We start from the raw sequence: 71271 nt of genomic DNA, 5'->3' as shown, positions 1-71271 counted from the left end.
TCAATGCATATCATGAAATGCATCATAAAGACAAAGCAGTGGAATGCCTTTAACCTCAACAAAATAATTTTGAAAAGGCAGATGGACTCTGCTATACAAGCTAGTTACATGACAGCAAATCTGACTGCAGGAAAATCAAAACCGTTTCCTGGTGGTGACTGTAAAGCAATGTATGGAAAGCACAACAGGCATGATGTGTCCTAATTTAAAAAAAAAAAAAGCAAAAAAAAAAAGGAGCGGCAGGTGCCTGTATCAGATGTCCGTGGCTGCAGAGGCTCGTAAGGCAGCAGAACCTTATGCTCACACTGCATACAAACGCTACAGAAGCAGAAACAAACCGGGCAGCTCTGGGTTCCTCCCGGGTAGGCAAAACTGCACAGAGATGCACCAGCTGTGTTTGGCAGTGCCCTCCCAGCCTCAGATTTCTGGTTCCCCTGCTCCTCATCCGATCCCACTGCTAAGCCAGGAACGAGCTGCCCAGTGCCGCAGAGCATCGTGCAAAGCTGTGCTGGGACCTCCTGCCATTCCTCTCCTGCCGCTCGGCGTGCGACCTCACCTCCTTCTCTGGCAGAGCTGCTGATCCTACACATGCCATCAGGATACTCCTCCAACCCAGAGCTCCTTCCCACCCTGACAAGAAAAAACAAACCAGCCCCACCACCGCCTGCACGGCCCGGCAGCAGGGAATGCACACAGTTTCATGCTGCTCCCCTTCCTCCAGTCCTAACAAAGAGACCTGAGGAGCACTGATTTGGAAATTGGTACAAAACACAGCAGTGTCGCATTAAAATGCAATTTCTCTTTTCCTCGTCAGGGGTATTACAGCCCAATAGTTGTTCTAAGTTCATATACAGGAAGATAAAATACAGATGTTCCATACACAAAGGCGAAGAGGAAAGCTTGTGATGGGCTTCCCCAGTGAGAAGTATGATTTCAGAAAGGGACACGCACAGAGAACCCAGAGTGACATCCAGGCAAATGTAGCAATGACTGCTACAAAACCAATGGTACGGAGAGAGAATTCACTGCCAGGAGTATTTCAGTGTCCAACAATAAAGATTCACAGTAGGTCTGCTCACAGGGCGTGCAAGGATGCAGATGCACGTCAGGATGTGCGCTGCACGTGGGAGTTCACAAGAAGGGGTTTGCAGGGAGTCTGTTGCCTTTGCACACGTATGCACGCACATGTTTGTGTGCAGCGAGGTCTTTGCACAAGGCTGCGCGGTAGGGGTGGCCCATGTGGGTGCGTGTTCATATGTGTGTGTACAAAGATGGACACGCACAGCCCTGTGCAAAGGGATGGGGCTGCAATGTCTGCACGTGGGTTTGCACAAGGGCAGGCCTGCACAGAGAACGCCGCGTTCAAAGGCACAGGGGGTGGAGCAGAGTGCAGTGGCCAGGTCCTGTGAGCCACCGAGCTCCACGGGCAACCTCAGGGGTCAGCAACAGCAGTAGCACTCGGAACAGTGCCTCGAAGAACAGCGCCAGGATGGGAGCTTGGTGGGCTGAAGCTGCGGAGATGCTGCTCTGGACCTGAAGTCGTGCACGGAACGCTGCCGGACAAATCGGGCCGTGTGCTCTTTGTGAATCTGTAATTGTGATCGTTTATTGATTGAGATAACCAGATAAGACACAGAGTGCCGAGTCGGGCGGCACTCGCAGCGCTGCCCTGGAACACCGTGCGCTGCAGCTGCTGCCTTCTGATGCTCTTCCTTTCAGTCATTCAGCTGCAGCTTCTGCATCATCTCCACTAGGTCGTTCATTGCGGAGGACTGGAAAGAAACAAAGCAAGGGTAGAAATAGGACAGAAACAATCTAGGGAGATCTCATGAAGAAGGTCTGATCAGTAAGATTCCAGAACGGCCCCATGCGGAACCACACGCTCCTGCCATTCAGGGCAGTGTCATTACTTCCCACAACACGCTGCCCGTGGTAACATTCATGCTCTGCTCTGGGAACGCGGTTTCAAAGGTCGCAGTGCCTGACATGGCAAGCTACTTCATCACAGCAAAACCCTCCAGCCATTACCAACAGCATCCTTCTCAAGTGGGAGAAAGGCATCCAAGCTCCCCATGGCAGCTCTCGCTGACAGTGTGATTTCCTCAACCACACAGCTGGGTGCTTTTCTGCGACATGGCTTCCCTTGGGATTCTTCAGTCTCTTTGATGTCTGACAGACGGAGGCACTGAGAACAACAGGAGGGCGCGGGTCTGTGTTCACCAAGGACTCACCTCTGTACGTGCAGCGGCAGCTCTCAGAGCAGCCTTCATCATTTCCACTCTCCTCTCTTTTTGTCGTTGTCTTCTTGCTATAAGGCAAGAGAAAAGATGAATTCATTCTGTCAACAACAAAACTGCAGAAACGTGGGTACGACAAAAAACAAAGGACAGAAAAAAGAGAAAGGAAATTGGACTAGGAAGCTTGACAGTGAATGACATTTCCAGGGGGACGTGCAGAAGACCATCATGGAGTGAATGGAAAAAGATGGGGTTGCATATTTTGCCCTTTGGACTTGATAGCCTTCAACTCTTTCCCCCTTGACGGAGAAAGAAAAAGCAAAGCCATCCCCAAGCAAACTCAGTGTCTCGCCAAGGGCAGCAGCTCACCAGGGCGGGTACCACAGCACCTTCTTACCTCTCCGCTTGGAGCTCCGCGCTGCGGCAGGCCCAGGCTGTGCTGCTGGAGCCGGCACGCTGCCTCCGCTCCGACGCGTTCTCATGGCGTCCTCCCCGCTGCACTCACTCCTCACTCTCTTATTGGCACAGAAGGGCTCTGCCAGTTGTTTCTCTTCCTCCAAGCCCTTGCGCTTTCTTCCAGCCAGGGTCGTGGAGACAGAATGGGGGTCCACTGCAGGGAAGGCTCTTCCCCCTGCTCCGGGACCTCTCTTGGGTGCCATGTTATGCTCTGTATTCCTCCCCAGACTTTCCGCAAGGCTGCGCTTCGCTGGAAGGCCGCTTGCATCACCTTCTGACAGAAAGGAAACAAGACATCTTTTTGGAGCAAGATTTTAGCACAGCCAACTACTAACTTCTACTCTTCAACCTTAGTTTCTTAAATTGGCCTTGCTGCTGCTACAGCTCTGTGCCATTTCTGCGGTCAGCAGAGATCTGCAGTGTACTTTCTTCACTCCTCCACCACACACAGCCCTTTGTGCAGCCCTATTTAGAGGCAAGAGCCCACACCACAGCTCACAAGAGCTTCTTACCTGAGGAGGCTTTCCGTTTCCCCCCACGCCCAGCACCATCCCATGGACGCGCAGGCTCCGTCCCTACAACAGATTGTGTGTTGATGTCAGAGACACCAGGAGCAGCATTGTCCTGTTAGCCCATGCCCAACCCCCAAAAAACAAAAGACACTCTTCTACAGGCAGAACAGAAACTGATGTTTAAACTGCAGTGTGCTAACAACAGCATTACTAGCCTCATTCCTGCTCAGATGGCAGCCAATGCACCCTACACTGCCTGACAGCTCTACATTCTGCAGAGCAATGGTGCTTCAGCAAACAAAATGCGGTCAGGTCAAAATGTTGCGACACATGTTTTGGCTCTAAAAGGAATTCACTCAACTCTAAACATTTATACACAGTCTGTCTCACTGCTGCCATCACCTGCCGCTGTCAGCCTCTCTAACGCTTCCACAGCGGCTCACTTGACATCCCCTACAGCACTGCACCTGCTCACAAGTGATACTCAAAATTCAATCTTCTGTACTTCATGACAGAGGACTGAAGAAACTCACTTTTGCGTGGCAGTGAGGACGGTCCATCGCCATCGCGTCCCTCTGCGCGCTGCAGGGCACTGTGGGATCCCTGGCAGCCTGCTGGCTGCTGCTCCCCAACACGGGGAACCGCGCCGCGCTGCTTCTGAGGAGAGAAAGGAAGAAATGTCGGTGGGGACGGGCAGCCAAGCTTTGCAGAGAAGTTCCAGATTGTGCCAGAGAGAGGACAGCAGAGTGCTAGGACATTGTTCATCTCTAAGGGAAAGCACCACAGCCTGAGCTGCGCCCATGCCATTAGCCCAGGCTGTCAGCAGGCAGTGCAGAACCCAACTGGTTACTGAGGTAACAAAAGACCAGTAGGGCTCCCAGAAAAACGAAGCAAAAGAAACTTAGCCATACCTTTCCGCTCACAGAGCAGGAATTGGAAGCACGGTTGTCTCCTTGCTGAGACATGCCGCTGAAGTCTCCGAGGAAGCCCAAGTTCTGAGGCTCTCTCCACAGGAACTTCTCTCGCTCCTGGAAGGAGCTGGCTTCACTCTTCCTAGGGCTGCCTTGGTCCCCAAAATCTCCCTTTGGAGAAGAAACCTGCAGAAAGTATCAACCAGTAAAAATTAATGAGGAAGAAGCATTTTCCCAGCTTTCTTCCTTCGTGCCATTCGGCCTCTTGAGGAGGGCAATGTCTGGAAATCAGCTGGCTGCAAGCGCTCCCGAATGCTCGCTCCAGCTTGTGTCTGACTGCCACGGCTCATGTCAGCAAATGCTCCTCTCCATCTCCTCAGTAGCAATGCACCCAGACATCCATGGGGCAGTGAGGCACAAGTGGCTCTCTGTGAAGTTTGCACTCTTCTTGCTTTCTAATGTCTGACATGAAGGTGGAGGCCTGGCAGTGAACTTCCAGGGGAGTAACAACATTTCGTCATCCTAACTGAAACACGGGATGGAACCTCAACAAAAACCCATTTCCCCTGGAAACAGCCATGCTGAGGGGCACTGCTGGAGCTGGGAACTCCTCCCCAGCTCAGCTTTTCTGCTGCCACACCTCCCGGCACCCAGCCAGCACCAGCCCCAGCTCACCTAGTCAGCCTGCTCAGCCGGAGCTGTGCCCAGCTCACGCACACGCCGCAGCGGTGCTCCCAGTGGGCTCTCACAGGAAGATCGCTCGAGAAAAACACAGAGCTCAGTCTCCGCGTGCAGGACGCTCACCAGAGCACTGGCTCTGCTCACCAGCTGTGGCACAAACGCTCCCAGCCCGGTGACGATTGTGACCTCAGCAAGCGCCTGCATCACCGCTGTGCTTTCATCATAAGTGAAGGAGGTGGACACCTCCCAGATCCAATTTGTAGGAAACCAACACCAGGGTCACCCAATGGGATTATTTGAAGTAAAAGAACGGAGAAGTGAAGATGATTCATGTGCAGCCCAATAAAAACCAGTAAAGACCAATGGGGCCTCACTGTGGTCAATGGAGTCTCATAGGAACCAGTAGAAAAGAAAACCCAGGGCTGGTGCTGGCATCTCTGACTGGGGCTTTAGGCCCCGCGGCCGATGTCATCCTCTCAGGCTGTGGCTCCAAGTCCCGGGGCCAGTGCCAGCCTCCCTGGCTGTGTCTGTGGCTTCAGGCCCTGGAGCCAGTGCCAGCCTCTCAGGCCGCAGCTGTGGCATTAAGCCCCGGGGCCGGCCGGCGCTGGCCTCTCTGGCTGTGGATTTAATTCCCAGGGACGGTGCTTTCTTCCCCGGTTTTGGCTTCCAGCCCCAGCACCGGTGCCAGCCTCTCTGTGGCTGTAAGCCCCGGGCTGCTGCCCAGACAACTAGTAGGAATAGGAATGCACATCTGTATGCTCCGGGGCCGGTGCTGGCCTCTCAGGCTGTGGCGGTGGCTTTAAGTGCCTGGACCGGCTCCAGCCTCTCAGGCCGTGTCTTTGGTCCCCAGGGCTGGGACCGCCCTTCAGGCTTTGGCTTTAGGCCCCGGGGCTGCTATGGGCCAAGGTGGCCGTAACTGTGGCTTTGCAGCCCAGGGATGGTGCCGGCCTCTCGGGTTGTGGCTGTGGGTTTGGGCCCAAAGCTGGTGTGGCCTCTTGTGCTGCGGCTGTGGCTTTAGGCCCTGGGGCCAGTGCCGGCCTGTTGGGCTGTGACTGTGGCTTTAGGCCCTTGGCCTGCTTCTGGCCTCTCGGGCTGTGGCTGGTGCCGGCCTCTCAGGCTGTGGCTGTGGCTTTAACCCCCAGGACTGCTTCTGGCCTCTCGGGCTGTGGCTGTGGCTTCAGGTGCCAAGGCCAGTGCAGGTCTGTCTGGCTGAGGTTTCGGTCCTGGGGCCTATCTGGCTTTGGCTGTGGCTTCAGGCCTCAGGGATGGTGTTGGCCCCTCTGGATGTGGCTTTGGGCCCTAGAGCTTGTGCCGGCCTCTAACAGCATGTGTTTTAAAATGGTTCATGTAAGCAAATTAAAGTGAGAGAGCACTGAGCTCTTCTGGGTCTTCCTAGAATTGGGACAGAAACAGGAGAGTGTGCTCAGCCTTGTGTGGTTGGTTGTATCCAGCAATCCCTACGCAGTTGAAAACATCACTACATCTTTGTTACCCTGCTACACAGGAGTAGAATGTGACCAGAAGTCAGTGACTATCAGTTTAGAGGAGGTAATAAATTCAAAGAGTCCCCCTTGTTTTTTCTTGTCCCATAGGTTACAGAGTTCTTCTATGCTATGTGCTTGTGTAATACCTCTGAGCCACAGTTTTGATGGGTTCTGCAAAGCTCATGGCAACAGGCTTGGTCATCCTCAGATCGACATGATGAGAGTGACAGAAAGTAAAAAGTACAAGGCAGTAGCCTTTTTTTTTTCTTGTAGTCAGCATGCCATAGCTAAACCTTCCATAGTAAGACTTATGTCTTGACAGGGCTGTTCCCTTAACCTCACACCTCTAGCGCAGCACTTTCTGTTGAGATTTCCACAAGCAAAGAAGTGTTAGTGCTACTCCACTGTCTGTCTCTTTTGATCTGTATTTTCTGGAATGCAGGGATTGCTTTTGGTGGCCCACAAACACTGCCAGGATAACCAAGTATAAATTATCACTTTTATTTACTGTCCTCAAGAGAAGGTGGCTGTAGTCTGAGGGCAGGGATAAGGGTCAAGAGCAAGGGCAAGGTGGTTTCTTCCTTACTCAATGGAATGACAGTGTTTTCTGCAGGTGGATTTGCCATAGCATTTCTTACAAGGACTACCAGTGGGATGGAATGTACCCTGAAGTAGGTGTACAGAAAAAATACACTGATCAAAACGGGCTGCTCCTGCAGTATTTTACATTACAAAAGAGGCTGCTCCTTCTGACTGTTTTATTCCGTGTCATATTCAGATAAAGATGGGCAGTTTGAAGTTTGTTAAAAAATTCATCAGTTTCAACACCACATCCTTGAGCTCCTGGTTCCTCACACTATAGATGAGGGGCTTCAATGCTGGAGGCACCAACAAGTGCAAGGGAAGTGGAGGAGGTGGAGGAGGCTTCAGATTGGCAAACATACCAACATCACAAGTAATTAGGATACCCAGCCTGTATAGGAAGCTAACAGCTGCTTAACAGTCCTGCTCTCAGCAGGGCTCCGTTCCAAAGAGAGAGTCTGCAACACTCCTTTGCCACCGCTCCTCTCTCTCCAGACTCTGCTCTACCTCAAGGAAGCATAGAATCCTAGAATCATAGAATCACAAGATTGGAAAGGACCTGCAAGATCATCATTTTGGATTTTGTCCAAAACGATCCCAGAGCATTGCCTGAGACAGCCCCGCTTCCAGCTGCAAGTTCAGGACCTGCAAGTTCATCCAGTCCAACTGTCTACCATCACCATTGCTACCACAAGCACTAAACCGCATCTCACAGCTCCTCATCCAGACACCTCTTGAACACTGCCAAGGATGGCAACTCCACCCCCTCCCTGGGCAGCTGTTCCAGTGCCTGACCACTCTCAGAGAGAAAAAGTTCTTCCTTATGTCTAACCTAAACCTCTTCTGGTACAACTTATGACCATTTCTTTGAGTCCTGTTTGTTGCCTGGGACAGGAGGCCAAACCCCTCCTCATCACAGCCTCCCTTCAGGAAGTTGTAGAGTGCAGTGAGGTCTCCCCTGAGCTTCCTCTTCTCCAGACTGAACAATCCCAGCTCCCTCAGCTGCTCCTCATCAGCCCTGTGCTTAGGAAGAAGCTTCCCAGGCCTTCTCCTCCCCTTACCCTCTCAAAAATGCAAGTGCTGCAGTTGGAGCAGAAGCAGACTGAGGGTCTCCATGGACTTGGAGCAACAGGGATTAGCCCTGAGATTCGACACCATCTACCATGAGTGGTCCCAGACACGCGTGAGGTCCATTGGTGCCTAACCCTAACCCTAACCCTAACCCTAACCCTAACCCTAACCCTAACACTACCCTAACCCTAACCCTAACCCTAACCCTAACACTACCCTAACCCTAACCCTAACCCTAACCTAAGGCCCCTCACCAGCTTCGCTGCCCTTCTCTGCACATGCGCCAGGGCCTCAGTGTCTTTCCTGTAGTAAGGAGCCCAAAACTGAACACAGCACTCGAGGTGCAGCCTCACCAGTGCCTAGTACAGGGGGATGATCAACTCCCTGCTCCTGCTGGCCACTCTATTTCTAATGCAGGCCAATTTCCACTGGCCCTTTTGACCACTTTGGGCACACTAAAAATGAGGTTTTAGAAACTAAGAATAGAAGACATCATGTAAGTCAAGATTCTGACTCTGAAAATGAGACTAGAAAATGAAAGGATTTTTTGTGCTCAAAAAAACATTATGCTGAAAGGGGGCAGGGAAATGCAGCTTCCCAGCAGGACAGAAGGGAATTGTGCACACTGCCTTTCCCTTTCTGGGTGCCGATATGGAGGCTGGGAGCATCTCCCATCTGGACAGACTGGACAGCTGCCAGGGGCTGTAATGTCACTGACATTTTCTCAGATGGCAGCTCCATGTTCCTTCTGGATCAGTGTTAGGGGGAAGAGACAAGAGCAATGCTCTGAGGGAGGGTGCAGCCCTGGTTTGGAGAACCGAATCCCCTAATCTGGCCGGGTTTGCAGCAGCCATCCTTCAGTGCCTGCATCCCAAGTTGGGCAGTGCAGTAGTCTGGGACAGTGGCCCCAAGTGAGAAGCATGGGTCCTGAAGGAGAAAAGACGCATTGCTGGTGTGTGCACACTAGTCTGAATTGTTCTGAGAGCTGCTAGCAAGTTGCAGGACTCAGCCCCAGCCAGATTTTCCATTCCCAGCTTAAATTGGCTTTAACTACTGCCCCCGGGATCCTTTTGCTTTCTTGGAAAAGACGCAAGCTCTGCGGACTCTGCAGACTGGGAGTGCTATCTGCTTACGGTATGGCACCCTTGGGGTCTGTCACAAACAGAGGAGCAGGAGAGGGGACAGACAAAGTTTTGAGGGGAAACCAGGGCTCCCCAGATGTGTTGGCAGTCATCAAGAGGAAAGGGCCCTTTTCAAGCACTCTGCCTCCCCCTGCAGTAGGTGTCTGCCCACTCAGAAGAGTTGCTCTCTTTACATGTGCCACAGCTGGTTGTTCTGATGCCTTCTAATTGCATGGCCAATGCCTCTGGAGCAGCTGTGACCCTTGGCACTGCCTCCTTCTTCTGGTCTTGAGGCCCACGGGGTGTTGAGTGAGATGCTACCAGCAGAGGGAGAGGTGGGTGAAAAGAGAGGAGGGATGAGAGCGAGGCTGTTGTTCCTTACAGCTCTTTCCCAGCAGCCTCCTGGAACACGTTAGTGTGACAAGGGCTCTCTGGTCAAGAGCAGGGAAATGGTCACTTACTCTTCAGTTTTCCCCTCGTTTCTGAAAGTGTCGTGGAATCCATGGAGGACCAGGCCTGGGCTGTGGCTCTGAGCCAGCTCAGCAAGCAGCTGGGCACCTGTCCTCACAGGTCCTGGGAGAAGGTTGGTTCCCTGCCTGGTTCTTCTCCGATTACAGAGCCATGGTGCACCCAGCTCCATGGCTGGGACTGGAGGCACTCTGCCCATTATGGCTCTTGTCACTGCTTCCTGTTCTCTTGCTGGCAAAAGGCTCTTCCCTCCGTGCAGCTGCTACAGCCCAGCACTGTGGCTGGCCTCAGCTGCTCCCTGGGGTGGTGGGGTCCATCTTGGCCTGTCCTTCTCCTGACATGTTGGGCCATTACCACATCTCGGGTTTGGTCTCCTTTCTTCCAGCTCTTCTTGTACAAGGCTCTTGGGTCAATACTGGCAGCTTGTCAGGACCTCAGCCATGTCTAAGAGCAGCTTCACAGATATCTGCAAGGAACAAACCATGTGGAGATGTCTGAGGCCCAGGTGAGGCTTCCTCTTCTCTGCATGCTTTCCTAGGACAGAGGGAGGGCTTCTCCTAGCCCTGCTGTAGGTCTCTGTGATGCCCCTTTGCTGTGGTTTCTCTCGGGCAGTGCCCTGCCTGGCTGTTGGCACGGGCCATGACTGAATGTCTCAGACGCAGCTGACTCCCCACTCCTCTTTGGTTGTAGCAAATGATTTCAGTTGTGTCCTTTGCTGCTGAGAGCCACTTCCACCTGACCTTGGACACAGCGACAACGTTTGCTGCCACGCTGACCAAAGGCAGGTTTTCAGAGATATCTGGAGACTGGAAGGTAAAGAATCCAGTGTTCTATTGTTTAATTTTTTTTAATTACTATTTTTTTTGGTCGTGAATTGGCTTCTGCACTGATAGTAGCTAGATCGTGGCAGCCACCTTTGGTTTATTCCTCTTGTAATTACTATCCAAGACCTGTGTTTCAAATGAGATGTCCTGGCATTGAGGCCAGCCACATTATGACAAACCCAGTTACAATTTGAGCCTCTCTGGAGAGTACTACTACTAAATCCACTCGCTGTTTTCTCCTGCCTTTTTCTTTAGCCAGCAAAGTGAAGCCATCTCTGAGCAGGGAAGAAAATCATGCCTACCGTCTGAGTGCTGCCAAAGCATCTTTTCCCATCCATCCATTGAAGGCATAAAAGCAAGACAGAAGCCAGTGACGGCAGCTGTGAACGTCCAAGTACCTGCTGTCCCATCCCTTCCAACATCCCAGTTGGGTATGGCAGAGCACCGTGCAAGAAAACCTCTGTCATCCTGTCCTGCTTTCAGCTCCTGCACACGTTATGTTTGGAGGCTCTGGGCCAGCTTACGACAGTACTTCTTGAGGCTGAGGGGCCCTCTACCTCTTTTGAGGACATAGTCTGTGTGAGTAGCCATGGGATGACGGGGAAAGTCAAGGAAAGTAGTGCTTTGACAACTGGCATCCTTCTGGCTGGAGAATGAGAGTGCCAGGCCCCCATGGATTCAGGGCAAGCAAAGAAATAGGGCTTGTTGGAGGAAAAGCCAAGAGTCAGCCCCAGTGAGGCTGAGAGCAGCCTGGGGAAAGGCTGCAAGGAGGAGGTACCTGCACAGAAATGGCTCTTAGGTCAGAGCAGAGGTCCCAGCCAAGAGAGAAGGGCTGTGCAGGTGGTAATGACCATGATGAGCAGCAGGAGAGGCCTTTAGGGGAGGGGTCAGCAGGTCGGTTTGAGAACCAAAAGGAATTGCCCTCAAACAGTACTTGCCCGTCAGCTTTCTGACACTTGGTTGCCTTAAGCAAGCCCGAGGCTACTTCCACTCCTGTGCAGGTGGAGGAATATCTCCAGAGCATTTCAGTAGTCTGGTCTCATCAGTGGCAGGGTGGTTGGCGCTTGATGATCCTTGAAGTCCGTTCCAACTCAAGCCATTCTATGTTTCAGTGATTCTATCATTTAGGACATAAGAAATCAAAAATGTCGGTAATGGTGCTGTACCACTGAACATTACATAAAGGCTTGGACTGCACTGTGCCTTTCGTTAGTATGGCATGTGTCTGCTGGCTTTTTCTGTCAAATAAATAAATAATTTCTGAGAGGTATTATCATGAATGATAGCAAAGAGTTAGCAATGAGAGAAAAAGCAGTGTTCTAAAAACCTCCTGCTAAAGGCCAAGCTCTGAAAAAAAAAAAAAAAATAGTTTTCTGGTACAGAAAGAAAGAATCATAGGAAATGAACTAAATTTTAAAAGTTTATCATAATCAGGAAGTAGACTAAATTAACTTTGTCCATGATTGGACAAGCTGTGTTAGTATTTTAGTGCAGCAGAAGAACAGGGATATGCATTTCAGCACTGGGACACGGAGACAAATGGCTGTGTAGGGGCTGGCATGTACTGTGATTGAGGAGCCATGGAAGAGCAATGAAATAAGCTGGGCAGGTTGCTGGGAACTCAGAAGCACTGCCAAATCCTCAGAAAGCCACAGCAGAGCACCTGGCAGCAACACCCCTCCACCCATGCTGACTGAGGCAAAGCATGAGGGAAAGGCTCTCCTTTAGCAGGTCCTGGGGCTTAGGAGCGGGTCCTTCTGGTGATGAATGAACATCCAGGGCCCTCGTGGCATCAGAGCCACCTGCACGTCACCTTTGGCACCGTCTCCAGCAGTCTGAATTCTCTCTTGATCAGCCCCCGGGGTTTTGGCTCCTGATGCCCCCATTGCCCTCAGAAACCTGGGACTGGCTTTGGTCTGTTATTTCCTCAGAGGTTTGTTCCTGATGCTTTCTGTGTCTGCAGTTCAGGAGTTGGGCATCAGAGGGCTCACCAACATGCAATCTATACAAACAAGCCGAGTCCCTGGGTATCACATATCTTAATTCTTCAGGACCAGTGCAGCCGTTTTGGGAGCTTCCAGGAGTGCAGTCATTGCCATCATGAGCCACCTCGACCTTGCTTGCAGCTTGCCTTCTCAAATGTCAGTTTTGTACACTAAAGTTTCTAGCTGAATTTTACAGCTCATACGCACTATTAGCTTCCACTGGCTATTTTTGGGGAACCAGCTGCACATGGCCAAGAGAAGTAAAAGTTCATTACAGAGTAAAATTTTGTGCATTCATCAGCTATTAAGCCCGAGTCACCTCTGCTGAAGTCTTTTCACAGTGTGTAGCGGCACGAGCTGAGGCTGGCTGCTCGCCTCCTGTGGTTCAGGGTGTTTGAGTGAGCTATGCAGAGACCTTCTGGTATTGCGTTCTTTTTCATCCAGGCCCAGAGGTCACCTCTGTGTCATGAATGGACTTGCCAATGGCAGCGAGACCTATTCTGCAGTCATGAATGCCATCAGAGAGCAGCTTTCAGCCAGGTGACACTTTTTTGGTTGTCTAGGGGAGCTTGGGAGATGAAAGAGGGGCTTGACCAAGAGAGGTGAATAACTTTGAAGAACAGGGAGGAGTTCAAGTCCTGTCGAAGCTAGTGTGACACCGACAAGGAACCTTAAGCTCTAATCCTACCTGTAAATGCAATCCCTCACCCCGACAAGGAGTCACTACTCTAAACCCCTACCTCAAATCTTGCTTTCACAACGAAGTCCAAACCCACAGTCCCTGACTCTGACTCTGACTCTGCTGGTCACTCTAACCAGTAGCCCTTATCCCTAGGACTGAAATGTGAGCTTGAGCTTTCTCCTTTGCCCCAGGCCAAAAAGAAAACAGCCTGCAAAGAAAGCCCATACCATAAAAAGTGACCAGGTACCCTAAGCAGCATGTTATAGCATCTCTTGAAAATTTGCCTCATCCTTCATCTTTAAAGGTGAGCTTTAATCTTTCAATCCTGTCTGGATCATTTTAACTCCAAAGCTGTGGTGGGCCCATCCCACCACCATCTGCACGTCTCCTACCCTAAGCTATGAGGCCCCTTAAGGAAGGGCAGTGATCCTGAGATTCCCATAGCTGCCATCTGTTGTTGGAAGGGAAATGTGGCTCATAGGCCAGAGGGAGTGTCTGTACCAGGGAAAGTGTGGGACAAGGCATGGACGCTGCACAATGGGACAGAGAGCAGTGTGAGAAGGGAACAGAGGAAAGGGAGTGCTGCACAGGGGGATCAGCAAAGGGAAACAGCAGCACATGGCACTGAGGGGCAGAGAGGTACAAGATACAAGAGATAGCCAAGTGGCACTGAGAGCCGGAGGGGAGCACGGGGCCCGCTGGGAAATCAGGGCTAGCAAAAGCGGTGGAGTTCAGAGAACCCCCCGTGGTGCCATCTATGGTCCAGATGAACGATGTGGAGGGATCCAAGGGGCAAATCACGTTTGTGACAGCTGATACCTGGGGAAGGGATTGCAGTAATGAAAGGGAGGAAATACAGTGGATCAAGGAGGAAGAAACAGCTTGAAATATAGAGGAGATGGACGCAACTCGGTGTGGACGGTGGTTTGGTCAGTGCTTGTCTGCACAGACGCTGCCTGATCATTGTGCCTCCTTATTTGGCCCTGCTCCTGGGTATTTGCTGTGTGAGTGTGCTCGCTCTTGTGTGCGTTTAGGAGTGCATGCTTTGCTGTCCAAGAGCAGATGAGGCTGGCAGGTGGAGGAGGAGGACAGCCGAATCTGGAAAGATCCTGGGTTGAATCTCCCAAGTGGATAACAGCCCAGAGCCTGGGCAGGGCATCAGGGAGGCATCTGAACATCGTCATGGATTAGATGGACACCTGCATTTGAGGCAAACTTTGGAAGAAAAGGATTGCAAACATCGTTGCTGGGAAGAAATGTCTATCAGGCTTTAGTAATGTGATGATATCCAAAAAAGTCACTCCAACCTGTGCTGTATGTGAAGCTGCAAGCTCACATGTAAATGGTACGGCAGGGTATTTGCACAGTGTGTGTTCCTTGAAGAACAGGTATCTCCAGTTTCTGGAATCCATATGTTCCTATAAGGCCATGCCATATAGTGGCAAGAAATGAGAAGACCAATTACTTTTTAATTACAAACAGCAATAGCAATACTCTCACAGGAGATAAGATTAGGAGAAACTGTTTGTTTCTCATTAGTCTCATACTTACAAATCATGCAGTGTTTGTAAGGTGTCCTTAACTGCGGTGTGAAACATTTGGATTTGGATTTGCACTGTTTGCACAGGAGATTTGGTGTCGTTTGGTGGCACACTGATGCTCAGCTGCTTTCTTTAGATATTGCAAGAATGCTTTTTGTCCAATGACGAAGGCGTCATTTTTATCAGATGCCTGTGAGCCGAGCTTAATGCATGGCAATGAGAAGAGGAACGTGAGAATTCCTGCTCTCTTTGGTGTCGGCTTTGGTTAGGATGTATGAATGCAGATGAACAGTCCCGTCAGGATCTGTGGGGGTGCTGACATACAGGACCTAACGTGTCACTGCTTCTGATCACAGCAACAGCCGCTGCTCAGGAAGAGGGAAGAAGATACAACCATCCCACAGTCAAAGAGAAATCTTCCTGGATTTCATGGCCTGGAAGTCTGAAACGAACTCTGCTGTGAAAGTATTGCGCTTATTGTCTCCAGTCAGGGATGAATGACTGCACACTCCTTAAATCTGCAGTTGGAAAACCAAAACAAACCATTGCTGCATATCTGAACTTGCACCTTTTACTAATGGAAACGATTCTGCTAAACTCATACAAATAAAGATGAAAAAGAAATACTAACTGAGCATGTGAAAAGTCTACAGGAATAGCTTTGAGAAAAAGAGAAAGCGGTTCTAGGAGCTAGAGCCCAAGGCCTTGATATGGCTCGATAACATGTATGTAGCAGATCTCTTTCAGATTCGCCCCTGGAACCAAGCTGGGTAGGTCTGTTCCAGGTGCTGCTAACATCCCACACAACAGTAAAAGCCTTGTGGATACATCATACTAGAGGTAAGAAGGTCCCTCGAACACAATGAGAACTGAAGTCAGCTGGACCCTTAGAATTGTGAATCCAAAGGCAGAAATGTGGGCTCTTGTAATTGTTAGAAATGTTGATTTGATGAGTGCAGCACTTGATGTAAATGCTTATGTATCTCTTATGGAAAACATCATTGCAGATCAGTGTTGTTTGGTATGTGGGCAAGCTAAGGATTTAAACTTTTCACTTGTTGTGCCATGAGCACTGCTGTGCTTCTCCCTTCCATGTGGTTGTGTCTGGGGAGAGGAAGACCCAACGCCACCAACAGCAGGACAGCTCACCCCTGGCTTCTCTGTCATGCTTTTGTACAATGTGTGTTTTTGTTCTGCACCTCTCACAGAAGTGTGACAGTGAAGGTTTTGTTCTGAGGCCTTCACACAACTGTTGCGGCTGTTTTTAGTCACCAGTTAGCTGCAAGTCCATCTCTTAACCCATCAGGAGGGTGAGAAATCACCATGTTACAGTTCCATACGGTGTCATAGAGTCTGAGCCAGAAAGAAAAACATCGCTTCATTCCCACAACTTCCTTTATGCCTTCCCCTTCCCGTGTCCCTTTACCCTTTCCCTTCCCCTTTCCTTCTGTTTCCCGTTCCACTGCCTCCTTCTCTGCCCACTCCCCTCCCACCTTCACCTTTCCCTTTCCCCTTTCACTTGCCTTTCCCTTCCCCCTTATCCTTTCCCATTCCCCTTCTACCTTCTATTTTCCCCTTCTCCTTCCCTTTCTCCTTCCACATCCCTTCTCTTTTTCTCTTACTTTCTCCTGCCCTTCCTCTTTCCTTTCCCTTCTCCTTTTCTCTTCCCCTCCCCTTCCCCTTTCTCCTTCCCCCTCCTGTTCAACTTCCACCTTTACCTTTCCCCTTCCCCTTACCTTCCCCTTACCTTCACCTTGCCCTTCTGCTTCCTGTGACTCTTAACCCCTCCCCTTTTCCCTTACAATTCCCCTTCCTCTCCCCTTCCCCTTCCACATCCCCTTCACCTTATCCTTACTTTTCTCTCAGTTCTCATTTCCCCTTCCTGTTCCTTTCCCACCTTCCTCTTACACTTACCACTTTCCTTTCTCCTCTTCTTCCCTTTCCCTTCCCCTTCACTTTTCCCTTCCCCTTCTGCTCCCCTTTCCTCTTCCACATCCCCTTCACCTATCCTCTCCTCTTTTCCTTCCCCTTCCCTCCACCCCTGCCCCTTTCCATTCTCCTTCCATGTCCCTCCACCTCTTCCCTTTTCTTGCCCCTTCCCCTAACCGCTCCCCTGCTACCTTTCTTTTTCTCCTTCTCCTTCCCCTTCCCCTTCCAATTTCTCTTCCCCTTCCCATTCCCTTTCCACCTTTGTCTTAACTCTTCCCCTTCCTATTACTGTCTCTTTCCCCCTTCCCCTTGCACTTCACCTTCCACTTCCCTTTCTCCTTACTCTTATCCTTCTCCCTTACCCCCACGCTTACCCTTACCCTTTGCCCTTCCCGTTCCTCTTTCCCCCTTACACTTACACTTTGCTCTTCCTTTACTCTTTCATTCTTTATTCATTCTCCTTCCCCTCTCCTTCCCTTTCTTCCACTTTCCTCTTTCCTTTGCACTTCACCTTCCCCTTCCCTTTCTCCTCCCCCTTACTTTTCCCCCTTATCCTTTGCCCTTCCCCTTTCACTTCCATCTTATTCTTACTTTTACTCACTCCCCTTCCCCTTCCCTTCCCTTACTGATTTCCCCTTTCCCTTCTCCTGCTTCCTTTTCCTCCTGTGCTTCCCCTTCTCTTTTTCCTTCCCCTTTGCCCTCCCCTCCTCTTCTCTTTTCCATCTTTTCCTTGCTATATCCCCTTACTTTCCACCTCACATTCCCTTTTCTTTATCTCTTCCCCCTTCCAATTTCCCTTAGCCCTTTCCATTCAACTCCCATCTTCCCCTCTCCCCTTCTCATTCCCCTTCCTCTTCCTTTCCATTCCCCTTTCCCTTTTGCTTTGCTATCATCCTTCCCCTTTCCCATCTCCTCCTCCTTGCCTTCCAATTCCCCTTCCTGTTTCCCTCCCCCTCCATTTCACAATTCCTTGCTCCCCCCATTTCTCCTTTACCCTTCTGCTTTCATTTCCCCTTTAACCTTCCCCATTCCCTTCCTCTGCCCATCCTCTTCTCCCTTTCTGTTTCCCTTCCTCTTTCTCCATCCATTTCCCCTTCCTCCTTCCCTTTCTTCTTCCTCTCCACCCTTCCTCTTTCCTTTTCCTCTTCTCCCTTCCCCTACGTGTTCCCTTTCTACCTTCCCTTTCTCCTTCCTCTTCTCCCTTTCCCTTCTACTACCTGTTTCCTTCCCACGTTCCCCTTTCCCTTTCCCATTCTCCTTTCCTTCTCCTTCCTCTTTTCCCTTCCACCACCCGATCCCCTCTCATCTTCCCCTTCTTCTTTCCCTTGCCCTTCCCCTTCCCTCTTCTTGTCTTCCCCATCCCCTCTCCCTGCCCTTTACCCCTTTCTCCCTTCTCTTCCTTTTCTCCTTCCCCTCGCACTTCCTTTTCCACTTCCCACTCCCCTCCCCTTTCTCTTTCCTCTTCCTCCTTCCCCTTTGCCCTTCCTTTCCTTTTCCTTTCCCCTCCTGTTCCACTCCTATTTCCCTTTCTTATTCCCCCTTCTCTTTCCACTTCCCCCACCCCCCACCTCCTCCTGTTTCTCTTTCCCTCTCCCCTTTCTCTTCTTCCTTTCCCATCCCTTCCACTCTTCTTACCCTTTCGCTCTTCCCTTCCTTTCCTCTCCCCCTTCAATGAATCCTTCATCTTCACTCTCCTCCTCCTCCTGCTCCTCCTCCTGCTCCTCCTCCTCCTCCTCCTTTTTCCTTTCCCTTTGCCTCCCCCTTCCCTTCCCATTCACCTTATTCCACCTTCTTCCATTTCCATTCCCCAACCTCTTCTCCCTTACTCTTTGCCCTTCCCCTTCCCCAGCTGTCTCAAGTTCAGCCCCAACTTTGTCACTATGGTGCCATCTCCGTGTCCCCAGTATCCCCAATGCCCCAACTGTCCCCAGTGTCCCCAATGTCCCCACACCTCCCACTATCCCCAATGCCTACAGTGTCCCTGTTGCCCCCATTGCACACAACATCACTATTGTCCCCCTCCAAAAAAGCACTTTGCACCAGCCCCATTGTCACCCCCCATGCTGTGACCCACATCCTGTATCACCGTGGCTAGGAGGTGTATGTCACTCCCCCTCGGGGTGACTCATAGCTGCTGGGAACCTCAAATACAAGTTTTTTAGAGGGGACAGGAAGTATCACCCCCCAACTTGTGGAGCGGGGATGTGTGAAGGGTGACGCTGGGGGTGGGGATGTTGGGGTAGGAGGTGTTGGAGCACACCCCACAGCAGCAGACACAGCAGAGAGGACAGGTGAGTGCCAGCATCCCCTTGTTCCTTTGTCCCCTTGTCCCCATATACTTATGTCCCTGCGTCCCCACATCTCCATGTGCCCATTTGCCCACAACTCCTTGTCACTATGTCTCTGTGTCCCCGTGTTCCTATGTCTCTGTGTCCCCGTGTTCCTATGTCCCCATGTCCCCATTTCCTTGTCCCTGTTCCCATGTTCCCATCTCCATATCCCCATATTCCCAAGTCCCTGTATTCCCATATCCCCATGTCCCCCCCATTCCCACAGTCCTGTGTCCCCACCTCCTCCACCTCCCCCCCCTTCTCCATGCCCACACCCCCGTGGACTCACCACATTTCCATTCCCCTGCAGCCGATCACCATGAAGTCCGCTCCCCACTGTCTTGCCTTCTCAGTCCTCCTCCTCTTCCATCATCTCCCCACCATTTGCCCCCAGTGCCACCGTGCCGTTGGTAAATCCTGCCGTGTCCCCCCGGCTCCTGGCACCAACATTCTGGGTTCAGGTTTGGATGTCACCACCATGTCCCTCACTGAGGGCCAAGTGTTGGCCATCACCAAACCCACCGGCAGGCACTGTGTGGTCTGCGTGAACCAGCTCCACAAAGGACAGTCCCTCCTCCTCTACAATGGCGTCAGCAAGTGGCGAGCAGGGAGTAAGTGCCAGCAGAGGTCCTCACTGGCCGCTGGCAGCCAATCCATAAGGATGCTGGTGGCCCAGACAGAGAAGATAGCGCAGGATTGGAGAGTGGGGCTGGAGGCAGCCCTCAGCCCGGGGGGAGGAGTCACCCTGGCCATGGCCGGGTCCCACTCACGCGTGGCAGAGTTCGGGATGCAGAAGGAGCGGGAGGACCGCTACTCATTCGCCAGCACCGAGCTGCACTGCGTGCACTACTGGTAGGGCTCCAGCTCCCTCATCCTTTCTCCCTGCTTCTCCATCTCCTCTCCTCTTCCATCTCCCCAGCTCTTTCCATTTCCCCTCCAGTTCTCCTCCATCTCCTCCTTCTCTTCCCTCTCCACCGTGTCCTCCTTGCGCTCCTTGTCTTCTATCTTTCCTCCATCTCAACTTTGTCCTTCTTGTCCTCCATCTCCATCTCTTTTCTCTCTCCCCCATCTCCTCATCCTCCATGTCTTCATTCTTCTCCATCTCCTCCACCATTGTTCCCTCTCTTCCATCTCCCCCTTGTCCTTCTTGTTCTCCATCTCTCCTCCATCTCCCCCATCTCCATTTCCCTCTCTTCCCTCTCCTCCATGTTCTCCATCTCTCCTCCTTTTCCTCTCCTATATCTCTTCTGTCCCTCCACCTCCACCCTACAGATTCCTACAACCCCCCTCCAGCACCTCCACAACACCCCAAATTCCCCTAAAATTCCCCAGAGATTCCACACAATCACCCCATAGACCCCCTCCAGCACCCAAGGGCCTCCCACTGACTCCTCCAATCACCCCATAGCCTCTTGTAATCATCACATAAACAGCCCATCCCCCCCACTGGTACTTCATAGACACCCCACAGACACTCCCAAATCATCCTGTAGCCTCGCCATAGACTCTCAAACCACGCCAGGGACACCCCAGGGACACTCCACAGAACCCCGTAGAACTCACCCACAGATCCCTTCAATTACCCCGTCTACAGAGCGTCTTGTGCTCCATCACTGCCATCCACTTTTGCCACACCGCTATGATGGGCACGGACACCCAAGAAGCGGCTGATTGTTTTGGTGCAGAAATGACCTCCATAGACACCCCATAGATCCCAATCACCCCACACATGGCTCAATCACCCCATAGGCCCCACACAGACCCCCCTCCAGCACTCAGTCACCCCATAGACCACAAAGAATCCCCGCACAGACCCCTCCAGTCACCCCACAGCTTTCCTCCAACACTCCATAGACCCCTCAATCACCTCATAGGCACCTCAATCGCCCCTCCCCATATTCTCAATCTTCCCTCAATCACGCCTCCCCATAGATCCCCATTAACCACAAAGGCTCCATAGAGCCCCAATGACATTTTCTCTCTCTCTCCCCCTTCAGGATCTCAGCTTCACCTAAACCCAGACCGTCCCCCCACTTCCTCCATGCTGTTCGATCCCTCCCACCCCACTTCACCCCCGCCACCGCCCCAGATTATGCCGACCTCTTGGCCGCCTATGGCACCCACTACGTCCACTCGGCCCAACTGGGCGGCCTCCTCCGCTCCATCACCGCCATCCGCTTGTGCCGCGCCGCCATGATGGGCACCGGCGCCCAAGAAGTGGCTGATTGTTTGGGTGCAGAAATGACAGCCAACGTGAAGTCAACCACGTTCAGCGCCATGTCCAGTGCGTGCCGCAAAGACAAATCAAAAAACAGCGCCCACAGCGACTTCAATCAAGTCTTTAATGAACGGATGGTGGAGGTGGAAGGTGGTGAGCAACATGGCGACCTCCTCTACGGTGCATCACAGAACTATGCCGAGTGGTTGAGATCCCTGCAACGCCTGCCTGGGTTGGTTGCCTCTAACGTCAGGCCTCTGCACACCTTGCTGCCCCGCCAGGACCCACGCCGGGGAGCACTGAAGGCAGCCATCGGTCACTACATCACATGGAGAGCATTGAGGGCGAACTGCAGCCAACAGTGCGCCGCTCACGGCATGGTTGGGTTGTGTCAGTGCGGGTGTGCAGCCAACAGCGTGGTCAATGCCGACTGCTGTTCCAAACACCGCGGGATGGCACAGGTGACAGTGACAGTGCGGGAGGGCAGTGGGTGGCACGGTGACACTTTCACCGCAACCGATGCGTATGTGCTGCTGTACTTCAATGGTCAGCGGCTACGGACAGCAACGGTGTGGAACAACAATCGGCCCAAGTGGGGTGCACGGTTCGATTTGGGGTGGGTGACACTGCACCCGCATCAAAAGATGAAGCTGGAGGTGTGGGATCAGGATTATGGGTGGAATGACCACTGCTTAGGGGTGTGCGAAGTACCGGTGCAGGCTACAGGCAAACAGCAGCGCAACGTTGTGTGTTTCCCAGGAGGCGGTGACCTGAGATTCAGCTACAGTGCCACGTGTGGGCCAAGCCTGGGGGGTTCTCAATGTTCAGAGTACATTTCACAGCCCCCCAAAAGACAAGGGGGGCTCTACAGGTTGTCACAGTGGCCACCAAAGACTGGAGGTGGTGGCCCTGTGGCATGGCCACAGCACAAGGAGGGAGAAAAGGAGGCGGTGGACGAGGAGGAAGAGGAGGAAGTGCAAGAGGAAGAGGACGAGGAAGAGGAAGAGAATTTTTGGGAGGTACCAGGGGTTTCTGAGGACAATGAGATGATGGTTGAGAACAACGACCACCAAAATCCATCACCAGATCTCCAAAATCCATCATTCAACCCTCAAAATCTATCAGTGGGTCTCAAGAAGGATCCAGATCCACAGATTGCATTTCCACGCTATGGGGCAGCTCCTCCAATCCTATGACATCCATCCTTCATCTTGATGGAGGCTTTTAGTCCTCCAGCCCCAGCTCCTGCCCTGCAAGTTCTGGTGTCCCCCCCACCCCTGGTATAGTGTAATCTGTGGGATGTATACATTTCCCTCTGCCCTCAGCTCCAAGCTATGCGCAGGATTAAATGCTTTTTGCTGCAGCATCCCCTCTGACTTTGCTTTCTTGGGGGTACGCTATGGGTCTCTATGAGGCACTATAGGGCTCTATGGCACCATGGGACTCTACAGGGCTATGTAGGCTATGCTCTCCTTACTGCGACCTCACCCTCCATGGGACTCATCGACGCTCCTCCCCATCCCCAATTATGGTGGTGGCCGGGACACCGCCCCTCCTCCTATTGGCTGTGGAGAGGAGGGTGGGATCATGGGACTGTGGGAGGTGTGGGGCTGCTGTGGGGCCAAGGAATGCTACGGGGCTGCTATGGAGTGTTGTGGGGAAGCAGTCTGAATGTGCTATGGGGCTGAGAAAGGTGTGGAACACTATAGGGGCTATGGGGAGACTTGGGGCAAGGGACCATGGGGAGATGTGAGCGGAGCCACGGTGCAGTGCCATGTACCTCCCCTCCCCCACAAGCTCCCCCCTAAGGGGTGGGGCTATCGTGACAAGGGGCGGGGACACAAGTGGGTGGGCAGAGCCTGACGAGGCTGGGCAGAGAGGATGTGGGGCACTGGGAACCATAGAGCCCCACAGAGCACAGGGAGCGCCACAGAGCCCCACAGGGACCCATAGAGTCTGATCACATAATCACAGAATTGTAGGGGTTGGAGCAGACCTCCGGAGACCACGTTAGGCCACCCCAATAAAGCAGTTCCATACAGCCAGTTGCCCAGCTCTGGGCAATGCACCCTGGGGTCCCATTGTCATTCTCGGCCACCAAGGCACACTGCTGGCTCATGATCACCGTGATGGACACGAGGACACCCAGGTCCTTCTCTGTAGAGATCCTCTCCAGCAGGTTATCCCCTAACCTATACTGATGTGTGCGGTTCTTCATGCCAATTCTGCAGGCATTTCTGTTTGTGCAACAGCACAAAAACAGGTCAAATAAGCAATGCAAATATAATGGGTTCCAGAGATAACAGGGATGCTAAGGCACAGTCTAAGGCCTTTTATTTCCTTGTCGGGATCCCCGAGGTCTTCTAAGGTGTTTCTTGCTCCTAGGAGAGGCCCGGGGAGACACAGAGACATCCTCTTTACTCAAATGCATCTCTGCAGGAACCTGCATTATCTCAGGTACTGCTGCCTCCTGTAACAGAGGCTCTGGGAACAGACACACACAGGTATTAGCAATGGGGGCACAGGGATGTGGGAAGACAGGGCTTAGGACCTGACACTAGGGGAACAGGTGACACAAGAGGCCCTGGGAATAAGGAGGAGATATGAGCAAGCAGAGGTCAGACACTAAAGCTGGGGGGACATGCAAACAGGGCACATAGGGTGACAGAAGCTACAGCTTGACACCAGTGGCAAGGAAGTGCCTGGGGACACGTTAAGAACCTGGCACAGGGCACAGCAGAGACTTGGAACATAAGGGACACATGTCACCAGAAACACAGCAAGACATGGAGAAGAGAGGGCTCAAGACAAAGCTGCTGATGGACAAAAAAGGCCACAGAAGAACCATGGGAATGAATCAGTGTATGTGCTGCTCTTGGGAGTTCCCAAAGCCACCCCTGATCTTGGGCTGCCTTCCAGAGTTCTCCCAGAACCTCACAACCCTAAGGACTCCCCTTGATCATTCTGCATGCTGTCGTGCTTCACAAGGCCCTCATCATAATCATAACCACAAGATGCCCCTTTAATCCCACTAGACCACTGGGACCACTGCGTGCCCCCAGGAACCCATGGGCCTCCCATTACCCTCCCCATGACCTTCCAGCCCCCTGAGACCCTAAGGTATATCCCAGATATGAGGGAGCTCCTCCACTTACCCTACGGTCCCTTTCATTACCCTGTAGTCCCCTAGACTTAAAATCCCAGCACTTCCCTTGTAACCCCTCAGCCCCACCTGTGCTGGGATTCACAGTGGTCTCTCCCTGCTCCTCGGGGAGGGTGGTAGGCATCTGTCCCTCTGGGCCATGCTCGGGGCTATCCACATAAACCAGGGTCAAGTCAAGGCAAGCCTGGGCTCAGGGACAGAAGACGGGCAGTGGAATCAGGGCAGGCCTGACCTCCATTGCACATTTACTTTCAACAGTGCTGAGCTCACCTGGGGCGTAAGGACGTAGGCATAAAGCTTGGCGTGCCGAAGGACAGTTCCAAAGAGGTGGGCTGCGATGCGGGCAACCTGGGTCAGCCCAAATACAGCCACACTGACCGGAGGATGCTACAGCAATGGCACCATGGCAGCAGCAGGCAAAAGAAAGTCAGTGGGCAAGAGAAAGTCAGTGGCTGGGAAGCACGCAGGGCACGTGGGAAAGGAGGGGAGGGTGTTGGGAGTCTGAGGGTGTAGAGCACAAGGAACATGCAGGTTCTGGTGAGGCTGCAGGAAGTGTGCAAGAGTGTGCTGGCTCAATCAAACACAAGGCAAAAGAGTACAGAACATGAAGGCGCCAACTTCATGTTGCCAGGAGTGCTGGGGACATAAGTAAGCATATGGAAAGCACGCAAGGAGCACAGGAGGCCCTACAAGTGCGTAGAGACGATGTGAGGACCATGCAGGCTTCAGTAAGCATAGATGGAGTGTGTCAATGCCAATAACTTCATGAGACATATTTAGGTTGCTGTGAGGATGCTGGGAAATATGGGGAGCGTGCAGGAAGCACACTGGTACTACTGAGTGTGCAGGGGTTGTGCAAGGAGCACCTGGGGGCCAATAAGCATGTGAGGGGTGAAGACTCACATGCACAGCATGGCACAGCAGCAGCTCGCTGAAGTAGGCATAGCATTCCTCCACATCAGGCAGGGGTGTCTCTGGGACAGTCAGTGGTGAATGAGACCTTCGCAGTTCTGTGCCCCCCACTACCCCCCGGCCCTGCACTCACGGGTGCACATGGTGATGGCACAACGCACAATGCGCAGCAGGGCTGAGAGTGGCCCTGGGGCCAGCTCTAACTCCTGGCCCAGTTCCACAGCCGCCACATAGGCATCCAGAAGGACAGGGGGACCCGGCAGGACCTCTGCCAGTACACTGGAAGAACAGGCATACCATTAGAGGGCCAGACAGGGACACCGGGGGGGACATGGACATGAAAGGGACAACTTGGGACAACACAGCAGGGAAACCAAAAGGGACTGGAACATCCTTCAAAGGTGCAATGCGGGCATTTTCAGGGAGAGGAAAAAGGATAAATTGGGACACTCTAAGAGGTAGGATACAGTGGTAACACCCTGTGGGGAAGACAAGGACACCTAGAGGGCTGTGAAGGAGAACAGCAACACCAGTGAGAGATATGGGAGCATCTTAGGAGGGAACAAATGCACTTAGGACTGGGTTCTAAGGTGTCCTGAGTGGGACACTGGGACTGACAGAGAACCAGGATACCACATGGATGAGAGGAAGACTATAGGAATATGAAGGTGAATGGCATTAACCCAGTGACATCCCTGGGCATTCTGAGGTGGGGTACCAGGGTTGTCTTAGTGGACTAAAGCATGGTGTCTTTTTAGGGATTCCCAGAGGCATTCTTCAGGTGTCCCATGCATACTTTGAGCATGTTCTGGGGTTGTCCCACAAGTGTCCCACAATGTCCCAGTATGTTCCCAGCATGTCCCAGGTGTTCCAGAATGCTTCTACAGTGTCTCCAGTGTGCCCTGTTCTTGTTCTGGTGGCTGAGCCCATAGGCTTTTTCTCCTGAATGTCTCAAGTGACCCAGGTAGCCCAGGGTGTTCTAGAGTGTGCTAGGTGTCCAAGACCCCTACAGACAACCCTGTTCCCTCACTTACACACGTCGATCCTGCTGGGTTGGGGCTGCCTGAAGTCGTTCCATGACCACCACATCCAGGTCTGTCCTGCAGAGACAGAGATAAACCAGGGAATGGCAGGCAGGAGAGGACAAGGGACATGGGGACAGATAGAGACAGTAGAATCTGAGGAAGAAGGAAAATAGCTGGGGATGTGGGTGCCCAGATATGCAGTTGGGAACCCACTGACATGAACAGTCCTGAAAGGAAGAATAAGGGACAGGAAAGGAGGAAGGGGCAACTGTGGACAGCTGAGAATAGGAGACCTGAGCATGGCTGGGGACAAGAGGGTAAAGCAGATCCATGGTGGATATTTCAGAACACGGCAATACTCACCAGGGATGGATCCCAGTTTCACAGCTGTCAGGCTGGGACAAAAAGAACAGGGCTGTGAGCACAGGCACTATCAAAGCCACCGCCCAAGCCCAAGTCCAGGAACGAGGGAGCCCCAGCATGGCCGGCACCATCCGCGGCAGGGATGGGCACATGACATCCACAATCCAACGGCAGAGCCATCGCCGTCTCAGCCCCGGGGAAAGGTGCAGCCCCACCTCGCCGAGCAGAGCCACTTCCATGCCCACACTTAGGCACAGCGACGGGGCGCCTTCGAGCTGCCAGCGCGGCCACAGCCGACCTCAGCACCGGGGCCTCTCCAGCCTCAGTACATCCGCCTCAGAGCCCGACCCTGAGGATACGGGAAGGTCCCAAACCGCTGGCGGGACCTTATCGTCCATCACCGCAAGCCCTTCACTACAGCCCGCGGGCCGCACTACGGCTGCCACGGTGACACAACACCGGACAGGTGCTGCAGTGCGCGGCCGGCGCTGCCCGCCCACCGCAGTCGGCTGCACGGTCACGGCAGCCCCGAGCCGCTCCGCGGGCTCCCACCTCTCTGCTCCCTGCCGTTGCCATGGCTGCCGCCGCGCCACCGCGCCGTAGGTAGCAGCCACTCGGCAGGAGGTTTGCTGCAAGGTGCGGAAAGCGATGGCCAATCAGAGAAGCTCTCACTGCTGTCCAACAGCGAGTGGAGAAAGGACGCCAGCCAATCCCCATCGCCGTCCTTCAGAGATGGCAGGGATTCTAACCAATCACAGAGTGACTTCTTAGCAGCACCCTGCTTTCGGTCCCCCATTGCACTTCCCGGAGCAGCAGCCAGACGGGGCCGGCGGTCACCCTTCCTTCCCCTTGACTTGGAGATGCTAAACAGAGGAACTGAGGGCGCCTTCACCTACCATCATTGGTTATGAGGAAAAACGAACAGCACAAATATGAGGAGGCCGTTTAACAGAACCAGTAGGTGCATCCACGATATATGCTCATCTAAGAATTCTCTCTTTGAAAGGTGATGGAATATCGCTGGTATCCATAATAGAAAGAGGCAAATGTAAGATTGTGCAAGGCCAACAAATGTGCTTTCGTTTTCGCAGCAAAGTCTTGTGGCTTTTATTTTAATTTTTTTTTCAATTGGTTGGAAACAGAAATGCTGAGGTACTGACAGGCTGACTCCTGTTCTTACCCCTGCCATCAAAATGGTTCCAAAGAATGTTTATCAATCAGGTGATAGGCGCTTTATATATAAAAATATAAATATAAATATAAAAAAATATTGGTTACTTGGTCAGAAAAAAATAATGGTTACTTGGTCAGAGAGCTACCTGGAGGTCCTGATGGATGAAAAACTTAACATGAGCCAGCAGTGGCATTGCAGCTCACAAAGCAAATGGGATCCTGGGCTCCATCAGCAGAGGGGTGGCCAGCAGGGCAGGGAGGTGATCGTCCCCCTCTGCTCTGCTCTTGTGAGGCCCCATCTGCAGCACTGCGTCCAGGTCTGGAGCCCCCAGTACAAGAAAGACAGGGAGCTGTTGGAGAGGGTCCAGAGGAGCCCCAAAGATGAGCAGGGGGCTGCAGCACCTCCCCTATGAAGACAGGCTGAGGGAGCTGGGCTTGTTCAGCCTGGAGAAGAGAAGCTGCGGGGTGACCTCAGTGCAGCCTGCAGTACCTAAAGGGAGCCTACAGACAGGAGGGGAATCAACTCTTTGAAAGGGTAGATAACAGCAGGACAAGGGGAAATGGTGTTAAGTTCAGGGAGGGAAGATTTAGATTGATGTCAGGAGGAAGTTCTTTACCGAGAGTGGTGAGGTGCTGGAACAGCTGCCCAGAGAGGCTGTGATGCCCCATCCATCCTTGGAGGTGTTCAAGGCCAGGTTGGATGGGGCCCTGGGCAGCCTGGGCTGCTGTGGAATGTGGAGGTTGGTGGCCCTGCGTGTGGCAGGGGGTTGGAGCTTCGTGATCTTTGGGGTCCCTTCCAACCTGAGCCATTCTGTGATTCTGTGAAGCGTAACATGGATGTACCCACATCCCACACACGCCAGTTCTGATGGTATGGAGCTCATGTGGCATCACGGAAAGATGCTTTCTCTTTATTTCCTCAAAGCTTGTCAGACTGTGTCACTTTTAATCTTATTAGAAGTGGAGTACAAGGCAGAAAGAAAATGGCATTCAAACATGGCCATACAATAGTAAGTGGTACTTGAAACAAGTCAGCCATTCTTCTGGTGAGTCTCTCTTCCACCACTCCTAACCTTATCCTTTCTTCTACCTCTCTTTTCTCCACCTTCTCGTCCATTTTTGCAAATGATGTTCTTTTTGTGTCCTTTGTGACCCGCTGTGCTTGCAGATGGAAACGTCTGACCTGTGCTCTTCTCTGAAAATAAATAAATAAAGTGAGCTTTGGTTTGTTGTTTTTTTTTTTTAATTAACCATAAACTGGGTATGTGATTTGAGAATATTCCTATTTTGGTACAAGTGCATTGTTAACAGACAACTGTCAATCCGCTATTTGTACCTACTTACGTACCTATAAACTTCCCAGCAAACTGACCACATGCAACTGATACTTGCTGCTTCTTGTAAGCATCTTAGAAACTGCTAGACCTGCTGCTAATGCTGCTAATTACTTCAGGATATTTGTTAAACATTGAGTTTTCCTCACAAGGTGCAAAAGAAATGCTAACTGTATTATCCCATAGTTAAAAGCACAGGAAGCAGAAAAAGGAAGCAGAAATCCAAGAGCAGAAAGCTCTTGGAGCAACAGACTGAATGGTTCAAACTAATGTAAGTTAGGGAATTTCACATCTTTTTATTTTGGAGAGAAGAAACAAAACAAAGAAACAAACAAAACAAAAATAAAAATAAATAAACCTTTTAACCTTGAAATTAACCAGAAAGGAATACAGTGTTTGAAAAGTGTTTTTGTTATCAGTCCTCTCACATAAGCAAGCTTGTATGTTTTAATTATCACCGTTACTTAACACAGATCTGGGACAAACACATTTAAAAATATAGCTGTAATTTTCCCATCAAAATGAGCATTAATTGACATTCTCTCAATTTCATACTGAGAGTGGTCACAGCCATTAGTAAGGCCATCACCTCCTCTTTGGCACCACTAGAACAGTGCATAGAGGCACCTCAGGATACACAGGATGGACTGCATTGTCAGTGCTTAAAGGGGATGATTCTCTTCTACATAAACCTACAAATTATCATGAGAAAGGTGCCAAACAGCTGTGTGCAGTGAGGTCTGTTTGGTTGGGCATTTGAGTGAAGGCCTTTACCAGAAACGTGGCAGATGGAAAATGCTTTATACAGCTCCAACATTTAAGAATTGTTATTATATACGTAGTAAAATTTAATTTATTTGGTTTTGTTTTTTGAGAATGAATTGTAACTACTCTGTGAGGTAGGAGAGGCTTGTTTTGCTTTGTTTGATTGCAGTTACAGTGTTTTGGACAATTACAAGAACCGCTCCAAACAAAACATCATTGGGCAAGTTGGAAAACGTTGAAATAATTTTCTGGATCTTACGCTCCTTTTCTTGGTGGGAAAAGTAACAAATTCACTGGAGAGTTCTTGCTCCTCTACTCCTTGAAAATGTAGTTTGCTGTTGGATGGATAAGTACAGGTCTGTACAGGATTCACCTACCACACTGGGATGGTGTGCTTTGCAACTGTTTTTCTGTATCTCCTTCAGAACATTTTATAACAGTAATTTGTTCTTCAGACATAAACGGCTCTGGTGTGTGGCACCAGAGTCACTATTTCAAGTGTTCCCAAGGTGATAAAAGACTGAAAGTAACAAACTATGAACAACAAACATTTCACGCTCTACTGCTACCCTAAATCAAACCGTTCCCCGTTCTATGTGCTTTCTCGTCTTCCTACTCCCATCATATCTCATTTCTTTCTCATCACAAAGCACAGGATGACTGAGATCAGAAGAGGCCACTTGAGCTGGCTGCCCAGGGCTCCGTCCAGGCCAGGGTCTGATGCCCTCTCAGAATGGAGACAACCTCTCCAGACAACCTGTATCACCACTTGTCCACCCTGACAGTAAAAACGTGTTTTCTTGTGTTCACATGTCATTTCATGTGTCTTGTGTTTCCATCACCTCTGGTCTTGTCACAGTGAAGAATTTTTCATATTCATTAACTCCTATCAGGTATTTCTACATGTTGATGAGATTCCACTACATCTTCTTCATATTGAGGATGGTGAATCTCACATCTCTGCCTCTCATCACAGCACAGACACTCCAAGCCATTAATCACCCCAGTGGTCCTTTGCTGGACTTAGTGCACTGAGTCCATCTTCCTTGCACAGAGGAGCTCAAAACACAGGTACCTTCACCCCAACAGGATTTCAGCCATGCTGAGCAGGGATTCTCCTCTCTCAACGTGCTAGTGATGCATTTTCCAACACAGCCCAGTATGTTCTTGGTTTTCTTTGCTGCTTGTCCCCAGAATGGCCCTAAGGTCCTTTTCTGAAGAGCTGCTCTCCGTCTGGTCACCCCCCTGCACTTATTGGCTCATGGAGTTGTTCCCCCCAGATGCAGGACTTTCCTTCATTGAATTTCATGAAGTCCTTCTCTTCCTGTTCCACTAGCCTGTCAGCTCCTCCTGACTAGGAATGCACCCATTTACATTGGCACTCACTCTTCCCAATCACACGCAGTTGCTGAAGGCACACACTGTCACATGTTCAATACTGTTGGCCCCAAGTCTGTGCCACTGGTACAGTGCTCCATCCAGACTGTTTGATGCTGGTCACTGCTCTCTAGGCCCAGTCATTTTGTCAGTTTTCAGTCCACCTTGCTGTCTGCTTTTCTAACCCAAACTTTGTTTGTCTGTGAGAAGACTGTTTGCTACAGAAGCCAGTGTCAAGAGCCTTAATAAAGGTGATGTAAACAACTTCCTGTTTTCCTCTCATCCACCCAAGCTCACTGTAAGAACCTATCAGTCTGGTTAGGTGTGATTTCCTACATTAAATCCTTGCTGACTGGAAATCCACACATCTGGAGGTTTTCAGCATTAATTGGCTCCACAAGCTTCACAGGGATTGAGGAGGGTGACTACCTGTTCTCTCCTCCCTGAAGCCACATCAGGTCCCCTCCAACCAACCACCCTGTGATTCTGTGCCAATCTTCTACTGCTTCTGTTGTGGGTTTGCGTAGTCTTAAAGCTGGTGGTTTTCCAAAACATTCAAGTGAATGTTCTTATTTAAATTTCTACATAGAATGCATCTGAACAGTTCATTCAAAGGAAGGCATGCCCAGGTTATTATTACATATACACAAATCACCATGCTGACACAGCAATGGTGATTGAACCTACCCAGCAATCCTGAGCACTCACGACTGTGTCGTTCATTCCAGGATTTCCTTCTGCAAGCCTCACTGCAAGTAAAGACCTCATAACAGCGTTTGCAGGGTGACAGCTGGACACCAACAGAACGTCCGCACTGATAGCAGTACTTAAAGATGGGCAGCCTGGAACAAAGGTACTTGTCAAACAGAAGTACATTATTGTTCTTTCTAGCCTTAGTCCTGACAATTATTCTGCAGTTGAAATATAAAACAAAGAGTACTTGGGCTGAGGCTGCTGGTGGGACTAGGAAGCAGACTGTTAGATCTAATTGCAAGCTGGGCTCTGCTCTTACAGGTTCTTTAAAAATTTAGGAACTCTTTACAGCACACAACTCCTTAGCATGACCTGTCCAAGCCAAACAGTTCTGTGCTTGTGAAATCTGACAGGACTAGATGTAAGATAAAGCCAAAAGCTATTCATGCAAAACCTTTCATTCCTGTGATAGAATTTTCTTAAAAGCTAAGATACATCTGAATACATCATAGCTTTCACAGGCAATACCGAATATATTTTATATGCTACCAATTTATTACAGCCTTCCAGCTATGTGATACAGTCTCTATTAGAAACACTGCTTTATCCCTGCACAGCAGCAAGCAGGTTGCACTAACACTTCACCTCTGTCAGTAAGTCACTGCTGACTTTGTAAAATCTTTGTGTGCTTCAACCTTCCAGATTTTCTGTTAGTTCTTTTTATGCCCATGCTGGACACGTTGGACACATGTCCAACCTGCTGGCTTGCCTGGGCCACGCTAAGTGAAGAGGAATTGTCTGGGGCCACATATAAAATACGTCGTTTGCTCCGAAAGTAATGCCTCCTATTTATTTCCCTGGAATCTACAACAGATACAGTGAGCACAGTAACACTGTTTGATAGAACAAATTATCAGCTACAAAACACAAATTTTCAACATAGTCACCACCATTAGCTCTGCATTTTTACCAGTGATGAACAAGAACCTGTATGCTGTGCTTGTATAAAGCTGCACTGGCAGAGGTGACCACTGTCACTGCCACCACTGCTGAAATGCACCACCCACCCCTCACTGTGCTCACATCCACTGCTCACATCCACTGGTTGGTCTCCATCAATGTTCACAAGCATCAATGAATGGCACTCACTGGCATTTTTTCTGCACAGAGGAATTCAATTCAACAATAATGTTTGCTCCATACACACTCCCATGTCACACACCGTTCTGTCACACTGCCCCTCTGCTGCCATCTGTCACACAGCAACAACACAGTAGGATATTCATGGGAAGATTCAGCCTCTGCTGCCATCCCACCAACATCTGTTACTGGTCTTGTGGGCAAACATAAAACAGGAGGCAGTACTTTCAGAGCAGTCCCCAGATGCAATCTAAAGTATATGGGCAACAGAATTTATTTTTTTTATTAAAACATAAAATGAGAAAGCTACAAAGCTGTAAAACTAGTGGGATATGTGATCTTGTTTTTCTGAAACTAATGTCAGTCTGGTTCAGTGGCAGTAGCTGCAGTTCTCATTTAGCTCTCTTGGTCCTCAGATATATTTAATCTCATTTTACTCTTCCTGTACCCTTGAGAACAGCTGTTCATAAAAGTACGTACTGCCAAAAAGCAATGACATCAATAAGGCTGATTGTGAAGTGGGGGGTTTTCTCTCTGGTAAGAGAGGGCTTATAACATTTGGTAAAGAGAGGAGATCAGATTTTTCTTCCAGTTGAATATCTGATTGCAAATCTACACATTCCATTTGAAAATTTGCATGTCATGTGTTAGTGTCAACTGAAAATGGAGTTGCAAACACATACCAAAAAAATGTTTTTTCTTGACGGCCTTAAAACATCTTCTCAAATTCCTGTATCAAAATGGAAAGCATGGCTGCGTATTTCTCAGCATTTGCAGGGTACTCTATGGTACTGATGACTGAGTTTAAGAGATGCAGATATGCTGCTCCCACAAGATGACTGAATATTATGCCGACTCTTGTGGTAGAGTCTGAAGATGGAGTGATGTGATCAGGACAGAGAAACAAGGCAACTGCAGCTGGTAAGACTGAATAGATGAAAGAAAAGTTATGAAAGACAAAAATGGCAGTGCTTGGAAAATATCAGGGCTTGTTATTTTTGACTAAGAACAGTAAATACTTGCATGCATATCTCTGTCCTACCTTCCCTGTTCCTCATGATGGTTCCTCTCTTTTTTCTCTGAAGCACATACACGAATGGCTGAATCCACTACAACATGACAGAGAGGAGACCAAAATCAGCGTTCCAACTACAGAAACAGAGCATTAGTCACAAAATCAACCTCTGTTAAAAATTTGGGGCACCACACACTGCTTGGTGAACTGTCCACTGTATAAATCTTTAAGATACTGAATACAAAGCATCTCTTGTCAGTGAATCACAGAATTATTAAAGTTGGAAAAGACCCTGAAGATCATCAACTCCAACCATCCCATTAAACTACTAAGTCCATCACTAACCATGTCCTGAACATCACTGCACTGTTAATAATACCTCCAGACAGAGCGACTCCACCACTTCCTCAGGCAGCCTGTTCCAATGCTTGATAATCCCTTATGTGAAGAAATTCTTCTTGATATCCCACTTAAACCAAACCTGGCACAACTTGAGCCTATTTCCTTTGCATCCTATCACTGTGTGGGAAAAGAGATCAACCCCTACCTCACCACAACCTCCTTTCATGGAGTTGTAGAGAGCCATAAGGTCTCCCCTGAGCCTGCTTTTCTTCAAACTGACCCATTCCAGTTCTCAGCCATTGCCCATAGATCTGTGCTCCAGAACCCTCACAGCTCCATTGCCTGTCTCTGGACGTGCTCCAGGGCCTCAACGTCTTTCTTGTAGTGAGGGGCCCAAAATTGAACACAGTACTCAAGGCGCAGCCTCACCAGCGCTGAGTATGGAGGACGCCTGGGCACACTGCTGTCTCACGTTCAGCCCCAGATCCTTTTCCTCCATGCAGCCTTCCAACCACTCTGCCCAAAGCCTGTAGCGATGCATGGGGTTGTTGTGGCCAAAGTGCAGGATGTGGCACTTGCTCCTGTTCAACTTCATCCTACTGGCCTCAGCCCAGCAATCAGCCTGTCCCGATCTCCCTGTAGGGCCTTCCCTGCAAAGTCTGTTACTGCAAAGGTAACAATCTGATATTCAGATGTCACTTTTCAAGTGTGATACATCTGCCTCAAAGACTGGTATCAGGAGCTTACAAGCCTCAGGAAGCATTTGAGAACTACTGAGGAAGACCATTTAGATCATCTTAACTTGTATATATTCATTGTCACTACTCTAATTAACACATTAATTAGAGCATTAGCACAAAAGAGATGCTAGGAAAGCAAGCTCCCTCAACCACTCATTAATAAATGGTAATAGATCTTCTATAGGAATCTACCAGGTAGCAACAGACCGTCACTAAGCTCATACTGAAATTGCTTCCTCCGTGCCTTTTTTGCTCCCTTTGTGTTTGCAGGAACCCCAAACATTCTCCTTACCAAATATGTAAGCACAGTTTTTACCGAGTTCCTTTTTCAGGCAGCAAAACCAGAACTATAACAGTAAATTCCTCTTCACACCTGTTGATGCCACCCTTCATCTCGAAATACTCTTACAGCCTTAACTAACATTTCTTGGACCTTCTCAGCTCTTCTTGATCCCACTCTTTCTCTTTCAGAATGACGCGCTCACGGAGCTTTGCTGTAACGTGCTCTAGCAGTGCCTGGCGTGCTTGAACAACTTCCTGCTCCGATGCTGACAGCATGTGGTACGGTGTGTTAGCAATTCTCCTGTCCTGAAACACAGTGTGAGTTAATCCACTGACGTAAGGGAGCATTAAATCTAACGCCATTTTCTCAAAGCTAAACCAAGCCATCCCAAAAGCACAGCACTGTCCCTAATAGATCCTGGCTAGGAGCTTCACCTGTGATGAGGGGCACGGGACGTGCCCAGGTCTGAAGTTGTGGTTGTTGTTGATAACTGTTGTTATCAGTTTGGCGAGTACTCGGTGAGTCAACTAAAACAGTTTTCAAACGTTTCAATAAGGTGGAAGCTGCCCTCATCTTGCAGAGCTCCTCTCCCAGCACCTGTGAAAGTGCTGAGAAGCTTCCTGGAAATGGAAAGACATCCAGAGGGTGCTGCTTGCCCACTGTTATGTTTCTCCCTAAAAAAGCTATATATATGTATATGAATAAAGGCAGAATTGCTTCCAATTGGAACCATCAAAGAATCCTTGACTTTTTCAAAGCTTGTTTTCTGAAACAGGTAGGCCAGGATAAAAAGAATCCGGCAGAAATGTGTTCACTGCAAGATTAGTAAGTACGAGCTTTTACTACAGTAAAATCCCTTTTGAAAGGAACTAATGAATTACTGAGTTTCACTCTATTTCTTGTATGTAGTAAATAAATAAACTCATTTTGTTTAGCAAATATACTTAGAATATGTTATAGATAATATACAACATACATATGCATACATACGTATCTTAACATATGTTTTATTTAATTCCCTTATTTTTTAAATTCATTATTTTAAGGTTTGATTGATAAGGCATTTTCATAACTTGTAACACACTTCAAATTATTATCATAAATATGTACTATGTATTATTATTATTTATATGTATAATACCATGTTATATATAATAATCATATATATAGTACATCACAATACCTTCTCCTGATTTCATTGTAGCCTCACAGAAACAGATGTGACATTTGTGTTTAGTTTCTCAATGTATGATTACATTTAACTTTCTCCAATTCAGTTCCGAATGGAGTGTTGTTGTAACAATTATCTGCACAGGCAAAATGCTTAAGAGACATTCAGACTTGAAATGGTGAATAGTTCAGAAGCAATGAAAGGAGAAAGCAAATTTCCATTGAGCATTTTCAAAGGCTGCCCTAGACAAACTGTGAGGATGAAGCAGAACACATATCTGAATGGATACAAAGAACACTGCATTTTTCCAAGACAGAAATGTAAGTCATACCTGATAATATTTATAATAGGCAAAGTCAACAGCAGTTCCCACAGCTTTTCTCTTTCCCTCCTGAAGAGTCACTGGTGCAAGGATATCTGCGCCAGCTTCAAGCAGCTTATCAACCTGAAGACAAGAAACCATTGCACATCCCAGCAAAAACAAAAGCTCCCAAAAAAATCTCCTTCATGCTATGTCTAAAGAGACAGGACTGATTATCAGAGCTTAACATCTATTTGTGAGATTGCTTTGTGCATCAAACCACACATTTCTTCTGCTCCATTAAAGCTGTTCATCAGTTGATGATCTAAACATGTTTTCTAAGTAAAGCCTTCTTGCAGGCAGTTGCTATTTGGTTCTGGATATCTCAAAATCCTGCATTCTGAATGAGATCAGCTCTGTGGTTCCCGGGGTGAGAAGAAAAGTTCCAACTTTCATACACACAAACACTGCCATTGACCTTAACGTAGAGAGAAAGTGAACTCACCCCAAGTGGGATTCCCCTATCCACAGTAGCACAACACACCTCTCTCCATGTGAATGGTGTGTTTATAAACAAGGAAACAGATCTTACAGAGCTGTGGGTTCTACAGTAATCCTATTTGCCTTTAATGACATTTTTTTCTTTTCTAAACCAAAAGGTTGTCATCCTCTTCAAACACAAAAACAAATGGCCACACAGATACCCTGCTCCACAGGACAGGAACAGGCAGTGTTAGGAATACATATATATGAACTGTTCTTCATATATATTAACTGCTTATTACCCATTAAAGAGAAAGGGAATTAAATGCACCTGATAAATATCATTGCTTTTTCTGAAGTTCAAACTTAAAAAAAAAAGACATTTTCTCACCAAAGCAATCCTCTGTGCTGTTGTTCTCTGGTGTTCATATGTGGTACTGACAGCTGCACAGAGGGCACTTTCCACGGCTCCACTTAGTGGCAGATTTGGGTCAGCCCCATGTTTGAGGAGTTCAACCACTGCCTGCAAAGGTAAATGTTACGAATTAGTGGCTGAGGTAACTTTTGGCAGCTCCACAGCAGGAAAGTGAGATCCTAGCCACATTAGCCAAGGCCCTAGAGCTTTAGAGTACACCTGGAACATCCACTAGTATTTGTCACAGAGCTGGGACGTGCACTCAGCACTGCTAAGGCCACAGAGTCCAGTTCCGGGCTCCCCACTGCAGGAGACACAAAGCTCAAGGTGTACCTAATAATAGATATGTAATATCTATATTATCACACAAACATAATTTATAGTATTATTATCATGTTGTATTATTAATATTATTATTTAAATATGTTTATCTATAAATAATAGATAATGTCTATAGACATTACAGACAATAATATCAAAGTCTTTTACCAATGTATTTTTAGACATTATCAGTGTGTGCACAATGAATCCAAGCTCATTCCAGTGCCAATACAAGAACACACAATACAATACCAATTGTAACAAAGGAGGTTCCATCTGAACATTAGGGAGTAACTCTGGGCTGTGCAGGCACTGGAGCACTGGCACAGGATGCCAAAAGGGATTGTAGAGTCTCCCCACTCAGAGGTCTTCATAAAACATCTGTAGGTGGTCCTGGGAATCCTCTTCTGTGTGTCCCTGCTTGAGCAGGAAGGCTGGAGCAGATGTCCTGCAGAGGTCACATCCAACCTGAACTGCTCTGTGATTGCACGTCCACCTGGACATAGAGCTGTGACCACATCTCTGACTGTGGCCATCCAGCCGACTCCTGACCCACCGTACAGTCAACCTTTCAAATCCATCTCACTCCAACTTAGAGACGCGGATGCTGTCAACACACATATCTGCTTCATTACCTGGTTTGGATGTACATCTGTTGCACCACAGTGTCAGCTGTGGACCTGCCCCAGAATGGGCAGAGGAAAGTCAATTCCTTGCTCTGGGAAGATAGTTGCTGAATTCAACTGTGTGAACTACAAACCTTATTTGTGGAATGCTTAGTCTCATTAGCACCAAAATCACTTTTTGAAGTCTGATCATTAACCTTTTCACTTATCACCATGTTTCACATGTCACCAATGACTACATTTTTGTCTTCTACCCAGAAAGAAGTGTTTTGATATTTGGTTGAATCACTCTGGGCAGGGAGATTGCACATTAGATGATTCTCATGAATTCATAAACATGAACACATTTATCAAAATATTAAGTCCTTCTGAATTCTACCCAAGTATTTGTGGCTACCTCATTCTGTAGTCATTAGTCATTTCAGCTCACGAAACACCCATGGGTTTAAAAGAAAAGTAAAAACATTATTCTTGCTAGAAATGTACACTGGCAAGCTCTGTGTAGCCTGGCTATCAGAGAAGGCCTACAGAAACGAGGAAGACATCAAAAACTGAAGATACTTTGAAATGCCCACCAAGTCATTGCCGCTGGCAATCGCTAAGGAAAGTGGCGAATGGCCGCTCCACAGCATGTTTGGGTTTGCCTTATGCTTCAAAAGGAGGCGGATAACATCTCTGGCATGCTTTGTAGGTAGGTGGCATGGAAAAAAGAAGAAACAGAACATAGTGAAGTCAACTTTTTAATATCAGATCAGCATCATAATAATAATTAATTAAACAAGCTGCAAAAAACACACTTAAAGCTTTCACAAATTGTGGTGTTATAGTAGAATTATATATCCGTTTTCTTCAGATTGAGAGCCCAAGCACAGTAGTGTCAAACATAAACAACCAGATTCCCAAAAGTCATTAACCCTGCCACCAGAGGGAATATGTAGGTTTGCTTTCGAGGAAGCACATCCCCTCTCTCATATACCACTCTCCAAGTGCATGCACCCCAAATCGATGACAAGAATCTTACAAAATCAAATTCGCAGAGGCACATGCCAAAACTAAGACTGCCTAACTTCAAATTGGCCCTGTGGATGATAAAAGTTTATGGCCAACTAACAAATGGTAATTTGAGCACAGGAGTTTCCCATGTCAAATGGTACTCCACAGTTGAGTAAACTTTTTCACCTCACACATGAATAGATTTATGATCTGTACAACACTGATAGTTCAGTAGGAAAAGAATTCATTCCTGGAACTCAATCACCAACCTCAGAGATGAAATGTCTTCACTGCCAAAGTTTGTGACTCAGATGCTGTGCTCTTACCTCACTGTTGCCCTCTCTTTGGCATGCAATATGCAGCGCACTCCTCCCACCTTCTTCTGGAACAGGACCGTTATAGGAGGCAAAGTACTCTTGTGGTGGTCCTGCTTCATTTTTCAGTGGCCAAGAGACATCAGCTGACAAGCTGGATTCTTTGTCTTGAGGCTGAGAAATCAAAGTGAAATCATCTGCCTATTTGTAACAGAGTTTAAAGACAAGTTAACAAAAGTAAGCCTGTCTGGTAACTCATTGGTCTGGATCTTAAATATAGATAAGACACATTCCCTACAAAATCCACTGCTCCCCCTTTTCTGCTTTCTTCATTCAGTTTTCATCTGCCAGACTGCTTTAGGAGTGCACTCTAAAGAGTGCAGTAAAACCACAAGAGGAGTCCATGGAAAGAAAATTCTAGAGATAGAAGATAATAACTTACTGGGCCAAATTATGTCGTGTGGGATGAAGGAAAAAAGAAGCAAGCTTTTAGGCACAAGGGGGCTTCCTTGAGTCAAATTCATCCCTATGTCATTCAGTTCAGGTCTATGCCTATACGCTCACCAGACCAACATATAAATATAGATGATGTAGGTATATATGATATGTATATACATGTATGTATATGTATATATGAGAAAGCAATCTTACCTGCACAATGTCTGGGCATTCTGCAATTGAATAGTATTTCTACTTACAGATAAAGTATAGAAATACAAACTGAAAAAGCCATCTAAATCTCCCTGTGCTACAGACATTCATCTTAGTCCTTGTCACAGCCAAATAAATGTTATCAAACTAGTTACACAAGCTGACTCCTTTTTAAGTGAATGAGACCTGATGGTATGCTAAGGAGCTGGACAATGCCCTTACAAGACCCTGCTTACCTCTGAGGAGACATTAATGAGGACTTACAAAAAGTAAACACCACTTTTATCTTATGGGCAAGGCTGAAGGGATCTCCAGGCTGGACAGCCTCACCTCAGCATATAGGAAGCTGCGGGAAAAATCTGAAAGACTATCTCCAATCATATTCCATATGGGGAGCAGTCAAAATAGCTTTGCAATGGGGAGATCACACCTGACAAATACACCCTTCTACAATGAGATGAGCAGCTCAGTGAAAGATAAGAAAACACTCACTGTTCTTTACCTTGACTTTAGCAAGGCATTCAGTACTGCCTCAGACAGAGAGCTGGTTTGTGATCAGCAGCATGACATCCAGCAGTGCTGTGCCCCAGGGCAGATACCATAGAGATACCCCTAGGGTAGATACTATAATAAAGCCCTAATGACCTCAATGCTGGGACAGCGTGCATGATCTGCAAGATGATATAAAACTGCAGAGTGGCTGACACAGCAGGCAGTGCTGCTGCTGTTCTGAGGGAATTGGACAGCCTGGAGAACTGGGCAGAGGGAACCAGTACACCATGGAGGCTGAACAGATGGAAATAAAACCTTCTAGAGCAGGACCTGGAAGTCCTGGTGGACAACAAGTTGAACTTGAGCATACACACACTCCTGCAGCATAGGTCAGCAGCACCCTGGGCTGCATCACAAAGAACGTTGCCACTGAACAGATTGTCCACAGAAGTTGTCCTTGGAAATACTGAAAAAACAACAGGTCTAGATACTGAGCAACCTGCTGCAACTTTGAGCAGGGGTACTGAACTACACAGTCTTCAGAGATCCCTTCCAATCTTTCAACTGTTCTTATAATAAAAATCACATAATCACAGAATTTAAAGTAATATCTCTAGTAAAAAATGCAAATCAATATTATCAACTTCACATGACATTTTCTTGTTTTTTAAAAGCTAGTCCAGTAAAATGCAAAGACTTCTCTGCAAGAAGGAAGGAGGCTCAGTTCCCTGCTTATGTCCTCTGCAGTCTGAACTTGAACAGGTGAAAGGAGATGAGATGAGAGAGAAACTGACCTCATCTGGACCATATACCTCATTTCCATCTTCTGCCCTTGCATCAAGATCTAGGGCAGAACTCAGGAGGTACTCTGTTATCTGGACTCCTTTCTCCCCAGGAATAGAGGCAGCTATGTGAAGAGGAGATAAACCCTGGAACTGAAAACACAAACACAGCATTAAGACTCCTGTTTATCATAGACTCATAGAATCCTAGAATGGCCTAGGTTGCAAAGGAGCACAGTGCTCACCCAGTTCCAACCCCCTGCTGTGTGCAGGTCACCAACCAGCAGCCCAGGCTGCCCAGAGCCACATCCAGCCTGGCCTTGAATGCCTGCAGGGATGGGGCATCCACAGCCTCTTTGGGCAGCCTGTTCCAGTGCGTCACAAGCAGGACTCAAACAATTTTTTGTTTGAAGAACAACCTGTTCAAACAGTTTGAAGAACAGTCCAAGCTCACTCTTCACCCATGCTGTGTCTCACTGACAGTCACACACTGTGAATTACAATCCAGTAAAACCTTGGATGGAAGCCGCACATCAGTCCTGGCTCCCTTTTCTAAGAGGAGTTTCACTGCCTTTGCATCAGCAGCTTTAACAGCAAAGAAGAGAAGGTGTGATGGGACCCAGGAGACATTGGGATCTGCACCTCGCCGAAGCAGCAGTTGGATTGTTTCCCATCTCTTCTGTTGCCTAAAGTTGACATAAAAAAAACACCAGAATAACTACTACACTAAGATGAACCACAGGTAATAGAAATGAAAACTGCCACATTGCAGAGGCAGGACGTGGCATCACAACTACCCTACACCAACACACAATGTTATGACCTGAAGAGGTGTACCTCAGCCCTCTGAGCTAAAGGAGCAGTTTGCTAAAGCAGCCCCTGTGATCATGAGAAGTCTTGAGTGGGAACAGACAGGCAAAACTAGGCAAGATTCTCTGCACCTCCATCAGGTCATGCACATCATGCACTTGTGACTGGAGTTTTTTTAAATCACAGAAGCAGATTTCCTGCTTCCTGGAAGGTTCTTTCCTCACTCATACCTCACTCATCTCCCTAAGGAATCAAGGCTGTAATGTTTCCCTTGATCAAAGATTGGTACAATAGTTAGGCTAGACTAGGACCAGTATTTCCTTGACATACAACTATCTATACATCCCACAAAAAAGCCTGACACCATCACAAACACTTTTTTTTTCTTTTTTTTTTTTTAAAGGCAAACAGCACTTGGAAGTCACCCAGAAACTCTACTGCAAATCATTCTCAGCAAAGACTCATCTTTTCAGGCATGGTATTAAATAAGCTTTGCTCAATTCAATGGATCTTTATATACTAATCAACATCAGGTAATATACACAATATTTCAGACAAGACTCATGGAAAGACGTGCCACAAAAGGAAGGAGTCACGGTCAATGTCAATCAGGAAGTTTCAATTTGGGATTTTTAAGATAGCAGAATTATCTATGGCAACATAAAACACAACACAAAAATGTCATTATGTTTGGTGACTGCCAGCAAAACAGAAGGGAGAATGTGGCCTTTTCCAGGATACACATAGCAAAAATAGTTGTGCCACATTTCAGTCAATACAAATGAACAGACGCTTGCATAAAATAACCATTAAGTTCATATGGAGTCAAGACTTTGAGTGAATTAATTATTTTCCTTCCTCACATCTGCACTACATTGCACGTGTCATTGCATACTCAGCAGCTCTTCACGTCAAGCTAACAAGAAACCTTGTGTCACCCAAGCATGAAGATCTTTGCTTCAGCAACACTTTTCAACTGCAGTCTCTCCTGCTGCCAGCCTGAACTATCAGTGTACAAACAGTGAGTGCCTTCTACAGCATGAAAACAACATTTACCCATTTATACATACAAAAAAATAGCTTTCCCTGCAATGGATGCACCCTTCTGTGAAATACTATTACTACTTTGTACAAAAAGGCTTATGAGAATTTGTCTGCTTACACAGTAAGTGCAAGACTTACTCTGAGGTTACGCTCCCAGCCACACTGACTGCTTCTGAGGGTTCTGATCGTTTGTCCCACTTTCAAAGATTAAAAAAAGAAAAAAAGAGAAAAGAAAGAGGTTACAAAAATAAAATAAAAGCAGGGCAGCATAGAGTTAAAATAGAATATGGTCGAGAGATCTTTTAGAAGTAATTTCTAGTTAATATTAAAAACTAAGAATAATACTCAAACACAGTATTCTTCTTGCCCGACTTTCTTGGTGACTCAAGTACATACAGAAAGATAAAGCTTCCCCCAGCATCCACCACCTGGCTTTAAAGAAGAAAAAAACTCTTCGAAATAAAACAAGACACAGATTTTTCAACCTGCATTTGTTTGCATGAAAACCTTAAACTAGGAGCTACTAAACTGGTGTTTCCAGATCTGCAGGTATTTAACATTTAACAACTCTGTCAGTGACACGGACAGTGGGACTGAGTGCACGCTCAGCAAGTTTGTGGAGGATGCCAAGCTGAGCAGCTCACACCTCCACACCACAAAGGTCACCCTGATGTTCAGATGCATCCTCCTTTGACCCAGTTTGTGCCTATTGCACCCTGTCCTGTCCATGGGCAGCACTGAAACGAGCCTGGAACCAGCCTTCTCTGCACCCTGCCTGCAGGTATTTGTGTATGTTGAGAAGATTCTCTCTGCGCCTCCTCTTCTTCAAGCTGAACAATCCCAGCTTCTTCAGCCTCCTTACAGGAACGCTGCTCCAGTCCCTTCATCATCTTGGTGGCTCTCCATTGAACTCTTTCCAGTATGTCCACGTTTCCCTTGCATTGGGGGCCCCAGAACCAGTCACAATGCTCCAGGTGCTTTGGACAACTTAATTGGTGGCAGGCAACCCTGCTCTCAGCAAGTTTAAAACTAGATGATTTTTAAGATCCCTTCCAACCCATACCACCATATGATTCAACACAGAAAAAAAAGTGAAAGCAACGTGCATTTTTCTTGCTGAATCTCAAGAGACATGACAGGCACAAATAAACACAGAAAGATCCTCTCTCTATCCCAAATTACTTGGTATTATCTCTAAAATGAGAGGTAATAGTTTCACATTTATTTTTCTGTGAAGCTTTGAGCACCTGTTGTATATTCATCTCTCACTCTCCTTCTTCCTTTCCCATAAAAATATTGCAACTTCAGCAGTGAACTACCACTCAGACATCCTCTTGTAACTGGAACAGGGACTTCAGAACATCCAGAGATCATGGAATCACAGAATCATTTGAGTCTGAAGGGGCCTTTGAAGGTCGCACTGTCAATGCCATCGACGAAGATGTTAAGGAGCAGCAGTCCTGGTACTGAGCCCTGAGGGACACCACTTGTCACCAATCTCCATCCAGATATTGAACAGAGACCACCACTCTCTGAGTACAACCTCACAAACATTCCTCTTCCATTGAACAGCCCACACACCAAATCCAGATCTTCCCAATCTGGAGAGAAGGATGTTGTGAGGGACCATGTCAAAGGCCTTTCTTTGTCCAGATAGATGGTATCAGCGTCTCTTCCCTTGTCCATCACAGAATGCCACAGGTAGGTGTTGATTTCCACAGAAGTTTCCACAGGACATGGGCCAGTACCTCTCTAGTTTATTTTGAACATCTCAGCACTACTCTTCCATTTTCAGCTTCCACTGAAATACTTCCAACACCATGCAGTTCCTACTTGCCTAGTCCCCCTTCTTATCCATTTTCTCATCCTGGCTGGTGATTCCAGACATCCCTGTTTTCATTTTCGTTTTTATTTCCAGGTTTGCACTGTTACAAAATGCATATTCCCAGATAAGAAGATTCAGAGCAGGTGTTTTTCTTTGCAGCAGACGGATTGGAGTTTTCCTTTTGTGATCCACCCCATAGCAATCAGACTTCTGACAAGCTTTTTGCTTGCCACCTTAATGATCCAGCACGACTCCGTAGCACCAGGCAACCCACCTGTCTCCTATTGCTCTAATTACATTTTTGTAATTCCCACTAATTAGCTCGCTGCATCTTCACTGTCTGTAACACCAAGCAAACATGGCCTCACATATCTGTTATTGATACAATGCCTTATTTTGCCTGCAGAGAAAGCTTGTTACTAAGCCAAGCCTTTTAACTTCAGAGTCAGTAGTGACAGAAAGGATTACTATGCAACATCAGAGTGCAAAATGCAAAAAAAAAAATCATTTTTCCTACACAGAACTTGAAAGAGCAAGCTTACAGCCTGAGGATATAATACATTATGTTTTGTCAAATTAGACAGAAACAAACCTGGTAACAGTGCAAGCTGCTCTCAGCAATGTTATCCTTAAAAGATTCTTCTGGATAATAGAGAATAAAGCACATGGAGAGAGCAGATAATCCCTCATCGCTACACTTATTCACATCAGCTCCACTATCAAGAAGTAGATTCACAATATCACAGTGGGAATGAACCTGTAGAAGGGAAAAATCCATACTTGCACAATTCTAGCTTTAGACATTGAAAGCATTGACAATAGTTTTTAAATAGTGCTTTACACTGTTCAGCTAATCCAAATGTATGTTTCCCACAAAATAACATACACAATATAGAACCATGTCTTACAGGGTTCAAACTATGATTCTTTCAGCTAAATTCTGTCCTCAAGTATACGCTTGTCCTTATTTCTTTCTTCTTTCTGAGAATGAGGGAGGGTTTATGTACAGAAGGAGACCAAGATGTCTACAGAAAAACTGTGTTCTCAATTATTATCTTGATTTTGGAGCAATTTGTAATGAATGCCAAGTATTCCAGTAACTGAAAAGGGCACGAATAAAAAGATTAGGGGTGGATTTCATGCCCTTCCTACAGGAATTGAAGTTGTGCATGTATGGATTCTAGCCACTATCTCTTCTCAGCAAAAACAAAACAAATCCACCTGACTCTGATTTCAGCCAGGAGAAGAAATAAGGGCACAGTTCTAACCAAGAATGTAGGTCCAATGCACAGCTATAACCTGAAATCAAACCTGGCGTTTGAAGCCATCTCTAATACTTAATGAAGGACTTCCTTTAGATTATTTATTCACAGTGGAGTTTGGCATGATACCAATCACTACAGGCACTACTCATGCCACCCTCTTTTCTGTTTTTCTTGTTTACTGAGCATTCCTTTCATATTCTGTAACAAAACAAGACCAACATGTTATTCAGCCTACTATAGCAGGAATGTTACTGTGCAGTAGCACCATGCTTAGGGTCTTACAGCAGCAGCAGCAAGTGCAGTGTATCCCTGTTTATCAGCCACATCTGGATGAGCCAATCCATTCCTCAGAACTGCACAGACTCCATCAAAATCTCCTCTTGCTGCCTTCTCAATTAACTGCTTTGAGGCAAGTTCCCTGGGGCCTGGATGTCCATAATTACTGCGGACTCCTCTGAGAATGAGCTTCATATCTGAAGAGAACTCTGCTTGACAGTGCCTAGAAAAAAGAGTGAAAAAACCACTGCACATTGAAGCACGCAGGTATTCCCTGACCACAAGGGCAGTTCAAAATGTGATGGTAAGAAGGGTGGACAAATCAGACCAGCGATCATTTTAAGATCCATTTCAAATAGCATAAACCTGCTGAAGGCAAACCAGAGTACAGGATGCTGGCAGCAGCATGTAGACTGTAATGAAGAGGAGTTCAAATATCCAGCCATCAAACATCTACTAAAAGAAGGAAACAAAATCTAACTTCCAATTATTTCAATGAACCAATTAGTTACACACACTCTTGCCATCAGTTTACAATTAAATTTCCATCACTTGCAGTAACTAGGACTATGAAATATGCTTATGCAGCCTGTGTTTCCATCAACAAAGCAAACAGCAGATACTCTGCCTGTCCATGGAGTACTCCCATGTACAGCACCAAGTTAGCTGTTAGCCTAGCTGCAGCATATTTTATATTGCCTTGAGGAGAACAAGAGTCAGGATGCCCTCCAAAAGGTATCAGTGGCCAGATTCCCAGTTCTTTTGAAAAGCTGACACTGTTCTCCTTCATATTTACATCTTTGCAGAAAACACTGCTCTCAAAAGAGATGTGGTCATTCCTCGCAGGTCTCTACAGCCTTTGCCTCCCTGTTGCTATCAAAGCTGGACTTCCAGTAATTTCACAAGCAAATAATTAATCAGACCAACTTTATAGATGTAGCCAGAAGAAAATCAAGGCTTAACTTAATGAATGACATTTAATTTAATTTGTGAGCTAAGAGATGAATATATTATTTGTTGGTTTTGTTTAAAAATTCAACTTGTAATCTCAAGGCCATAAAAAAAACATCTGGTGCACTGTATTCATGCAATGTAAATTTGAAAATAATGAATATTTGTAGATAAAAAATGCTAACAGTCCACATACCATAAACAAATCATCAAGCATTACCTGTGCTTATAAGCATGCATTTGTATCCTAACTAGCAAAGGAGTTCCATTTGCAACAGGCCAGAGGTCTTCTTCAGGCAGCTCTTTGGTGTTCTCGAAGTAATGAGCATCACAATCTTCCAGGAAAGAGTGAGTCAAGGTAAGATGATCCATGTTACAAGAATATGCAAGGACTCCTTCAGGGAAAATATCCTTGTCATCAAAAGGAAGATGTTTGTAGCTACGGAGGAAAGGATCTTCCTTGACAGAAATATACTTCTTTGGAGCACTGCCATCAAAATATCTGTAATGCTCTGGATAATCCAAGACAGAAAAAGAACCAGGTACTTCAGTACACAGTTTAATGAGATGATTCGCAAGCCACAAGCCAACGTCCTGACAGCCATCTGGATAGCTCTCAATCCCTGGTCCAAATCGCTCGTCAGATTTGTACAGTCCCTTAGGAAACAAGTGAGCTCATTAGTATCAGAGATCAAACACAGCACACAACAGTCTGTTATACAACTGATCTGGCTAGTTCTGACCCTGCTGGACCAGTTCCTGTTGACACAGCAATAATAGCTGAAGCCATTCTGAACTTCAAAGCCCCCACATTCACTTGGGCACATTCAGTGGCAAACAAATCTTCAAGCTCACAAGCAATGGAAGGCCCTAACAGTGAGATACAATGTTCAGATTAAACTCCCTGACCACTTTGTGCCCAGCCAAGATTTTCTTTTAATTTATTCAATGAGTAAATGGGGATTCATTAGCCAGGCCAGGATAGATTTTCATTTAGATTTTCCAAACAGAAACCAAGCACCTCTGATACACATTTGCACTGACATGGAAGATAGAATTGATAGCAGTTTATTTTCTTACAATGGTAACTAACAAACATGGTAGGAGACACCAACAGAACAGACTTGGTCACAAAACACTAGAGGAGAGGAGTTTTAATCTTCCTACAATGGTACCTCAGTTTGGCTGTGACACTATGGCAGGCAAGTGTAAGGTCTGATGGAAAATCTCCAAGAACTGTTTCAATGTCTCCATCACTGGGGCACTGCTTACCAGAGAAAAACGAACAGAAATTGTGTTCTTAGCTGGCAGCTGGAATATGGAACCAGAAGTGCTTGCTGAAGAGCGTGCAGAGTACATCAGAGGGTGTGTATGGCTCTACCCAATGCAGACCTGAGCTAATTCTCCTGTTGCAAGAGACACCTACATGACCAACGTGATAAGGGACAGAGCTTCTGTGACCTCTGACTCAAATGGAGAAAAGGGTCAATGCTACACTTGCATGCAAGTGCAAAAGTTGAATTCCCCCATTCCTACCTTGTATGCAAATTATGAATGCAGATCTTTATCAATGACAGACATTGGAATCAAGTGCACCTCAGCAGTTTGCCGACAACACCAAGGTGAGTGGTACAACTGATACAACAGCAGAAAGGGATGCCATCCAGAGGGACCTGGGCAGGCTTGAAAACAGTGTAAACCTAATGAGGTTCAACAAGGCTGAGTGTAGGTGCTGCACTTGGGTCGAGGCAATGCCAGGCATTTATACAAACTGCAGGAAGATCTTCTTGAGAGCAGCCGTGCAGAGAAGGACGTGGGGGTCCTGGTGGGCACAGAGCTGCACACGAGCAGCAGTGTGCGCCCGCAGCCCGGGAGGCCAGCAGCACCCTGGGCTGCACCAACAGAGGGCTGGCAGCGGGCAGGGAGGGGATTGTCCCCCTCTGCTCTGCCCTCATGAGGCCCCATCTGCAGTACTGCGTCCAGGCCTGGGGCCCCCGGCGCAGGAAAGACGTGGGGCTGCTGGAGCGGGTCCAGAGGAGGCCACGAGGACACTCAGAGGGCTGCAGCACCTCTGCTGCAAAGACAGGCTGAGGAGCTGGGGGTGCTCGGCCTGGAGGAGAGCAGGCTGCGGGGAGACCGCATTGCAGCCTTCTTAGGGAAGTTTTGCATTCTAACTGCATTGCAGTTCTTAGGGGGAGCTTATAAACAGGAGAGGAATTAACTCATTACATGGGTAGATAGTGACAGAACAAGGAGGAATGGTTTTACACTAAAGGAGGGGAGAGTTACATTAAATATCATTTATATTAAATATTAAATATTTATATTAAATATTAAATATTTTTGCTGAGAGGATGATGAGGTCCTAGAACTGCTGCCCAGAGAGCTGTGAGTGTCCCAATTCTGGAGGAGCCCAAGGCCATGGATGGTGCCCTGGCAGTCTGATGTACTGTCTGGTCTAGTGGTTGGTAACCCTGTCTGCAGCTGGGGGTTTGGAACTCGATGACCTTGAGGTTCCTTCCAACCCAAGCCATTCTATGGGTCTACGACTTCCCTTTAATTTAACCCAAAAGAATCTCAAAATCTCAACAATCCTGATCTGATCAGGTTGTGACAGTAAGGCATGAGCATTACCAAACTGAAGCAGCCTCATGCCTCCGCATCATACATATTGCTCACGGCAGGCTCATCCTGAGTTGCCACAATACCAGAACAGCTATTTGGAGTAAAAAGGCTCCAAAAAAAGTTAGACAAACTGTCTAACTGTAAAGAAACACGAGAAAAGAACTGACTGCCAACAGTACAGCTCTAAGTATGGCTACGATCTGAAGCTTCTCTATTTGCCTCTTCAGATTGTATGTTATCTACTGAAATTAAAGCTCTCCCAAATCCGTAACTAGTAATACATCATCAATATTCAGGAAAAAATAAATTGCTATTACTGATCAACTTCCCATTGAAAAGACTGTACAATGGGAGGATTATTTTCCTCCACTCGAGGCTTTTCAGTAATACCTTGCGAGAAAACAAAGGAATGTAAGATTTTAGAAGACACCACATTCACTCCTTCAAGATTTTCTTATGCAAAAGTTCAGTACAACATAAGGTGAGCAGTTAAAAAGAGCGCCCTAATTCACAGACCAAAGCATGAAGCTTTTGTTCTAAGCAAGAAAACCACTAAGAGCTTCAGAGAGCTGTTTGGAAAAAAAAAAAAAAGAGAGAGAGAAACATTAAAAGAAAGGAAAAAGAAACTCCATTTTCCTGTACTTACACCGACTTTGAAAGGAGCAGAAGTCAAAATGGTAGGAAAGCAGTTACCTGAAATGTTCTGCCATCCTTCCATTCCTGGGTCGCATAGCCTTCTACGTGGCCAAGATAGAACGCTCCTCGGAGTTGGGAGCCATCAGGACAGTAGCAAATGCCTTTTCCATGGCGATGGCTCACGTAGAACTGCCCCACATATGTCTGTGATTCAGAACAGAGGAAAAGGCAAGAATGATTTAACCGAGAGGACAGAAATAAGTCATTATTCAGCTCTTACTGGACTAACAAGGGGCAGTAAACTGAAACATGGAGAGATTTCAAGATCTCAGCAGATCTCAAGTCCATTTTACTCACAAGCTTCAAAATTTGGGCAGAACTGGCCAGAACTGCCCCAGCCAGCAGCTGCTGCACCAAGCAGCCAGCAGCACTGCGTCACCACGGAACGACTCGGGACTTTTAAAAAAGCACAGATGATTGCTGCTCATCTGCACCTCCAACCTGCATGAAGTCTGCAGCTGCAGGTGAAGCCGCTGCAGATCCAACCTTTAGACACCACGTGCTTTGTAATGAATACAGCTGCTACTCCAAGACACTTGCTCCTCATCAGCAAGCAGCGGTGAAATTTAACATCCCAAGCGAACAGGAATCATAGAACGAAAGGGACCAACGGCTGTCACCGGCAGCTCCGGCACCTCCCGCGCCCGCAGTACCTCGCAGTGCCACCGCCGCTCCTCGGCCGCGGGCGGACCGTCCGCCATGGCCCCCGCTGCGGCACGGCGCGTTGCCGCGGAGACCGGCGGGGCGTCCGGAACGGCGGCGGCCCGTCACCTCAGAGCGGGGCCGGGCCGCGCGGAGGTCCTGCGGAAGCCGTGAGGGAGAACGCGGCGCAGAGGGAGGAGGCGGGGCGGCCCGGGCCGTGTGTGTGTGATTGCACGAAGGGCAACGGCTTCAAAATAAAAGAGGGGAGATGTAGAGCGTAAGGAAAAAGCCCTTTAGCGTGAGGCGCTGCGCGGAGAGGCGGGGTGCCCCGTCCTGCAGACAGGCCGCTGGGGCTGTGAGCTGCCGGCTGGCACCTGGTGGCTGCAAGGCGCCCGCGGCCAGCGGCGGCTGGCGTGGCACCGTGTGCCTCACGCAGCCTGTCCGTCTTCCTGCTGTACGCGGTCCTTTGGGCCGGGCCAGCTGGTGTGCGGGGGGTTGTAGGTCCGGGCCGGGGGATCGGGCGGTCGGGAGGCCTTCGGGTGCGCCTTGGGGGCGTGCGGGGCGGTGTGCGTGCAGCAACACGAGTTGGCGCGGGCAGAGACCTTGGGGCGGCAGGAGGGTCTGGGGCCAGGGCTGCTGGAGGAGGCTGCCTTCCCGCTTCTGAGCACAGCAGCTTGGGCTTGTTTTGTTCCTATTTCATCTTCTGAGTTATTCTGAATTACAGTGACTCGTGTGACACATTTTAAATCTGTAATGCATTCACTGCGTTCAGAAAACAGCTGCCCCCACACTTTGTCTCCCAAAGAGGGATGGTATTTTGGGTGATTGTAGTGATTTTAGGCACTGTGTGTCTAAGCAGAGACTTAAGGGCAAGATGGGGAAGAATTGCAAGTGGAGTCATTTTTCCTCTTGATGAAGAGCAAGCAGAGAAAGAATGCCCTGTGCCTCCTCTTTAATTAAACAGACCCTTTTGTGGCAGGATTCCATGGTGCACACGAGCAGCGCAGGAAGTCAAGCACTGCAGATCACTGGGTTGCGGGCTGTTGGCCTGGAGAGGTCACAGCGATTCAGAACGTATGTCATCTATGTCTTAAGCAATGCTGCTCCTAGGATGCCATGGGCTATCTTATTTGAGAAGCCAGCTCGTACATTTTTCTGTGAAAATGGTCAATCTGAAATGAATTTACAGTAAAACAAACAGGAGGTTTTCCTTAGCCTCCAATGAGCACTAAACCTGTGAAACAAGCTTTAAACAAAACTCTTAAGCTCTTTATCAGCTTTTGTATTTCTGTTTTTAATGAAAAATATACACTTTCAGTTTCCAGAATATCAGCAAAGAAAAAGGGCTTGGGAGTTACCTTTCCACAGTTTGGGGTTCATCATAGCATGGAGGGTTAAAAGCTGCCTCTGCCTACCTTGCAGATAACAACTTTGCCTGTTCTACCTGCTCCTAGATGTTAAAAATGGAATGAAATAGAAAATACCCAGCTGAAGCAGAGTTTCACAAAGAGGCTGGTAGAAAAGGAACCACTAAAATGAAAGCCTTTCTTGTAGGCAACCTCTGTTTATCACCACAGGGAGAATTAAGCAACGGCTCCATGACAGCAGCTCTCAGAGGAAACGAAGCAAAGCAAATGCTCAGCAAGGCCACGCAGCTGGCATGCAATAACTGAGAGATATGTGTCCTAACTGACTCCTGAAATGAGGAAACCACTGTGTCCTGAACAAACAATTTATGGAAATGTGGGGAAAGGAAGATGCAGGTTCAAAAGGATGCTTTATGTTCTAACATCACTGCACTGCCTGGCTGCTCAGTACAAAGACATGCTACAGCAGACATCATTGGAGGGCAGTTATGTGGGCACCAGTCAAGAGCAGTGAAACCACCAGCCCACTCTTCTGATAGCACAGAACTTCCATTGAAGCTTTCCTGGGAAAGCAGAGTGACACTTTGTTCAGCAGCACAGCATGTGAAGCCAAGGGTATGAGCAGGAGGAAATTCCTCTTTGTTTCCCTGCATTTTCTCCCCCTGGTAAGGAAAACTGTCTTGAGAAACTCTGCCACTTACCTGTGCCTTTTTGGAGCCTCAGGATCTCCTGGGAGCTACGATGCACATCATGTGCAAACCAAAGGCGCGGCACAGCCCCTAGCAGTGAAGCACTCGAGCACTTGAAGACACAGTGGAGTTACAAAACTCAGAAGCAGAAAGGCAAAACCAAGTAACATCCTTTGGAAAAAATTGCTTAGTTTGGGCAAATGTCCCCAGCACAGATGGTAAGATCAGTAGTGAAATAAAGAAATTATCCATTGGAAATGTAAGTGTTCACGAAAAGACACCTGAAAACTTTGTTACTGGCACATAGTGAAGAGGTGTAAATAGCATAGCCCAGGCAAGGGGAACCCGGATCTCCCCTTTTTGCTTTGGATGATACACTACCCTAGAAGGTCAGAGCACTCCATCCTAGCAGTCTTCAAATCTCCCCAAAGGCACCTCCCATGGGGCTGACTCTGTCTCGCTCCAATTTATAGGAGGGAGGTGAGGTTCTTTTAATATCTGTATACCCGGCATGAGATTAAGAAACAACCGTTCATATGTTGGTCCAACCAGTTTATTACAAATCCTAATCGGGGGAGGGGGAAGGGAAGGAGGGCGATAGAAAAGATAGGAAAGGAGCAAGAATTGCGTAAAGCGGGGATGGTCAGCGCCAGGATCCAGCAGCGTCCTGCTGCACGGCGCGTGAAGGTCCGAGGCAGAAGCAGCGGGGGGGGGGGGGGGGGGGGGGGGGCGCGAGCAGCAGCGTGGCGGCCTGGGGCAGCAAGCAGGCAGCAGGAGGAGGCGAGGAGCCAATGATGGTGGCCATCATCCTGAGATAAGTCCACACAAAAGAGCACTTCACAGCCATTCAGCTGCAGCTCATCTCTCCTCCTTGCCCCCGGCCTTGTCCATCTTGTCCCCCAGACAAAGGATTTCGCATCCCTTGCCCAGGACTCGTCCATCAAAGTTCTCCAGAGAAAGGATTCCACAGCCTTTGCTCAGGACTTGCCTGGACTCGTTCATCTGTGTCCCCAGCAAGCTTTGAGACAATGATGTAAAAGAATCATCTCTTACACTCTCAGGCGAGTTGCTATCTCACACTGCCTGGAGTTACTGATGACAGAGTTGCTCTTTCAGCTCCCCAGTCCCAGCTGTCAGCCCTTCTGGCAGCTGTAGGAGTCGCATAGCAATGTCCTTAGCTATGGGACAGAGCAGGACCCAAGCAGGAGCCAGGATTTCACCTATGACTTCACACTGACCAGTGCTAAATCCTCTGCTGCGTAGTTTTCATGTTCCCACACACACTTTTTGAAGATCTGTTGTCAATCTGTGCCTTCTGATTTGCTAAGCTTTGCTAAGCTTGCTTGAGGTTTTGCAAATCAGTTCAGTTCTGGAAACCTCGCTCTGGATGTTCACATCTCTGGAGTCGAAGAGATGACTGGCAGTGTTCAGAGGCAGTTCCTATTTCATGTAATGTGCTTTAAATTCCTTTCTGCATCCCCAAGGAGATATGGGGCTTTTGAGGTTGACAGGACATTTCCCAGGGCTCAAAGGAGAACACAGAAAAAAAAGACTTCTGATGGTGTAAACAGCAGCACTGTGTGATCTTCACTGGGCCACAGGGTGAGGAAAAGCAATTTAGGACATATTGATCACTAGGCCAATTTCAGAGACTACCTCCAGGGACCTGACCTACTTTGAACTATTGGCCAGTGATGCATTGCTTCCAAAAGTGTCTGTGTGTCCTGCAGCATGTGAGCCATTTGGGGATACCGAATTGAAGAGAGAACCACATACTTCTCTTGTCTCTCCCCTGCTTTCTCCCATTTGCTTAGTATTAAAGTAGGCTTTCATCTACATTTTGAGTTTGGGGTGTTAAAGTGGCTTCATTGCAAAAGGGAATGCTTGAGGAGAGCTTGAGGTTTCTCCTCTGATATCCTGATAGCTGTGAAAAGCTCCAAGAAGTCACTGTCTCCGCTGATCGGATGGAAGAATAAGGAGAAAAAGCTTAAATTAAATGCTCTGCTAATATTCATAAACTTTCAGGGCTTTGTATCCAAAGCTAGTAAGAGTCTGATTTGCTTTGGCAGTCTGAGCCTCGTGTAGTGCTACCACAAATGTGCATAACATAGAAACAGCGAAGCAAAACTGAACACCTCACATTTAACTCTGATTGGGAACTGGGGAGAATAAAAGCTGGGAAAAATACATCAGCCATCCTCTTCCCACCTCACTGTCCCAGATATGCAGAGTTTAAACACCAAATTAGTCTTGAATCATGTGTGAACTGAAACATCTGCCTGAGAGCTTTCTGTGGGTCTGTGGGAAGCTGCTGGTCAAGGAAGAAGCTCTGCAGACACAGACTGGGAACACAGGCAATGGGCAAGCGCAGAGGTGGAGCTTACATGGGATTTTTTGGTCAGTGTAAAAGCCTGAGACAGCTCAGTACCAACCAGAGCTCCTGGGGCACAGAGAAAGGGAGCAGAGAGCAGAGCGCAGTGCTGGTGGTGGGGAGGGCAGCCGCTGTCCTCCTCGCCCTGCTCAGTGCATCAGCCACCACCTGTAGCACCCAGGATTCCTGTCCAGGTGAGTGCCACACCAGTCCTGCTGCCTGGGGCAGGCTGTTCAGTCCGCCCTCCTGGCACAAGGGCCATTACAAGGCCCTGGGGGAGAGGGGGGGATTTTTCCTTCTATGCACCTTTTTAATTCAGCTGCAGATGGAAGGCTGCAGGTGGGTGACGAAGCCTCAGCTGCGGCCTTACGAAGGTGCTGGCTCTGGTCAGAGGTCCCCTCAGCAGTGGGGTCTCCAGGAACAGGTTTCCCGATTCTTTCAATTCCCAGTGCAAGATGTCCATCTGTGGATCTGCCCCAGGCTCTGCCGGATGCAGAGCTGCATGAAGGGACAATCCAGTGCGTGCTGTGTGCCTGGCACCTGGCAGCTCAGGGACACCACACCATGCAGTCTTCTGTCTGTGTTCCCCGGGAAGGCAAAAGGTGTGATTTGAAACTGATCTAGTGTCATCAAATGGGACAGAACATTTACAGTCCAGACCTGCCATTGCCATTTACTCTTTGCCATCAATACACCACAGGATACCTCCCATCTTTTGTTTTATCAAGCTATAGTACCTTTGTCATGCGGGTAATATCCCATACAACACCCTTCTTCCCAGTAAACTCCTCTGAAGTTAGAGAGGTTCCATGCCTCTCTCTTCTGATGTTAACTCAAACAATCACGCTGAGCTCCCATCCTCAGGTAGCACGTGACTTCTGCCTGTCTTTGCCTTTCACACTGTTTCTGAAGCCCAAAGGGCTCAACTTCTTATCCCAAACATTTCAGAATCGTAATAATCTCCAGGATGATTGTCTTCATTTACGCAGAGCTGAAAATAGTGGGACTTGGGGAGGCAGACCGACTTGCTGTTCTTCAAGGATGCCCAGGGATCCCAGGTGCAGCTGGCCGAAAGGGAGAACCGGGCCTTTCAGGTACAAAAGGTAAGATTCCAAAGATACCAGACTGCTTTTTCCTTTGTAGAAAGATGTGTGAAGGGGACACCCCTACCCATGGGAGTCCCTGGAGTTTTCCACAGCCAACTCATAGGGAAAGCGAATCACCACAGTAAGGGAGCAGCTCCACTGCAGCAGAAGCCACAGACTGGCTCCAGAGTATGCAAAGTTCATAGGAATTCACATGTGAGCTGTAAATCAGGACTTTGACTGGCAGTATCATAGAATCAGAGTCACAGAATGGCTTGAGTTGGAAGGTAACATAAAGATCATCACATTCCAACCCCTTGCTGTGGGCAGGCTTGCCAACCACCAGATCAGGCTGCCCAGTACCAATATAATATAGCTTTAGCAGAAGAAATGGAGTGAGATATGTTGTCAAGTATGATCTGATGAAAAAAAAAAGCTTTCTTGCTTTTGCAGAAGTTGAGGCCCAGCTGTCCCAACTTCTGTATGGTCACAGAAGTATGGTCACACGACAGAAGTCGTGTGACTTCCTGTGGTCACACTGCATTGCACACATATGAACAGTGTTTTTTCTTGTAGGAGAAATGGGAATCAAGGGATCCCCTGGGAAAGCAGGACCGCCCGGTGCAAAAGGTAACCCATAATATATTTAGCTTTAATCCATAAAATCCAGGGTGTACATAGGATAACTGGATCTACAGAAATGAAACTCTTAAGAAACAGCTCTGAAGTCCTATAGGTCAGGCAGATGTGGATCTCGCATGGGATGGGTACTGGGAACTGCGTCCTTGGGTGGGATCTCAGAGTAAGATATTGCTCTTCTTTACGGAGTTTCTCTTGTCAGTCCCATAAAATCAGACCTCTCCTCATTCTCCTATTGCTGGAGTGGAGACAGCTGGTACGGGGTGAAGCAAGGAAGGAATGGGCTGACCACCTCCAAAATCAGGAGCTGACTTATTTCACCTCTGGCTCTGCACAAGCTGGGGGCACAACTTCATGAAAGCATGTTGGACTGAAGGATTCAAAGCCATGGCCCAGTCTCTGGAAACAAACTGCTACTTCCAGCTCCCAGCACAAGGTGCCACCTAGGAACTGAGTGTGACACACTGAACAGCTGGGGAAGCAGCCCCTTTGCATGTTGAATATGTGCATATTTCCTAGTCAAAAGAATCAAAGACTTCAGCAGAAACCCCCAGCAGGAGGTGGGTGAATGTATTGAATCAGCATCTGGGATCTTAGAGATCCCAGACTGGAAACAGAAACAGAAAGCCTACACAAGAAGGACGGGCACTTATCTCTTGCCTGCAACCTGCTGCAGATATGGGGAGCACTGCTGGCCCTGCCTTCAGCCAAGGCAGTTAGCAGAGAGCACCGTGGCTTTGCGCCATTTCCAGCATTCTCCTGTACATTTTGGGATGTACCTGGAGGAACAGGAGCAGCTGCCTGGGGAGCTGAATTCACTCCCTTTGAGCCACCTGCGATGAACGTTTCCTCTTGTCTCTTGCAGGAGCAGCTGGAGACCCTGTATTGCCTGGACCAAAAGGTAAACAATGCAGAGCTGAATTTATGATGTGTGTTCAGTTCAGCTTCCACTCTGAGTCACTCTGGAAAAACACACCAGGTGGGAGCAGCTATAGAAAAATAAAGGCACCCTGAAGGGCAGTGGGTAGGGCCGTCTGACAACAGCCACCCCGCACTGCAGGGCCTGGGCTGCAGGGGCTCACTGCAGGGTCTTGCTGCTGCCCCAGGCATTGTGAGCAGCCCTTCTCCAAACCTGTCACCAACAAGAGCTTCCCACAGCATGGGAGCATGGTCACTAGTTTGCTCCATGTCACAGCTGCTCCCAGAACACCTCCTAAAGCCCTTCCCAGCAGTAGCTGTTCCCCTCTTGGAGCTTTTGATCCTGCTTCCCTCCCTGGGTGTTTCCAACTCCTTCCCACTCCCACCTATTCCTGTTCCATGTGTCCCATCACAGTGGGAGTGTGTGGCACAAAGTGTTGCACCCCGCTCAGCGGGCAGGCAGAGCATACAGGTCCAATAGAGACGTGTGTTATGTCAGCCTTGCCTTATGGACATCCTGACCCCTTACCAGCTGGTGGAGGAAAAAATCTCATTAGGGGTCCAACAGCCCCAGGCTCCATGTCCCAGGTCCAACTGGTAGTGAGGCTGAGGGTTCACTCCCAGTAGGCATACATATACTTAAAATAAATATAGATAATTTACAAGGGCTGCTCTGAAAGTACTGCATCCTGTTTTATGATGCTGGCCCACAACACCAGAAACAGGCATTGGTGGGATGGCAGCAGAGGCCAAACCTTCCCATCAACATCCTGTTGTGTTGTTGCTGTGTGACAGAATGGTGCATGACATGGGAGTGTGTATGGAGCAGAGGGGTGTCATTAAATTCTTCTATGCAGAAGAAGTATCAGTGGGTGCCATTCGCTGATGCTGGTGAACACTGATGGAGACCAAAGAGGGGATGTGAGCACAGGGAGGGGTGGGTGCTGTGTTTCAGCAGTGGCAGTGGCTACAGTGGGTCACCTCTGCCAGTGCAAGTTTATACAAACACAGCATGCAGGTTCTTGTTCATCACTGGTGAAAAAGCAGAGCTAATGGTGACTATGCTGAAAATCTGTCTTTTGTAGCTGATAATTTGTTCTGTCAGTGTTACTATGCCCACTGTATCCGTTGTAGATTCCAGGGAAATAAATAGGAGGCATTACTTTCGGAGGAACTTACACAGATGTAGTGCATGCATATACAAACAGACACAAATACACATCCATACGTGTCCATCTTCACAGACACTGAGCACTCAGATTAGCACAGGAAGCACCAACAGCTGAGCAGGACATACACAGAATGTTTCCGTTCACGTTTACTGACTCACACTGCCAGCAGCTGCCCTGGCTCTGTCCCACTGGCTGCTGGCACCTGGGCAGCCCTCCTCCAGGTGCTGTGTGCTTCCCACGCACACACAGGCACACAGAACAGACAGTTCTCTCCCGGGACAGTGTTACAAAGACGATAGGACAGTGGTTACCAGGACAGGGCATAGCCACACAAGTACAGATCAGCTATCTATCTTCTCCCTGACAGCCATTTGTATCCCCCTACTCCTCTCCTTCCTTCCCAAATCACTTAAATCCATCCTTTTTTTGCACCTTTGGATCCCACCCTCAACATCCCACAGTAAGTTCTGTGCAGTGTCAAAATCCCCTTCCTCTGCATCCAACACCATGCTGCATCCCTGCACAGCTGTGCAATGGGCTGGTGCTGGTGGTGCTGGGTGTCATGGCTGGGTGTGGGGCTGGGGCTCAGGATCTGGCTTGAAAAGCAAACAGCATTGTTGTGGGAGAAGGAAGGACCAGATGTGGAAGGCAGAGAGAAATCCATGGTGTTGTTTGCCCAACAGGAGCAAAAGGAGAGCCAGATTTCCAGAACCTTTGGTGAGTTTTGTCCTGGGCCTTTTGTGCCACCATCAGCACTGTGGAACAGCACAGCGATGACAGCAAGGAGGCAGAAGCCCAGCACCAGAGGTCAGGACAAGGCAGCAGTGGTAACCAGTTTGTAGTGACACCAAAACGCAGAGTAAGGGAATAGCAGTTAGCCTGTTTGCTTCTCGCAGCCACGTGCAGCTTGTGTGTGGTTCCTTGTAATTCCTCCAGGCTGGGGTTGGTAAGGACACCTACATCTGGTAAGTGCATCTTCAGACTCTCCAAAGCCTCCTTGCAGATGAGAGAGATCTGAGCACATCTATCTTTTAGAAAGTGCCCATCACCCTGTGATTAGTGGCTCAAGGAGCAGCGGGATTTGTCTGACGTAGGTGCACACCCGCGAGGCTGGGCTTGGGGCTGTAGTGCTCTCTGTTGCAGTGAGCACACTGTAACTCCTTCCACTTCCACTCTTTCCCTAGTCTGCTCAAAAGCCAGGAACTGCCAGGAGCTGCTGGATAAAGGCAAGATCCTGAACACCATGCACCCCTAAGGCTGCAAAATTACCGCTGTCTTCTGCAATATGGACACGGATGGTGGAGGATGGATTGTGAGTAGGATGGGGAGAGGGAAGCTTTTATTTCCCTACTGTGATTTTTATTGATACTTCAAATGATAGCACTAAAATAGCAAAAAGGGAGGAAGGCACTAAGGAGAAGTGAAGCCGGGTGGAGAGGGCAGCTGAAGTTCCTGTGACCAAGCCTGGGTGAATGCAGGGGATTCTTTTGGGAGACGTGTCTGGGAGCAGGCTGAGCACCCCAAACCCACCCATTCCTGCTCAGCCAGCAAACTCCTCCTCATTTCCATGCACAGAGGAAGGGAATTTGCGGAGAGAGATCTGCAGTCAGGTTCAGCACTCCCAGCTGCCCTCTGGAGTGGTGTATGCAGTGGGGCTTTGCAGAGGCCATGCCACCAGCAGGCAGGCAGTGGGGCTTCTGGAGCAGAACAACTGGCAGGGATGGACTTCTCATTTCCCACAGGTTTTCCAGAGATGCTTGGATGGGTCAGTGAATTTTTTGCGAGATTGGAATTCATGCAAACGAGGATTTGGCAACCAGCTGACAGAGTTCTGGCTGGGGAATGACAACCTCCACTTCTTCACCTCTCTGGGTAAGGGCTGCCTGCTCCCCAGACTGGGGCAGAATGCAATCACTGCACAGCACTGCCATTAACAGACTTGAGCATCCCACGTTCCTCCTGGGCCCCAAAGGTGATCCTAACCAGCATGCAGGCTCCTGCAGCCCAATGCACCACAGGTATTCACTCTAAAAAAAGAAGTCAGAGAATTGAATGAGCTGCCTGCATGACTTATCCTGGAGATAACACATCTCCCTGTCGAGACTGTGAGAACAGTCATGTTGCCCACAGACAGCCCTGGATTCACAGTGATGTACAGGACAGGCAGTTCTGCAGGAATTTGAAGTCTATCACAATCTCTCCGGCAGTGGCAGCTCCTCTCAAGTCAGCTGAGGGCTCCTTTACCCCATCTTCTGAATCCCAGTTGAATGCTTACCACCAGCCCAACAGAACCACTGTCCTCCTCCCCTTTTAGGAGCATTGACCTGAGAGACTTCAACAACAGCTACTATTTTGCCAAGTATGCTTCCTTCCAAGTTTTAGGAGAGTCTGAGAAATACAAACTGGTTCTGGGAGACTTCCTCGGTGGGAATGCTGGTAAGTGAGCAACTGGGAAGGACTTTCCCAAAGCATTTCAGTAACATTCAGCATTTGCAGCCTAGAGCAGTGTCACATAGAGTCCTTGCACAACCCACATTTTGGGTCAGTACTTAAAAACTGCCTGTGGTGACCCAGATGCAGTGACCTCTGGGTGCAGGGAAGGAAAGGGATGTGCACCCCTGCAGATGTGTGACCCAGAGTGCTACCTACAAGCCCTGCCATGTACTTTAGCAACAAATGCAGAATCAGGTTACCTGGTATGTTGGGGTTGTGTTGTTGTTTCTTCTTAAAAAACATACAAATCCTCTGCAAAATTCAATATCCTTCATGTGGGAACGAGTGAAACCAACAAGTGAGATAGCAGGGCTCTGGGTTTATGAGCTTTGTACACTGTCTGCTGGTCCTGACCTCAGAAAGCGCAGAGAATGCAAGCGGTGCAAAAGAGTGGACACCTGTGTGACTGCAGGCAGAATCTGGCCCATGTGCTGCACAGCCATAGGTGGGTTCTCTCTGTGTTAGAAGTCCTAGCAGAACTCAGGATACCGCTCCTTTTCTGTGTGACCAAGGAGACTATGCAGGCAACCAAGAGAATGGGATTCAAACAAACTGCCTTACATCCAACCAGGCCCCTGCTGCCCTGCAGTTGGTGCTCAGGAACACGAGGTTCCCTTCTGCACTACTGCAGTAACTGTGTTCTCCCTGCAGGAGACTCCTTATCATAGCATGAGGCCATGTCATTTTCAACAGCAGATCAGGGCAATGACATGAGATCCTTCAACTGTGCCACAGTCTCCAAGGAGGGTGGTGGTGCAATGACTGCCACACATGCCTCTAACCTCAGCGGCACGTACCGGCTGTGTGCACGTGGGAGCTGTGCTGACAGCATCAACTGGAAGACGGGCAAAGAATGCCATTACTCCCATAAATGAACAGAAGTGAAATTCAGGCCAGTAGCGCAGGAGGATGTCTGACTGGCACTGGCAGATGCCACCCAACAGAAGACAGAAAACATCACATTGTTTGAGGGCGAGATCAGACCAAGAAGGACGCTGTAAGTTGTGCCTTTGGCCCAGAGCAGCTGTCGCCTTTAGAGATCAGAAGGGAGCAGTACTGCTTTGAGCTTTTGTAAGCCCTGACTTTAATCCTGCTCTATCTCCAGCAGCCCTGCTGATGCTGAGTAAGCTTTTCTGAATGTAAAGATTTGATGTAAAGACTACCTTGGTGGTAAGGCTACTGTTTTTCAGTAAAACTCTCAGATGGTCTGACCCTACGTGGCACATCCTGCTATTTTTGTCTCTAATCTACGTACACGAAACCTTCAGTGTTTTTGCAGCCTTTTTCCTGTTGGATCCAAGAGCTGTCGGAAAGGCACTGAATTCTCTTCCCCATTGCCCAACAAATCTCACAACAAACTGGAAAGGCCCAGAGCCAGCTCCAGCCATTCCCGTGTTTTCAGGATCTCTCTTTCGCCACTGTGGACCAAGAGCTGGAAAAAACAGTCTGTCCAGCAGTGAGTGGCACTAGGACAGTACAGCAGTCCCAAGTCAAGCCTCGTAGAAGGAGACACCATGGAAACCAAGTGTTAACTGCATTACAGTGACACATCAATCAGTGGAAATAGTGTATTTATTTGTGTGGGTTCTACAGGATCCCGTATTTATCACACTAGGCGCACAAGTGTGCAGCAAGCTGACCCCCAAGGTCAACTGAGCTGGGGCTGTCCCTTCCCAGCACCTCATGCCCACACCAGCAGCGCTGGGGGAGGTGGGTGGCGCCTGGCTGGAGAGGAGAATGATGCTCTCCTGCATCCCTCAGCCAGCACAGTGAGTTGGCACTGCAGCCCCTTCTGCAAGGCAGGAAAGCGCTCCCTGCAGTGATACAGCTGTGTGAAGGAGAGGGTCCTCAGGGCTTCACGGCCCTCCCCAAGTCCCATAGCTACAGCAGCCATGGAGAGGGCTTGCACAGACTCCAGCCAGGAAGAACTGAAGCACTAGGTCAGGATCCATCCCCCTGGGGAGACATACATCATATTCAATATGCACTAGTCCACATGGATTTCCTCTGTAGTTACTCAGAACTTAGTGGAGTTGATGCAGTCTAGGGTACAGTGACCCTAAAGAAGCCACACAGCAAAGGTCCTGCTGCTTGGAGTTGCAGGGAGACATGGTGAGGAGAAGGAAGCAGACCCTGAGCACACAGGGCACTGCTGTAACTGCAGACAGGAAGAGCACCTTCCTCCATGCAGCCTCCAAGGTCTGGTGGCTGTCACCAGAGATGTCACTGTCACCAACCCAGAGATCCCACTTCTCCAAGAGTGGTTCTTGCACCTCCATCAGCTCCTACACCTGACAGTGTGGAAGGTGCAGAGAGGAGTCCTGAGATGTTGTAAAGGACATGCCCTAAAGGAACATACCCCCAAACTGTCAGCATGCCATCTAGTGCCTCTTGCCATGAGTCTCTCCAGCAGAAAAGCAGAATAGCTCCAGTCAGTCTCTGACTGATCCCGGTGGTCACTGCTCACCTCAGCTTTTCTGTGTCCCAGAAAGCTCAAGAATTAGGTTTGCATTTTGTTTTTGCTCTTCAGCAGCTCTGGAAAGGAGTGGCCCTGAAGACCAGGAATAACAGCATCCCTGGGTTCCTCCTGTTGTTCCCCCTGGTGTAAATCATGATGGACAAGGACAGGGGATGAGGTGAGAACCTGCTTTCTGCTTCACTCCAGGGCAGGGAGCAAGGAGGTGAGCAGCTGGAAGCAGCTCTAATGGCTGGCTGGTGCCAAAAAGGGGAAGCAGCCCTGTAGCCAGTGAGAGCCACTTTCAGAGATATTCCTGTGCAGTCTGGGACAGCCCAACACGCGTGGGATTGCTGCCAGCACCCAGGGGCTCTGCAGCAGTTCTTCGCAGGGAGGAACACGGCAGTTCTTCCACACGCCCAAGATTTCACAGCCAGAACTGAAAGATGACAGACTTTAAGGGATGGAGCTTTGGAAGGAGAGATCTCCTTCCTACCTAACACCAACAACTGCTCACATGGGAATGTAATAAAACAGCTTCAGCACCTCCATACAATTTGCATTTGTTTGCACTGGATGTGGTGGTCTAAAAGAAAACATCTCCCTCTGACTTTTTAAGCTGTCCTTGTAAGGCAGCTGCACTGAAAAACAACCAGTGCCATTTATGAGTCAGCACAAAACAAGCTGCATCAGGGGAAGAGAAGTTATTTCACTGTGCTTTGGTCCCTTCAGCTCATCATGGGCTGCTAGGATGGAAAAGGTGAACCCACTGCCCTTTGCACGGTGCTTGTGCTGCTGCTGTGCCCCTAGTTGAAGCAACAGATGCTGTAAGGAGCCCCATGCCACAGGCACCAAGTGGCACCACAGGCAAAGCACCACTTTCTCACAGCTAACAGTGCTCTGTCTTCACCAAGGTTTTATCCTGCCAGCTGTGCTGACAGAGCATGAAGATGTTCACTGTGTTTGGTACTGTGCCTCAGCAGCAGCACTCTGCACAGGATGAAATGGCCATGGAGCCAGGCAGCAGCAGAACCACAAGTCCTTCTAGCAAAGATCTCCTTTGTCACCTGAGACTCAGCATGGGGCTAGATGTCTCTTCTATGGGAGCGGATGGGGCAGACAGAAAGCCCAGCAGAAGCACAGCTCTGTACCCACCCATGGCTGCCCTCGGGATGCCAAGCAGATGCAGTCTCACAGCCATACAGATGCCAGCAGACAGAAAGTGTCATTCCCTGCTCTGAGCTGCATAACCCAGTCCAGCTGTGTCCAACCGCTGCCCTCTGCCTCCAGGAGAGCATGCAGACCCCCTGGCCCATGAGGCTCGCAATGACCCTCACATCATGTCCAAGGGACAGTGCTGGTGGTCGGGGGCAAGCCCACAGCAGAGGGACCAACTGCTGCAGTGCTGGTGGTGGCTGGCTGCCCCTGAAGACACAAGGGTACATCAGTGCTGTTTCCACTGCCGATGCAGTCCATTTCACTCCACTGGTCAAATAAAAAAGTTGGAACTCTGCCTTCCACCAGGTTGAAAAGCTTCCATCCTTTTTGGTCTTCTGCATCCAGAGGCTTCACTCCTTCTACTGGCAGCACTACCCAGCAGGAAGCTGTTTGCTGGTGTGTTGCTGTCGAGCAGATTTCCTGTGCACAGCTGTCACAACCCAGAAAAGCACAACAGTAGCTCCAGGGATGGAGGATTCTCTGGACATGTGGCTGAGCCAATGGTCCTGGTGCCATTCAGTGTGTTTCATCTTCCTTATCATGAAGAATCTCTGCTGAAAACACTGCACTCCACCACAACATCCATCTCGGCGCACTACTGTCACTCCTTTATGTGGGTGCCAGGGCACAGAGACACTGAGCCACATGTGACACCAAATTCTGCCCAAGATCTCAAGATCAAGTCCACACGTAGGTCTGCAATGCTATCTGCACACCTCATTATACAATCTACAAGTGCTTTTTGGTGCACAAAGGGCCACTATTCCAAGAGTTTACAGTATACAAGAAGAGACACAGCTCCACTGCCACAAAGCCATCACACCTACTGACAACCACAGATATTTCGGTCCTAAGTACAACACATCCCTCCCAATGAGGCCTGGCAACCAGCTGAACTGGAGACCTGTGGAAGGATAAGAGGTGCACCTCTCCCACCTCCAAACCCTGACAGAAGGCTGTGGGGAGAAATCCAGACAGCCGCAGCGCTGGGACAGAGCACAGCCCCAGTTCTGAGAGGAGATACTGGTTGGTTGGCTCACACCTCGGCGAGGCACACCTTCCACACTGCTCCCCAGAACCTCACTGAATGCTGGTGTGCCCCACCAGCATCGCTCCACAATGCAGCCATCCCTGTGAGGCCACCCAAGGAGGGTTTTAAGGCTTTGCAGCGTACGGCAACTCTGAGGCTCTCCGTGTGCCTCAAAGCCCCCTGCTTTGCTCCACAGGGATTCCAGCCCCCACGGAGGTTCCCCAAGCACAGAGGGGACATGGAAGGAGAAGGCCATGAGCCCAGGGAGCGCAAGGAAGCAAGAGAGGGCTGCACTTCTGTAGAGGATTTGGAAAGCATCCTCTAAGGGAATCCAGGTCCCTGACTTGCCATCCAGGATCATTTACTTTTAACAAGCCAACAAAGGCTGTTTGCTGTCTGAATTACATCTGTTATAAACCTCAGATAAGACCTTGGTTAAGTCTCCTCTCCATTTTTCAATCTCAGAAATTAGAGACTGAGACTATGATTAAATAAATACCAGTGGGTCACTTAATTCTTCCGTTCTCCACCCTCTTTCTTCACTTCTGACCCTCCATTTACAGTCCATCCATCGGGCTTTGCAGGGGGCCCACAGCTCAGCTCAAAAGTGGATTGTCCTTCCTGGGCTCCAGGCTCTCTGCAACGTCTTCCAATTCATCCAAGATATCGGAGAAATACGGCCTCTTGAATGCTTCCACCTGGAATGAGAAGGGAGAACTGAAGAGGACATCTCAGACAGGTGGGTACAGTGCGGCAGCTCTCCTGGGTCCCCCAGGCCGAGCAGCACTCACCCACTGCCAGAAATGCCCAGACTGTGCACCTGCACACAGAGCTTTCTGGCATCACACACTGAAAGCTGACATCTCCTGACATCAGTGGGGTGTGATAACTGCTCAGCCCAAAGGCAGTCTGAGCAGAACAGGATCAGGGGAAAACCTAGAAAGGACACGTCTCCTCCCCACCTCTTTTGGGGTGTTCCCAAAGCTGGGGTTCATTCCTTTTCCTTTTGAAGGACAGCGAGGTGCAGATCTGTATGCACTCCTTACAAGAGAAAAGCCAGCAACACGGTGGGGGCACCCCTTAGTCCAGGTCACCCCACTGTGCTGCCCTGGGGCTGCCCAGCCCTGGCACAGGCGCTCCAGCCCCCGCTCCAACCTGGGCACAGAGCAGTCCCAGCAACACTTCAGCAGAGGCGTCACCAAACATCTTGCCTTAGGGGATGTCTGTCAGAGGTAGAACACCCCCACACAGATCACAGCCAGTTGCTGCATCACTTGTGCTCTGACTCGGGGTGAGTTACTCAGGAGAAACAGGCAGGACTCACCCGACAGCAACAGGCAGCAAGGTCCAGCACCCGCCGAGGGCATCCGCTGACCATCCTGCAGAAAGCAGCGACATCCAGGCCATAGTCCTGAGGGAAGGAGAGGGCGCGGGGCAGCAGCCAGCCTGGCAGGAGGGATGAGGCGTCCCCAGGAAAAGGGGGAAAATGGGCTCCTCTCCTGCTCAACGTGTGTCCCACCTACTCCTCACTTACAGAGATGGGCCTTGTCTGGGTTTTACACTCCTCTAAGCTGGAATGCCATTCTTTCACCTCCCAGCCACCAGGATAAAAGGCAGGAGGGAGTATCTGGATGATCTTTTAGGTCCCCTGCCACCTAAGCCTACGCCACCTATGATTCTACATTCATGGACTGAAGCTTTTAGGGTCTCAATCACAGCTGTCTCCCTGATGGCACAAGGCCAGGAGGGCACAGGTCGTCACTAAAAGAACAGGGAGATGTAGCAACACCTTTCTGCTTGCCCTGTGCTCTCCTGCAGAGCAACGTACCCTCCAGGAAGAGCGCAGCAACAAGCAGCACAAAGCAGAACCAACATGTGGAGGACCATCCAGGCTTCCAACAGCTGCTGAGAGCCACCGGATTCACCAGCTGTTCCCATAGCACCGTGGACCCTTTACTCTGCATGGAAAGCAGCAATCTGCTCTTTTCTCACTGGATTTTTCACTCTTGTTGTGGAAAACGCTCCCCTATCTCACTTTGCAGGAGGGAAATGTTGTAAATATTGAAATAAAAAGGCCACATTTCTAGAGAAGCCAACTGTCTTCAAATAACCTGTGAATTAGCCTCAATGAATCTGAAAATATACCAGGGCTGATCTGAAAGTACTGCTTCATGTTCTATGATGCTGGCCCACAACACCAGAAACAGACATTGGTGGGATGGCAGCAGAGGCCAAACCTTCCCATCAACATCCCGTTGTGTTGCTGTGTGACAGAATGGTGCATGACATGGGAGTGTGTATGGAGCAAACGTGGAATTGAATTCCCCCGTGCAGAAAAAATGCCAGTGAGTGCCATTCATTGATGCTTGTGAACACTGATGGAGACCAAAGAGGGGATGTGAGCACAGCGAGGGGTGGTGGTGCATTTCAGCAGTGGTGACAGCAGCAGTGGTCACCTCTGCTGGTGTGGGTTTGTACAGCACAGTATGCACCTCTTGCTCATCACTGGCAAAAATGCAGAGCTAATTGTGCTGCTATGTTGAAAAACAGTGTTTTGCAGCTGAGAATTTGCTCCACCAAACACTGTTACTCTGTTCACTGTATGTTTAACTTTCCATGGAACAAACAGGAGGCATTACTTTCAGATCAACCTACATACTCCTGTGATGATGGTTGTGTTTCATCTGCTGCTTCAACATAGATATTGAAATGCCAATGCCAAATGGACCATTTGGAATTAAGACCTTTTAACAAAAGAGTCACTTCTCATTTTGTTGGTGCAACCAAAATTTTGATAAGCAGATGATTCCATTTGTGTACTGAAAATTTTGTCTCAGATTTTCCCACAATTAAAACTCTGGAGTGACACCTCAGTACGCACACATATATGTGTGCAAGTCTGCATGGCCCAGAGAGAAGCTGCAGTCCAGAATCATGGAGCAACATGAACAAACAACAAAACAAAACAAAAGGAACAAAAAAGGAACAAAAGGAATGAACCCCAGTACTGTTAAATTTGGGAATTATTACCTGAGTTCTGGGAAGTACTTCGGGATCTGCTGGGATCCTGCCCAGGATTTCACAGAGCACAATGCCAAAGGAAAACACATCCACCTGCAAGAAGGGTGAAAGAGGGGGGCTCAGGGCTGCATAGAAGGCAAACTGCAGGAAAGAGGAGCACCAACAGCAGCACGCTCCTCCATGAGGGGATGCCTGCCATCTCGTGCAGGAGCTCTGCTGATGAGCCAGGAGCTGGCAGTGGTGCCGTACCTTCCTGTCGTAGGGCTCTCCCCGCAGCATCTCAGGAGCCATCCAGAAGGCAGAGCCCACCAGGGACAGCTTCCTCTCTGCATACTGCACAGGCAGCTCCACCACTTCTCTGGCCAGCCCAAAGTCTGCCACCAGCGCCTCGCGGCCACGCGGTGTCACTCGGATGAGGCAGTTCTGAAAGGAGACCACAGGGCTGTGGCATGGGCTGTGGCAAGGAAGGGGCCAGCTGCTACAGAGCCCTGTGCACACAGGCTGCAACCTGAGTGTGCAGCTGATCACATCCGGAGCCAGAAGTAGTGGGAAGGAGCCGTTCCTCAGCCCACCTCCATCAGTTCACTGCCCACCCCGTGCTCTCACAGTGCAGTCTGCCTGCCACCACACGGCCCTCAGCGCTGCCCCATCCTGACATCTCTGCACTGAGATTCCCAAAGGCACTCAATATGGACACGGTGATCCACATCCTTTCATCTGAAAGAGACCTAGAAACGTGCACATCAGCTTTGCTCAGTCAGCCCAAGGCAGGC

The 71271-nt window shown here is 48.7% G+C and overlaps 3 protein-coding genes across 3 annotated transcripts; 2 read left to right on the top strand and 1 right to left on the bottom strand.

Moving 5' to 3' along the window:
- Nucleotides 1-19133: 19133 nt before the first annotated feature.
- PRF1 (perforin 1) lies at nt 19134-22228 on the top strand (the record flags this gene model as incomplete). The annotated part of the gene is made up of 2 exons (XM_079544685.1): nt 19134-19666; nt 20812-22228. 2 exons carry the CDS (start codon nt 19134-19136, stop codon nt 22226-22228), a joined length of 1950 nt encoding a protein of 649 aa, XP_079400811.1.
- A 6471-nt stretch (nt 22229-28699) lies between these two features.
- LOC306953711 (ankyrin repeat and MYND domain-containing protein 1-like) lies at nt 28700-52099 on the bottom strand (the record flags this gene model as incomplete). The annotated part of the gene is made up of 16 exons (XM_079544684.1): nt 28700-28863; nt 31832-31986; nt 34020-34086; nt 35497-35662; nt 36860-36973; nt 37704-37835; nt 39250-39357; nt 39994-40155; nt 41919-42059; nt 42421-42592; nt 43899-43957; nt 46178-46342; nt 47133-47349; nt 48298-48734; nt 51396-51542; nt 52010-52099. 16 exons carry the CDS (start codon nt 52097-52099, stop codon nt 28700-28702), a joined length of 2496 nt encoding a protein of 831 aa, XP_079400810.1.
- On the top strand, nt 52098-63691 carry LOC306953709 (ficolin-2-like; the record flags this gene model as incomplete). The annotated part of the gene is given in 15 exon segments (XM_079544682.1): nt 52098-52210; nt 56405-56661; nt 57457-57570; nt 58129-58182; nt 59057-59092; nt 60887-60998; nt 61482-61533; nt 61537-61593; nt 62024-62153; nt 62571-62717; nt 63426-63439; nt 63443-63509; nt 63512-63543; nt 63545-63646; nt 63650-63691. Coding segments are annotated over 15 exon segments (1329 nt in total).
- Between the last annotated feature and the right edge of the window lie 7580 nt (nt 63692-71271).

This window comes from Tetrao urogallus, assembly GCF_951394365.1.
Source record: "Tetrao urogallus genome assembly, chromosome: 19".
In the NCBI taxonomy this organism is placed as follows: domain Eukaryota; kingdom Metazoa; phylum Chordata; class Aves; order Galliformes; family Phasianidae; genus Tetrao; species Tetrao urogallus.
This window is presented reverse-complemented; position numbering and strand designations above follow the sequence as displayed.